The following is a 72,089-nucleotide window of genomic DNA, read 5'->3' as shown; positions in this document are numbered from 1 at the left end:
GAATCTTCTTTCTAACAAGATTCCCAAGTGATATGTATTCATAATAAATTCATATGCATTATATATGAAGCTGTTTGCATGGAGTCATTCACCACCTTGCTACTTGTTGTTATTGATGTTATTATACATGCTTTTTATTTTCTGGGAACCCCCCAGAGAACTGTGTCATAGGCCATGCAAGCAAGAACTTGGGTACGTTTCATTTCTCAGTAATAATGGCAACCAGTAATTATTGAGCTCTTACTCTGACTGAGCCATGGTGTACATGGTGCATTACATTAATTTATTGTAGCTATTCCTTCCAAAATTCCTGTGATGTGTTTAGTACTATGTTTACCATTCTCCAGAAGGGGAAACCAGATTTATAGCCTTTTTAAACGTCTTAAAAAATACCGAACAACTATTAACCAAATTTCAGATTTTACTTGGATTTTATTGTTTTTCCATTAATGCCCTCTTTCTATTCCAGGATTCAGTCCAGGGTACCATGTTGCATTCAGTTGTTAACTCTCCCCAGTGTCCTCTGATCTGTGAGAGTTTCTAAGTCTTTCCTTAATTTCTTTAACAGTCTTGAGAAGTACTGGCGAGGTATCCTATAAAACATCCCCCAATTTGGATTTGTCTGATTTTTTTTGCTAGGATAAACTAGGGTTATCAGTTACCAGTTTTTAGAAAGAGTATCACAGAGATGAAGTGCTCTACTGGTCACATCATATGGGGAGCAGAATATCCACTTGACATTACTGATGATGTTAACCTTTATCATTTGACCAAGGTAGTATTTGCCAGGTTTCTCCACTATAAAGTTACTGTTTTTCTCTTTGCATAGTGTATTCTTTGGAAGTAAGTCACTATGTCTAGCCCACTCTCAAGGGATGTGAGTGGTGGCATGGGTGGGAATTAAGTTCTGTCTCCTGCTGGGAGGGAGTAACTACATAATATTAAATGGAATTCTTCTATAAAGAAATAATTTCTCCCTCATTAATTCTGTCTTTCACTTATATAAGCACGGACTTATTATGTATATTTTATTCTTTGGGTTATAATCCAGTAGGTTAATTTTATTGTTCAAATTGTTTTAGCCTTGCCCATTGGGAATGCTTTCAAGTTGGCTTCTGTGTTCTTTTTACACCCTCCCATTCTTTTGCCCTAGAATCAACCATTTCTCCAAAGAGCCCTGGCTGGTTTCTTTTATTGGAGAAAAGGGTAATTAGAAACCAAGATTTGGGTGCTGGGTTGCTACTCAGGTGTCACTGCTTTGAAGTCCTCTCAGTAGACAGAGCAGACAGAGTTATATCAATCTATAGATGTTTATATATACTCAACCATGTGTATCTATAGTTGTTTCTGTGTCTGTCCATCTGTGTGCATTTTTAAAAATTTTATTTATTTGTTTGTTTATTTTTGGCTGCGTTGGGTCCTCGTTGCTGCACGCGGGCTCTCTAGCTGCAGTGAGCAGGGGCTACTCTTCGTTGTGGTGCGCAGGCTTCTCATTGTGGTGCACGGGCTCTAGGCACGCGGGCTTCAGTAGTTGCGGGGCATAGGCTCAGTAGTTGTGGCTCGTGGGCTCTATAGCACAGGCTCAGTAGTTATGGCTCACGGGCTTAGTTGCTCCATGGCATGTGGGATCTTCCCAGACCAGGGCTCGAACCCATGTCCCCTGCATTGGCAGGCAGATTCTTAACCACTGTGCCACCAGGGAAGCCCCCATCTGTGTGCATATTAGGGTAAACATGAATTAGTACTGTTGTCTCCAATTCTAATCCTATACTACAGGATTCATCCTAATCTTCCTTTCTTGTACCTTCATAACTTCCATCTCTAATAGAGAGAAACTTGGCTCCCACCATCTGCCATCCACCATGCATGTACTCCAACCTCAGTATACAAGTAAAGTAGTTTCAGAATTTTTAGACTATACTCCCAGAAGAAACAGATTTACCAACTAAAATACAGTGTCTATGTACAGTGTACAGTTCCTATTATATTTAGCCTTATGGTTTCTAGTCAGAACATTGATTTCCAAAGTTACTTGAGGTAGCTTTCTTCCCCTCATCCCCTTCAGTGTGGTTATGTCATAAGTTTGTAATAGTTAGATTCATATATCAGTTTGCATTCTATCCTGGGATCCTTAGTCACATGGGTTTATGTTTTAAACTTGCATATATTACATTTACTCTGTGATATAGTTTCATGGGTTTTGACAAATGCATAGAATCATTTATCCTCCACCCCAGTACTGTACAGAATGATTCATTTACCCTAAAAGTTGCCCTCTGTGTCCCAGATCTACTGAATCAGAATTTTCATTTTAACAAAATTCCCACGGAAATGAATAGGCATATTAAATTTATATGAATATATATGAAACTATTTACCTGGAGTCATTCAGTATCTTGCCATGTTTTGAAATTATAAATTAAGTTGCAGAAAGATTATTTTGATCTAGAGGTGATAATGGAATAGCCAAGTTTAAGTACACAATCAAGTGACTGTGCTCAAACTCATGGGGTCGTATAGGCATTCAGGTGAGGTGAAAGAAAATGGAATTGGGCAAATTACTGGAGTGAGGTAATGGGCTATATGGGAAGTCTTCATGGAGTTTTTGAACTTTTGTAATCTTAATGATCAGAAATGATGTGGTTTGGAAAGAAAAGAAGAACAAATGGTGTATATTGAGAAACATGATGGAGAGGAAGGTTTTCACAGGATTCATAGTCCCCCAGTAAAAGAAGTACAAGTTCCCTAGTGCAGAGAATGTGTTGGACATCTTAGTTTCGCAGTTCTTTACCCTGAGGTTTGTTTAGTGTCATACTGAAATTTTGGATGGTTTAGTCCCAGGTGGAGGAAGGAGGAGAAAAGGAAGCATAGCTGAATAAACACTACGTGTATTAAGAGATACCCATGGGAGAGTATATTACCCATGTGAATGGACTGGTCAGACCCACTGGTTTCAGAGAGAGACTCTAGGAATCTCTTGTACCAGAATCAAGTTCTTGTGTATTAATGACTGAGAAAATTGCTGTTTATAATTAGGAGTATATTATCTGTCATTGTGATGAGGTGACTGCTAAGAATTCAACTTTAAATAAATGTTAAACTGAATTTGAAAGTTGCTTTGGTGTGGATAGATTGAGATTTCAGTTATTGAGGTTAAAATACAGAGACACACAAAGTTCTGGCTAAACAGTACTGGCTTATGGGATCCACTGTCTACAGTATCTATCAGAGCTGTGGCATAAGGCACAAAAATAGTGGGGAGCACTTTTCTCAATGAAAACCATTTTCATTAGCTGTTTCACATCTCACTGCTTTTAGAAATACAGTTCTCTGTCCTCAGATAGTTATTTAGATGATTGAGCAACTACTGTGTAATGAATATCATAAGATGCTAAAATTTGAGATTATTCTCTAAAACTTAAAATCAAGAAAGAGACCTAAACCTTTAATGTCTGAGTATCAGGTGGGTATGGTAAATACAGAGAGATACAGTCTGCAGCAGTTCAAAGGTAGGAGACAAGGAAATTTGATCATAAGACAGATGGTTAATCTCTGTATCAAACCCAATATCAGAATGAAATTTTGTGCTTTTTTTTGTTTTTGAGAGATCATTTAAAACCTCTGGTAGCCTTAAATTTTACTCATGTTAAAAGTCCTTGTAATGTGGCTTTTATGGTGGTGAGGTGTTTTGACAGGCTTAGGCAAAAAGCAAAGAATAATTTTTTATACTGAGGAAAAATGATGTTAGAAGGCAATACATTATGAAGAGTTTATATGTAAACTCTTACATATAAGAGTTTATATGTAAAGGATTGGGGCCATTGGAAAAGAGTGGAGTTAGTCTAAATTCCCTCAAAGAAGGCTGTTCTTGTTTTTGTGCTTGAGGTAGATTATAATATGATGATTGCCATCTGATGCAAATACTACAGTATTTCCAGTTCTAAATTACTAAATCCTGAATTACATTAATAAAAGGAAGAACTTTGATCTGAAAGGAAATCTTATAAGAAAAGAATTACAGTTAGGGGTACATGAGAGCTGAAAATGTAAATAATCTCCTTATTCCAGTTTTAGCATGTATTTTATACCAAAGGTTTGACCTAGTGTGCAGTAGTTTATCTCAGTCATACTGTACTACATTGATCATTTCACTTTTTTTTTCACTAAATGACACGGTAGATGCAGGTTCTTATGTGCAGCACACTGTCATGGGTATCTGCAGACTGTGATGAATACCAAATTACAAATAATTTTGTTAGAAAGTAAAATATATAGCGCTGGGAACTTTGTTTTCTTGTGAGAGTATTCATTAAAGTAATTTAAAAGCATATAAGTATTTTAAAAACCTTTTTAAAAAAGCAAATTAATCAAATGATTAATCTTTTAAAGATTGAACTTTTAAATGTAGACATTTATTTTATTCTTTGTGCTAATTTTAAAATTATGGATAATTTCAAACATATGCAAAAGTAGTGACAATAATAAAGTGAACCCTCGTGTATATGTCATCTAGTTTCAACATATTTCATCTCATGGTCAATCTAGTTTAATCTGTAAATCCTACCTACTACTCCTCCCCTCAATTACTTTGTGGATTGTTTTGAAACATAATATAATTTCTACATGTGTTAGACTTCCGCATGATAGGTAATACTAATGGGGAAAAAATATAAACGTTAAGTTTTGCCTACTTGTTATAATTATAAATAATAGAATTAGAGGGTTTTATCATATCATTGAAATTATAACAAATTTCATACATGTTTTATGAAACTTGTTAAGTAACTTTGAAGTGTATGTATACATAGTCCTTATTTCTCATCTGATTCCCTGAATGCTTATTAGAGAAACTTTTGAGTTTACTGCCTTTACCTCAGATTCAGCATGACTAAACCCAGTCATCTTTGAAATTAGTCTTGCTAAATGTTACCTTTCTTAGCATCTATTTCTAGCAGTTTTATTCTCATTTATTCAGTTAGAGACTTTAAGAATAATACTGTACTTTAAGAAGAGTTTATGATAGAATTTTGCATTGGATTGGTAATTTAGAATGCTAAAAGGAGCTGTTGTGTGTGTTCTTTAGTTCCTAACAAAGGCAGTAACTGGTTTTCAGACCCATGAGGATGAATACTTTCCAGATTTTCTCAAACCTTTGATAGTTATTTATAGCCTGTAGTGAAAGATAAGGATAACAAATTTTAATACAGTGTAATTTTATAGAATTTGAAGGTGATCTGATCTTAGTTATCATCTAGCTGAACCCTTCTCATTTTCTAAGTGACTGCTTCTATGCTAATATATTTTAAATAGTGATTTGCAACACCTTAGAGGACCATAACTGAATTTTTTTTAATGAAAGAGAATAATGTAAACTAATAGTGTTCCTTTTGTAGAGTATTACTTCATCAAACTTTTGTTACGTTACATGTGTGCATGTGTATACTACATCATGGTATAAAATGTATTTATTATTTAAGTCATCCAAAAAGTTTAAAAGCCATTGCCTTTGACCACTAATTTGTATTTTTTTTTAATCGTAAGTACTCAGTACCTGCTAATTTCCATATTGTTTCTCTAGCCCTGTTGAAGTGGATAATGGTCTATAAAAATAACTAAAGGCCCCAAGTTAATGAATTCCAGGATATAGTTAGAAGAGAGATACATGTATAAGCATAATTTGTAATATTGTGAAGGAATTATTAGTAACATATGAGCAAAATATTGTGAACACATGGGCTGGAACAATGACCTGTCCCTAGAGAAATTGGAGAAAGTTACATGAAGGATAGGATATTTTTGAGTAATCTTAAAGAGTGAGAAGTTTTATCAGTTGCCTCAGAGAAGAAGTGTTTTCTAGAGGGAAAGTGTGGGGAATACACCAATACCCAGCTCTAAAATTACTCCCTCCATGAAGGCTTGTGCCTAATTTCATTTGCCCTACCTCCGGTTCCTCAATCAACAACAGATCCATCCTTATGTCTTTTTTTCCTTTTTTTTTATCATCATCCTTATATCTTTGATTCTCACAAGTTTTACTTTTCCCATGGCATTTTGTCCCTGCTAGAAACTCTTGTTCAATACTTGTTAGTTGAAGAGATGAGCAAACAAATTCAAATTACATATATATAAAACATGTTATTTCAAAAGTGTTTATTGCAAAAACATTATTATAGCATATCAGTTAGAGAACCAATTAAGGTGCCATATATACTAGAGTCCTCAAAACACAGGGTCTCAAAAATAGTTACTTCTTTTCATTATCAGCTAAGTGAGCTCTACCTCTTGAGGTTATCCAGGTACTCTGGCTAGTAGGACAGCTTTGTTATCTGTAACATGTGGCTTCTATTGCTCCAGTGGTTGCCATCTTCAGTCAACAGGAAGAAAATGGGAATGGGGAGGATTTAAGGCAAGCCAGTTAATGTTTAAGGTGAAGATGTAGAAATTTCACATCACTCCTAGCCATAATCCATTGGCCAAAACCTGTTCACATGGCCACACCTAGCTGAAAGAGATGCTGGGAAATCTAATCTTTAGCTGGGTTGGCATGTGCCATTTAAAACTGGAGTGCCAGTTATGTAATACCAAAGGGCAAGCACAGTGGATACTGGGTGAGTGGGGAGGGGCAAGTAGACAACATTCATATGGCACAACATCAAGGGATATTAAAAATAAATCACTCCTATCATACTAAGAAATTAGTGGCTTTCATTTTTCTGAATTTTCTTTCAATTCTTCATAATATTAGTGTTTGTTTTCTTCACTTAGCCTTCTCTGAACCTCAGTTTGTTTATTTATTGTATGAAAATGAAAGGATTAGATGAGAACCCAGTGTTTGGCACATAGCACCAGTTAGTAATCACCATGTCTTCCTTTTTTTATTAGTTTGTTTGGAAATTGTTAGTATTTCTACAGGTTTTATGCATAGACATTTTATATATTTATACTTATGACAGTCCAAAGAACACCTAACACAAATTTTGAAGTAATGATTCTGATCTTGAACTCAGGAGAAAAAAATCAGTTTTTAAAATTCTAATAGCTATTAATATTGAGCTCCTAGTATATGTCAGATAATATGCTTTACATTTTTTTAAATCTTCACAGTAATCCTTAAGTATGTTTATTATTTCCATGTGGTAGAAACCTGAGGCTTATCTAATGGGTGTAAATATATACATATAATGAGACAAAAGGGCTAGGAGGCGAGGAGAAAATAAGTCAGTTGAATTTCAGAACACCATCAAGTTAGTCCCGAATTTCCCCACAAATGTCTGTCAAAAAATTCTTTCAAAACCTCCCTCAAAGAAGTCCTTTTGAATGGCATTGACAATTAAGCAGTAGTTAAGGAGGAAGGGAGCAAGGCGTAAAGTGAGAATTTAGTGCAATATGCTTGTTCTTTAGAACAGTAAATACAGTTCTTTGATTGCAAATACAGTTCTATTTATTGTAATATAATAAGTTACTACTGTAATTGTCAGGCACACAAGCCTCTATTATAATAAAAATCAGTTTACCTTTTATCAATGTATCCTATAACTTCTCTTCCCCTCCTCCTCTCCAGAGTCTAATTCATCTAAATTCTACCAGTTTAAAAAAAGGAAAGAAAAATTACGGAAATATGATATATTAGAAAGAAAATCTTTACATATTAGGAAGTAAAGAAGTAAACAAATGGATATGTTTTTAAAATGAAATCGTCGATTTAAGCCTTTGATAAATTAAAGGTAGTCTAACTTACGTATGATGTTTAAATACACAGTGGTTTTTTCTTCTTCGTTAGTGCTACTGTTTTGAGATGTTCCTTTCATTCCTCCTCAGTACTTCTACACCCACTTCAGTATTACTTTCTTTTGACTTTTCAATCTATTCCAAGATTTATCAGGGCCAGTTTCTTCTGTTGGCGATCTAGTGGTAAGGAAAGCAGCTGTCCGTTGCTACCACTTTCTTAGAAGGTCATTATTTTATTCATTCTTTCTATATGTTCCATTGCAGGCTAGTTTCCAATTCCTGTGATAAAAAAGCATGTTTTTCCTGTAACATAGAAGAATCTTTGTTTATTCACTTGAGAGTACATTATTTTCAAGTACTCAGTATAGGTAGTAGTGTTTTCTTTAGTTCAAAGGACTGATAAGAGTGGAAAGTTGAGTATAGAGAAAGGAGGTCTTGCAATTCTGTCATAGGCTGGGCTGAGCTAACATAGACTCTCACTCTGAAGCACTTCCTACCCACAAACACGTGAAAATGCTAAATAATATAGAGCAAAGGAAAAAAAAGTAGATGTGCAGCTGGACTTTAGAGAAAACTTCGATGTGCCAGGAACAGAACGGAACTCAAAGTCAGAGCAGTAAGCTCTGAGCAAACAGGACAACGTAGGATATTTGGAAGGGGCCCTCTGGACAGGGTGCTGGGATTGGGACTGGAACTTAGTATTTGACTACAGAATTAAGTCTCCTTAAAGCTGGGACCTTAGAAGGGTTGTCTTCTCTGAAAACAGTTTATGAAGTCTCCCTATATGTGCCTTCAAGGACATTTTTTGGTGGTGAGGATAAAATGGAATTCGTTTTACCAAAATATTTTGAAAGCTATAAAGAGATATTAAAAATTTTGTCTTAATTGGAGTATAAATGAGAAAAGGAGCCATAAGGGCCAAACAGATAACATAAATGAATGAAGCTGTCCAGGTATAAAACATTTGTTTAGGGGAGGCGACTGGTGAATTGGAGGTCATATCCTTCATCAGAAGGAACCAGTGCTACTTAGATATAGACAATTGTGACCATGTGGGAAGTGGACCTGGTGTTTTCAGATCGTCTGATTCTTCAAAATAAAAAAAAAGGAAGAAAAAATTTCTTCTTAAAATTATTTTCTCCAAAACAGTTTTAAGTTAGATGACTTGGAGGAAGAAAAAACCCAAAAGAGAAAAGTAGAGGCAGAGAAGCCAGGAGTAAGAACAAGAAAATTTCTGTGGAAGATTTAGGCTTATGGTGTTTTTGAATAAAAGTAATGAGGAGGTAGTATTAGCCATTTATTAATTCATAAATATATTTTCAGAATATGTCAGGTAGAGTGCTAGAAAGTAGGGATACAGTTGTTAAGTAAAACACCCCTGTGCTCATACTAGTTTATGTTAAGCATACACTAAGTGCCAGATACCATGCTAGATGTCTAATGTAGTCTGGGGGAAGAGGTCTAGAACTAGGGAAGAAGGTGGGATGAAGATTAACAAGTTTTCCAGGTAGGGAGAATTGCTTTATACCAAGGCTGTGGGGTGAGAAAGCATGGCAAATTCAAGGGCTAAAGGAGGTTAGTGAGACTAGGGTGCAGAATAGAGACATTTAAGATAAATTGGAGAGGTAGGCAGAGATCAGATTTTAGTCATTTTATCCCAAGAACAAAAGTGAGTCATTAAAACTCCTCAAGGTACTAGCTTCACCAGGGGCTAAGAGATGGGGCCAAGGCATATGTAATTGAAAACTTGGAGAGGGATGGTCATCTTGATGTTTGTTAGAATTTGAAAAGCATTTCTCAGAGCCAATCCATACATACAGAATCATAACATTTTAGTTATGTGGAACTCATGAGGAAGTAAACCATTGATGATAGCTGCACTAAAGCTCCTAAAAACTTAACTTGAATAAAACAATTTAAAAATGGATTTAATGTCTTACTGAACAGAATATTAATTTTTCATGGTCACTCAGGTTATTAAGAACATTCACTTACCATAACCTTGGGAATATTGGAAAAGAATATTGGCTTTTATACTAAAAGAATCTTGCAAATGTGAATTTTGAGTACTTTTCCTACTGTCAGACAGCTGGAAATTTTGAAGGCAAATCAGAAGGGCCAAAAAAGGGAGCATCTCCTAGCTGAGTCAGCCCGGTTGAGTAGCCTTCTGGGAAGTACAACCCAACATTTCTGCTTATGTTTCATTTGTCAGAACTTTTAGCTAATAGCCATACTTTAGCTGCAAGGAGTTTTTGCTGTACAGTTTTTTATACTTTGTAGACCATAACATTGGGATTTCTGTTACTAAGGAAAAGAAGACATGCTGAGTTGGGTGACCAGCAGTTTCTGAGGCAGCTTTTGTATACAGCTGGTCTTTAATTTCCCTTCCTTAGTGTTTTTATCTTTCCATATCTCTTAAGGAAAAGTTTTATGCAGTTCTTATATTTTTACCTATTCAGCTTGGCCATTTTATTGGCTGAATATTAGATATTTTATTTTTCATGCCACTGAATATTTACTTACTTGCCTGTTTCATATGCATTTGACATCTGCAGCTTTAAAATTTCCTCATCTTTGTACCTTTTACTACTTGAATATGAGATACCACAATATTGAATATTAGTGACACAATCTTGTGGTATTGGAAAAAGTTATTTTTGTTTATTAACATTTCAATTTTGAATTAATTTCAAATTACAGAAAAGTTGTAAGAATTTCAAATTACAGAAAAGTTGCAAGAATAGTTCCTGTAATATGCTTCTGCCTGGATGCACTGATTTAGCTTTTTGCCACATTTCCCTTTTATTCTTTCTTTTTATACATATATGTTTATATACATGATATTTATGTATTTATTTTTCCTGAATAATTTGAGAGTAGGTTGCAAAAGTCATATCCATTTATGCTTTTAAAACTTCAGTATATATATTTTTAAGAACCAAGGATTTCCCTTATATAAGCCCTGTATAGTTATTATATTCAGGAAATTTTACGTTAATATAATACTTTAATCTTTATTCTGTATTCCAGTTTGGTCAATCATCCCAGTCATCTTTCAGTACAGGGTTCAGTCTAAAATTGGATTTGGCTGTCATGTCTCTTTAATCTCCTTTAATCTGAAACAATTCCTCTTTCTTTGTCTTTCATGACATTAGCATTTTGAAGGCTATAGGCTAGTTATTTTATAGAATATATTTCTCAGTTTAGGTTTGTCTTATGTTTACTTATGATTTGATGCAATTTATACATCCCCTGCACTCTGCATCCCCTGGCTGGAGGACTGTGTGAGTGATGATATGTCTTTCACAAAGGTATCAAATCTGGAGGCTCATAATGTCTGTCTGTCCCTATTGGTGATATTAGTTTTGATCACCAGGACAGGGTGATATCTGGTTTTTCCACTGTAGTTTCTAATTTATCCATTAATACAGCTAATGAGCAATTTGTGAGAAGATACTTTGAGACTGTGTAAATATCTTACTCATCAAACTCCCCCCTAGATTTAGCATCTTTTGATGATTTTTGCCTGAACCAGTGTTTTCTATGATGATTGCAAAATGGTAATTTTCTAACACTGCCACTCTGTCCACATTTACCAGTTGGCATTCAGAATTCTTTCAGCCTGTCATCTGCCATCTGTCTGTCTGTCTTTCTACCTACCTACCTATCATAAGCATGGACTTGAGGATTCCTGTTTTATTTACTAGGTAATAATCCTTTACTGTCTGTTTTGATGCTCAAATCAGATTGAGCTGATGGAAGCCCCTTCAAGTTGGCTCCCATATCTTGTTTTTTCTTCTTTTCTCTTTAGTATTTTGCTTTTTGGCACAGCAAGCTTGTTTAGGTTCATCTGGTGCCTTCCCTGTCCCACCCTTAGAATCTGCCATTTCTCAAAGGACTTCTAGTTTACTTAAGTGTGGATTTGTATTTAGGAATCAAGACCTGGGTGCTAGGTGATTGTAAATTTAAAATTTCAAAGGGGATATATTTACATTGGTTGATAAATAGCAAATAAGAAGATACACTGCCATAAATACAAAAAAGATATGCAGAGGGTCATTTTTTTGTATCATTGTTTGTGGTATCAAAAGACTGGTTCATCTTTGAGGGACAGGTTGAAACTATGGTGTATCTACAAAATGGAGTATATGCAGTTGCATAAAGGAAAGGGGACTGTATCCCTACACTGCTATGGAATGACCTCCAGGATACAATGTGTGTATAATATGACATTTATATAAGATTGTAAATATGTTAATGATCATTTGTGAAAAGGGAATATAAATATACTCTTACTCATAATTTGCTTATATTGAAAAAGGGAAAATAAGTGAAAAACTTAAAAAAATAATTTCTGAAGGGGGAGAGAGGTCATGGTGTAGAGGAGACAAGGATGGAAGCTGGATTTTGATAACTTTGGTAGCTCAGGTTGGATCCAAGTAAATAATAAAGCAAGATTAGATCAAAGTGAATAAAAAGCAGTTCCTAAAAATGAAAAAAAAGCAAATGACCCTAATTAAACAAAATTAGTGACCATACAGAAATTTGGTGATCAAAACTAATATCACTAATAAAATATCACTATTTTAGTTGGCTTCAAAGCAGTAATTTGATAGTAGGGGTGAGTATTCCTGAAGGCCAAGAAGAATTGTGAAGAAATCTTAACTTTTAGTTAAGACGTCTCAACTAAAAGTTAAGACATCTTAACTTTTAGTTAACATTGTTAATCAATGTTATTGCTATTTTGAAACTGTTATGTATATTCTAAGATAAAGCAAATAAATAATTTTATTAGTGTCATTTGGAACCAAGAAACTCAACCCAAGTGATGGTATAAATATAAAATCAGAGAAGTAAAAAACCTACAAATTTGACTTGGAATTACAGTGTAAATTCTTAATTCATTGTCTCATCTTATTAAAAAAAGAATCTTAAAAACAATGACCAATCCAGTAGTAATAGGCTCACCTAGTACTCAGACTGCAATTTAATTTCCAGCTTAAACAGAAGCAGGGCTTTTTGATGAAATGCCTGAGTTACAGTCTGAGGCAAGAAATATATAAGATGAGCGTGGTTCATCTCATCAGACCAGAAAGTGAGGAAGCTATCAAAGACGACTTGAGGTCTTGTGAAAAGGATTCAGGAAGTAGTAAAGGGTTTCCTGTTCGCTAAAGAGGGGTCAATTTGGGCATTAACAATGATAATGGATTGTTAAAACTCATCAAATAACTTCAAATCCATGAGTTCATAATGAGACTTAGAAAATTACTGGTCTACTTACTTTGAAAGGATGCTAGCATTTTGAAAGCTGGAAAAGAAGGAAAAGAAATGTAAGTGCATTTCCTGTATGAACTGTACCTCAAAGTTAACAAATATGGTGAGGGAAATTTTCTCCTTATAGAAGAAGTATTCCACCTACTAGTGAAGAAATGATATACTGGGTAAATAAAGAATGATATAATATCACCATTTTACTGCCTCTAAATAAATAGTGGATGAATTCCCTGTAGGGGTTATGAGGAACTGTATCATGGAAGGATAAGGCTGGAAATAACCTGTACACACAGATCAAACAACCTCATACAAAAAGAGACAACCAAACATTGTTTTTTCTAATAGAAGTCCACAACAACTCTTAAAATACATTCTTGCCAAGAAGTACTGAATTTAAATCTGAGCCTCTAGATCAAACAGTTTACAAGGAATACAAGGGACAGAAAAATCTGTGAAATAATACCACAGAGATGCAGTCAGTAAAATCTGGAAAGCAGGAAATGTCTGCAGGAAAAACTGCCTAACTTATTCTACAAAATAAATTGCAAGGGGGAAAAAAAAAGGAGAGGGAACTGTCAGGTTAATGAAAGAGACTTAAATACGTGATTCAGTTGCAGTATATGAACTGTGTTTGGATTTCCAGTCCATGAAGAAACGAAATCAACTAAAGAGATAAACTAAACTGGATATTTAATACTATTTAATAATAATATCATATTTAACATTAAGGAATAAGTGATTTTGTTTTAAAAATGATACTCATTTTGTGGATGTTTAAAAATAGGAGTTTTTTTGTTGTTTGTTTTTACATATGAGTACTAAAGTATTTATGGATGAAATTTTAACATGTTTGAGATTGTGTGTTTGTGGGAAGCTGGATTATTTGAAACAAGATTGGTATGAGTTGTTAATTGCGAAGCTGGTTGTTAGATAAATGATAATTCTTTATATTACTCTCATTTATATTTGAAATTGAGCATAGAAACAAGCTTGAAAAGAAACATTAATTGCTATTTTATGTTTAAATGTTGTATTTCTACTTAATTTACCCTAAGAAAACTATAATTTTATCAAAGTACCCATAAATATGATGGTGGGTTTTTTTTTTTTTTGGTAAATTGAGAAAGATGAGGAAAAGAATTCAGTGTTTTTAATAATCTACCACCTTATTACTGTTGGGCTAGTGAGGTTTAATATAAGTAATAACTCTTAAGTGGTATACAGATACTTATGTTGTATTAAAAAATAAGTGCTATTGATTACTACCTAAATAAATAAAATGTTAATTGGAGCTTAGAAATATTTTTTATAGTCAAACTCGATTTGTGAATTTTATGTAAGACGTTGTATCCATATATATCTTTGATTTGTTTGCTTATGACATTTATCCACCCACCAAACATATATTGAGCCCTTCATTTAGTGCTCAGCATACAAAGAACAAGTAAGAATTCCAGGAACATATGGTAGAATACCAAAGGTAGGATACCAAAAAACAAAAGAAAACAGAAAACTACAGTGATTATTATATGATGTGTGTACGGGCAAGATAGTAATAGGTACAGGATGCTGTGGGAATGCTGAGGTAAGCCTGATTTAATGTTCAGATGATTTAATGTTGGAGTCAAGAGAGATTTGAGGGAGAAGTACCCATGAAGTGAGGCTCAAGTAGAAATTATATAGTGGGGGAAAAAAAGGGAAGTAATTATGCAAAAGCAGGAAGTGGGAAGAGAAACTAGCTCTCAGAGAATTACAAGTAGTTTGCTATCACTAAAACTAAGGGTTTATGTGGGAAAGTGGCTGGAGATAGGTTGGCAGAGACAAATTCCTGCACCTCATAGGTGTTTGACCTTTGTTACAGAAACACTGAAAACTTCTCAAGTTAGGCCATGTTTAATTTTTATTCTAGAAAGAGCATTATGAGCAGTGGCTGTCTAGAAAGAGCATATGCAGCAGTGGGCTGAAATAGAATTACTTCATTAGGGAGAGGCTTTTCACCTATTTTCGCTCAGAATTTTATGTCTGAGTATAGATTCCCCCCCCGCCCCCGAACCTATATATATTTTCTCTCAATTGTTAGGATTTCCTTTTAAAATAAATTATGTAAAGCATTTACATGGTTCAGAAACTGACAACTCATTTCAATCCTTGTTCCCTCTACTTTCTTCTTCCCCTCCCTTTGTAGGTAACCATTTTTAATTTAATTGTTTTATGCTGCCATTATTGCTTTTTTCAGAAGCATAAGCAACTATGTGTAAACATTTCCCCCTTCATATACAAAGGAAGCATACTATAAACACTTTTGTATCTTGCTCTTTTTACCTAACTATATCCTGTAGTTCATTCTATGGAAGTATGTAAAACATTCCTTACTAATTCTTTGTCTATTCTTAATCCTGCTATAAACAACTAAATAAAATAAATACTTTATACTTTTAATACGTAAGGTGAAGACATTCTAATAATAAACATATGCCTTTAGAGTAGTCTAGGCTCAGGCTGTTAGCTTATCTCCAGCCAACTTTTGCCTAGAGTATGAAAGGAAGATTCCTACATTCACTTAAGAATTTTGATTTATTAACAAGGAATTTTGACTAGCTACTTCATGACTAATCAAGATATAATTAACAATATAGGCTCATGATAGTTCCCAAATTCAGTCATCCGTCCATTTACTTTTCAGGTATTTACTGAGCGCCCACCTGTGTAAGGTATGCTGGGAAAAATAAACATTACCCTCAAGAAGCTTGTAAGCAGTTAAAATGATACCCCTCTGCTTAATTCTTCTTTCCTGAGGGATTAGTTCATCTTCACTTTCTTTAAATGTTCCCCGATTACTGTACCTAACTTGTTTGTATCTTCAGTGTTGTGCATACTCCTAGTTCAGTTATCTTAAATATGCCCAGAGTGGTATTTATTGGTTGACATGACTGTCTCTCCATAACAGGTTAGAAGTTCTTTTAATGGTAAGGACTTTGTCTCATCTCAGTCTTCCCAGTGCCTAACGAATGAAAGTTCTCAGTAAGGTTTATTGAATAAATGAAAAACGTCTCTTGCCTAGTGGGTTAAAGGAAAAATAAAATTGTGTCAGGAAAAATATCTTCTCTGATATTCTTGTTGAAATTTCAAGGGATCCAAGTAAAATACAGTATGGTAAATTTTGTTTTTGTTTTTTAATTAAAAGACACTATGCTGTTCTTGAACCAGGTGTCTAGAGAGTAGAAATTGTGATAGAAATGTAGAAAAACATATTCCACTAGATTCCCAGATTTTAAAAATAGGCATATGTTTGTTCACACCTTAAGCATTTTAATTTATATCTAACTTTTGGAATCAAAAGTCTTCTTGAAAACTTTTATGTCTGTGTTTCCATGTAGAAACTTCTCGCTCTGGAAAAGGAGAAATTACTTTTAGAAAGGGATTACCTTTTGATATTGCAGGATTTTCTTAGAGTATTACCTCCATCTGGTGGTATTTCTGAAAATTACAGCAAGAGAACATGAAGCTTGAGTTTTGCTGTGTGTTGGTATATATTATATTACCGGTTGTTTCTCATGAAGCCAGATGAAATTACATCAAAAGCTGAGTCTACCATGTATTTCAAAAATTTAATGCCCTGGTTTTCAACTATTCAAATGGAAACACCAAGTGAACAAATGGCCTATTGGATAATAGTAATTTATATAATCATTTATTTAGTACAGACCATCTCTAGACTACTTTGGACTGAGAATGAGATATTCTCATTGAACTATTAATTGCTTTCACATGTGTGTGTATAGAGGCTAGGAAAGATTTGAGAATTTTCTATTTCAGATTTATTACTAAGGAACCATAAAAGATTCAATAATTTTCTCAGAGAAGCAATTACTGATCTTATTTTTTAGTAAATTGTATTTTATCATAGTTTAGTGGTAATAATTTACATTCCCTTGAGATGATAGAACATAAAATGTAAACTTGAAAACAAGTTGAAACTGCAAATTAATTTGTTTTCTACCTTTTGCTATAAGAATTTTTAACACATTTAACCTTTTCTTCACAGAATTCATTCTTTATGTTTACTACATCAAATACCCTTTTAAAGATAGGGACTGCGGCTTAAACTTTTTGTTTTCCCAACTTTCTAGCCCAGGATTCTGTACTTGGTAGGTTTTGTTCATTATCTTGGAGGAAGATTGTGATCTGATTGCTTGTGTTTTATCCCAAACTGTACTAAATCTATCTAGTATGTCAGTTATTACCAGAGATTAACATTAATTCCTTTTCTATTTGTTTGGTTATAGACAGTTGACATATGAACTAAACAAGGTTTAATGATCTGGGGCTTTTTGCTGAGTTAAGAAAAACTAAATTTTTTAATGAATTTTGTTTGAAATCTGTGTATTTTCTAATTGTAGCCAGTCGGATGATGATTCTGGGTCAGCGTCAGGCTCTGGATCTGGTTCAAGTTCTGGAAGCAGTAGTGATGGAAGCAGTAGCCAGTCAGGTAGCAGTGACTCTGATTCTGGATCCGAATCGGGCAGTCAGTCAGAGTCTGAGTCAGACAATTCCCGAGAAAATAAAGTTCAAGCAAAACCACCGAAAGTTGATGGAGCTGAGGTAATAAATAAACTATCCAATGAAATGTAGATTTCTTGTATTACTTTGGGAAAATTTATAGCTTTAGTTTAGAGCATTCTTAATCTAGCTTTTAGAAAATGTTGATTTCAAATATTAAAATACACTTTAAGTGATTCTCAAGCTTGTGGTTTAGTATCTGTGGACTGATTGGCTTGGAAGAGAAGCAGTCTGTAACTATATGAACACATACAAAACTTTGTAACTATACAAAACTTTGTAACATATAAAAATGAACACATACAAAACTTTCTCTTTTTGAGGCAGAAATTGTTGCATAAACATTGATTGTCTCATGGATAAAAATGTAAGGCTTTGTGAGGTCTTTTTGTTAATCTTACAGTGTGATCTCTACTTTCAAGATCTTCAGAGGAGATACTTTATTGCTAATAGGAGACTTTAATAGAACTCTGCTTCCTTGAAGATACATGGTAGAATCGGCTAAGGGCCGTTCTGTTTAAAAAAGGCTATTACAAGATTTACTAAAACTTGTCTATACCTCAGAATAGTATACAGTAGTGTTACTTAGAATACCAGTCATGATAAGATGCTTGGGCCAGAATATACATACAGCTTCCTTCATTCAGGAAGTCTTGCTACCAAAAACAAACAAAAACAAAAAGTCAGTTGAACTAAAACTGTGCTTAGTTGATTTGCATTCTGACTCAAGCTCTTCATCTTCACCTCACACCAATTAAAAAAAATAGCAGCTGCACTTTGAGTAGCACTGGTGTCATATATTATCACATCTTCTTTGAAAATAATAGTCTTAATACCAAAGAACATATTGATTGATTGTCTGTGAAACTCAAAACACCATAAATTATTTATATGCAACTAAAGCTCAGCATTTTATTTTAATTATATTGCAGTAATATTGTATTATGTATAATGTGAGTAAGAAAAATAGTCTTAATTTATTATTTGGAGGCAGTGAAAATGTTGGTACTACTTTTCAATAAATTAAACCTTTTCCAGTTTTCTCAAAACTTTGTTCTTCACTTGTTTATATTTCTATTATAGTTTTGGAAATCTAGCCCTAGTATTCTGGCTGTTCAGAGATCTGCAATGCTCAAGAAGCAGCAGCAGCAGCAGCAACATCAAACTTCATCTAATAGTGGATCAGAAGAGGTGAGTTTTCATTGTGAAAACTCTTATCTGAAAAGTAGACATGATATGTAATCATTTAGGTAGCTATTTATGAAATTACTAGAAACAGGAAGGGTTTTAAAAGGATAGGAAAATAACTAAATTTAAATATGTGTATCAATAGCCTTGAAATGTAGACATATTTTTATCCAAATTTCCTCTTGTTTCTAAAGCAAACAACAGAAATTTGTGTGCATTTGCTCATCACAGCAAAACTAGAATAAAGTAAATATGAATACTAGGAAAATACACACACATGTATGCACTCATATATGAAGAAATACCATACTGTTAGGTCATATTTGTACAGAACATTAATAAGAGAATTCTCAACATGTTTTTAAAAGAATAGGCTGCAACTGTAAACAATGTAGTTCCTGTGTGCACATGAGCACACATGCAGGTATGTTTGCACAAAGACATTCAGGAAGAACTGTAGGTTTCCCCAACTATCCGAAAGTAGAGTGTTCCTTTCCTCATCCAAATGGTGCAAAGCAAAGAAGCTATTTCCTTAGGACACATCTTGCTAACTGTTGTGCAGAATAAACGGAGATAAAGCACAGATGCTCACAGACACAGTTCAGAATTATGGCAGCTAGTGCTGAGATGCAGAGTGTAGTTCCCAGGGAAGGAGCTTGGAGGTGCTGTTCTCGCTGCTCCGCGTCCTTGCTGCCTCTATAACAGCTCTCTGCAAAACAAATGCTGAACACTGTTTTTGCTTTTTGCCGGTTTTTGTAAAAGTAAAAATTCTCTTTGGATTTTTTTCAGTTAGTGAAAACAGGTACCAATGAAGGTTTTTTGTAAAAGTGAAGTGGTAGAAATTGAACTTTCAAAGAGTGGGGGATATTTGTATATCAAAAACTGCCTGATGAGGAAGAAAAATATTAAATGAAAATTTGACATACCAACAATTAGGATTCCTTTTTGAGGCCATACTAGGCAACAGTAATAGTCTCCAGAGCCAGTGGATTATAAGATTTTATACAAAATGCTGGCATTGTGATGTTTACCTAATTGCACTAGCTGTTACATATTTGCAATAAAAATGTTATTAATTACTTTATGTGCTAATTATTGGTATAAACATAACATGGATAAAAAGCCTTTATTATTCAAGTGAATGTTAATAAAAAGTAATAAAAGTAGTAAAGTAATAAAAAGTTAATAAAAGTAATAAAAATGTATTATGGTTAAATTCTAATCATTAATAACATTAACTTTATATATTTTTCTCTACAGGATTCTTCTAGCAGTGAAGATTCTGATGACTCATCGAGTGAGGTCAAAAGGAAAAAACATAAAGAGTATGCCGTTTTGTTCAACTGATTACTTTTATATCAAGAAAATCCTAATGATTTTGTATTTCTTCCTTTATGAACAATTGTTGCCAAAAGTGAACTTCTTGGTTCATGGCATTTTATTAGGTTAATTTAAACCATTAATTTTTAACTTTTATCTTTCTGTGACAACCTGAGTTTTTTGTACCATTTATCTCCTATAACCCCTCTCCCCTATATATTTTTAAACTTCAAAGATCTTCTTAGTCACAATATCAGAAAATCTTGATAACTTGAGAAACCTATATAGGAGTGTAGGGACCAACAGATGATAGATTTTAGGTGATTCTCATGTTAATAGCTATCCTTACTATTTATCTGCACATGAAATTTATTTCTTCTGTAGAACTCATTTAGAAACTCACTGTAATTTCTTAAAGATCCTGACCCAGGAAGTGTTAAGAGTACCTCAGATCTCAGTTCCGATATTTTAGATGGTCTGAGTTTTTTTTCCTCTCGTTTCTCATTGTTCCATTGTCTTGTCTCTTATTTTTCTCTTTGTCTTGGGTATTCTGCACTTTCACTTTGGTGCATCCAGCTTTGGATTTGTTATTTATTTATCCCACTTTATGCACTTTATTTTATGTTTCTTTAATGTGAAGATTCATGAGTTTTACTAGTTTCTGAAAATTCAGTCATTGTATCTCTAGGCATTTTCTCTTTCCCATTCTGTAAATCTTCTCTGTTACTACAGTTAATAGATATATATTGTATCTGTCTTACTGGATCATATCTATTGTATATATTTGTTGGATCATTCATCCTATCCATGAATCTAACTGTATCATGTTTTCTATCCTTTTATTGCTATGCTACATTCTGGCTGATTTCTTCATATCTGTCTTCTGTTTTACTAAGTGTATTTTCAACTACTGTGTCTCATCAACTGTAACTCTTCCACTGAGTTAGTAATTTCTGAACTTAGCATGGGTGCAAGCAAAGAATATTTTAAAACAAAAGTAATTTGGGATGATGGATAGATTTGGTTGGATATAAAAATCATAATATTTATTATAAAAACGGAGACTTTCATATATCCTGGCTATTGCTATTGTCTAATGTGCAAACGCTGAAAAAAAATCTCAAGATAAAAAAATTAGCTTCTCTATTATGTTTTTTATCATAAACCAAAGTTTATCATGTGTGCTTGCTTTTGTAACCCTTAACACAGTCATAATTGATGCAAGCCATGCAGAGCAATGGAGTAGCACAGCAGCTGTGAGACAGGATGTAGTGTATATGTAAGAACTTAATGTGTATCTTTCATTTGAAGTTTATATTATAGCAGAATATTAACAATACATCCAATATTTTTTTTCTTTACATGTTAATTGGAATTAAATAGACTAAAAATAGTAATAAAGTTAAGGTAATAATTGAATGTTGGTTAAGATGGAATTTTTTGTTTGTTTTTGCATTTTCTGATACCTTATTTTAAGCTTCTTAATGAATGTGTTGTATTTTAAAAATCAGTTTTGAAGAGTATGTTTTTAAAAGTCACAATCTCCAGAAAATTAAAGGGATTAGAATCTCTTTTTGAAATGGCAAGTATAACAATTATACAAGGTTTTCAAAATTAAACACTGTGACTTCAAATTAACATACTGTGTTTTCATCTATACTAATAGTCAAAATAGATCCACTTAATTTGCCTTTCATTGAGGTATAACTAAATAATTAACAGAAAACTATGGAGTTGGAGAAATCTATGAAGAATATTTTCTAGCATTTTTCTTATTCTATAGACATTTGAGTATTTTTATAATGGTGAAAGCAATATTTTTGATATCAGCTGGAATGTAATTTAGCCTGATTATTTTTATATCTTATCAGACATAATTTGCAATATGATAAGTATGAATAACATCCTTTATATATTTTACATACAGTGAAGATTGGCAGATGTCTGGGTCAGGATCTCCATCTCAGTCTGGTTCAGATTCAGAATCTGAAGAAGAAAGAGATAAAAGTAGTTGTGATGAAACAGAATCTGATTATGAGCCAAAAAACAAAGTTAAAAGTAGAAAACCTCAGAATAGGTAAGTATAGTATGTTCTTGGTTTGATTCTGAAAATTGTTGGTTATAGAAGGTATTCGTTCTTTTTCTCACAGTTTCTCAAATCTTGTTTTTATGCCAGTATTTCTGTAAAACACCTCTCTCCCCTGGTCTTCACTAGATCTAAGTCAAAAAATGGAAAAAAGATTATTGGACAAAAAAAGAGACAGATTGATTCATCTGAGGAGGAGGAGGAGGATGAAGAAGACTATGATAATGATAAAAGAAGCTCTCGTCGACAAGCAACTGTCAATATTAGCTATAAGGAAGACGAAGAAATGAAAACAGATTCTGATGACCTACTTGAAGTCTGTGGAGAGGATGTTCCTCAACCCGAGGAAGAGGAATTTGAAACAATAGAACGGTTTATGGATTGTCGGATTGGGAGAAAAGGAGGTATTTTTTTTAAAAACATTTATTTTTTGGTTGTTTCAGTAATATTTACTAGAGTAAAGTATTTCTTGAAGATTTTTCAACTTTGAAAGCCAAGAGGGTGGATTTTTTTCTTATTTGCTATAAAATATACTTTGCTTAGCCTGAATATTTTCTTCCCAGGAAGTATCCATTTGATCTCATCATACGTTGCGGATATTAGGGAATTTTTAACCTGTGCGTTTGAGTTTTCCTGTTACCATGCCTAAATAAATGGTTGTTTTTAAAGTATTTTCAATTTGACATATGGTTTGGTTTAAAACTTCTTTCTTCTATCTCAAATATGTAAGTTACTTTTTAATTACCTTGACGTGCATTTTTTTCCTTTCAGTTTTTTTAAGACATAATTGACAATGCAGCACTGTATAAGTCTCAAGGTGGGCAGTATAATTACTTGACTTACACATATTGTGAAATGATCACCATAATAAGTTTTGTTAACATCTGTCATCTCAATATAGATAGAATTTTTAATAAAATTTCCCTTGTAATGAGAACTTTTAGAATCTACTCTCTTAGCAGCTTTCAGGTATACCATACAGGAGTGCTTATTATAGTCATTATGTTGTACATTACTTACCCAGTACTTATTTATCTTATAATTGGAAGTTTGTACTTTTTGACCACCTTCATCATACTTGCCCTACCTCTGGTAACTATGAATCTGATCTCTCATTTTATGAATTCTTCCCTTTTCTCCCTCCCTTTTCCATATATGTGTGATCACACAGCATGTCTTTCTTTGACTTATTTCATTTAGCGTGATGCCTTCAAGGTCCATCCATGTTGTCACAAATAGCAGATTTCCTCCTTTTATATGGCTGAATAGTATTCCATTGTATATGTACATGTATATGTATATGTATGTATCACGTTTTTTTTAATCCAGTTATTTGTCAATGGACACTTACACTCTTTCCAAAGTGTCTTAGCTATTATAAGTAATGCTACAGTGAACATGGGGGTGCAGATGTCTTTTCCACATAGTGATTTTGGAAATGTAGTTTTTAAAGATGATTTTTAGTTATTTTAATTTCCAATTATTAATGTTTCAGTCATCAGTTATCATATATTGCTGTATGATCTCATGTGAGCTGCTGTCTTTTTGACCTTTTATTTCTAATTTTAAAACCGAGGGGATTAAATTAGATAATCTTTCTGTTCTAGAATTCAGAGTTTCTTTTATAAATGTGTAATATAATTTCCCATAAATTCTTACACCCTGTTTTTTATTTAGAAGAGCATATATTTTTCTATTTATATTCTTGAATTTTTGAGTTGAAATGCTTCTATAACAGAATTATATGGAATGTATTGTGCTTTTTTTTTCAGCTACTGGTGCTACTACAACCATCTATGCAGTTGAAGCAGATGGTGACCCAAATGCAGGATTTGAAAAAAACAAGGAACCAGGAGAGATCCAGTATTTAATTAAATGGAAAGGATGGTCACATATCCACAATACTTGGGAGACAGAAGAAACCCTTAAGCAGCAGAATGTTAGAGGAATGAAAAAATTAGATAATTATAAGAAAAAAGATCAGGAAACAAAAAGATGGTATGTTTTATCTTAGAGTTAAAAATTAATGATGCTTAACTTTATTTCTTTTTCAGTTTCTTCATTATTCAAACTGATTCACATGATGAGTGGCAAAATGGGAGATTTTGTGCTACAGATGGTGTTTGGGGGATGGGTTATTGGGGGAGATTTTTAAGTCTGTTCTTGGATTAATAATCTTTCAGGTTGAAAAATGCTTCTCCAGAAGATGTGGAATATTATAATTGCCAGCAAGAACTTACAGATGATCTCCATAAGCAGTATCAAATAGTGGAGCGAATAATTGGTTAGTAATAAATGATTCTAATTAAACATTTATCTTTCCATGCTTGAAGTCATCTGAAAAAAATCTTAAATTTACTGCTTACACGTCAAATACAGTAGCTTGCTCTTACTGTAATAGTAGGGGCTTCCCTGGTGGTGCAGTGGTTGAGAGTCCGCCTGCCCATGCAGGGGACACGGGTTCGTGTGCTGGTCCGGGAAGATCCCACATGCCGTGGAGTGGCTGGGCCCGTGAGCCATGGCCACTGAGCCTGCACAACGGGAGGGGCCACAACAGTGAGAGGCCCGCGTACCACAAAAAAAAAAAAATAATAATAATAATAGAGCATCGTAAATCAGATGGCTTATTTTTACTTGTATAGTTTTTAACCAAGAATTATTCCTTGGATAAGATTCAGTGTAAAAAGTAAAATAAATACCTGATTTATCTCACAGCTCATTCAAATCAAAAGTCAGCTGCTGGCTATCCTGATTATTATTGCAAATGGCAGGGCCTTCCATACTCAGAGTGCAGCTGGGAAGATGGAGCTCTCATTTCCAAAAAGTTTCAGGCGTGCATAGATGAGTATTTCAGCAGGAATCAGTCAAAAACTACTCCTTTTAAAGACTGCAAAGTAAGTATTGTTTGCCGTTTTTAATTATTGAAAATATATTTATGCATCATAAATATTACAAGCCTACATAGAGAGTTGGATCCTGATTTCACATAGGCTAAAGGAGAGAACTGCTTGGATGGTAGGTCTTACAGGAAATGATGTTCCTGTAATTGCTATTCCATCTTACATGTGGCACTGTCTTTTAGCCTTGTTGAGTGAATCTGTATCAGAGAGATAATAAATTGGTGGTGGTAGTTGTGGGGAGTGGGTTAGGGAGATCAAAAAGGGAAAATTCCTTGGAAACTAGATGTATATGCTTGATTTAAAAGGTAGTGAAGGACTTCCCTGGTGGCGCAGTGGTTAAGAATCCGCCTGCCAATGCAGGGGACACAGGTTCGAGCCCTGGACCAGGAAGATCCCACATGCCACGGAGCAGCTAAGCCCATGCGCCACAACTACTGAGCCTGTGCTCTAGAGCCCGCAAACCACAACTACTGAGCCCACCTGCCACAACTACTGAAGTCTGTGTGCCTAGAGCCCGCGCTCCACAACAAGAGAAGCCACCGCAATGAGAAGCCCATGCACCGCAATGAAGAGTAGCCCCCGCTTGCCACAAGTAGAGAAAGCCCACACACAGCAATGAAGACCCAATGCAGCTATAAATAAATAAATTTATTTATTTATTTATTTATTTATTAAAAAGTAGTGAATATTTTCCGTAATGGTAGGAAAAGAGGGATGTCCCCATAAGAAAGTATCCAGGACTACCTTGCCTAATATAATATCTTTGTACTTAAAATTACTATTAGTAATAGTTTGGGGTCTGTACTACTAGAATTTGTTTTCTTATTACAAGATGGAATTAAATTCATAATGGTAATTTAGAAATCAGAAATCAAATGGGAAGTTAAACCAGTTTTATGGTTTATTTCTAGGTCAGTGCTGGAGCAATGGTTAAATGAATGAGTTTAATATAGCTTTTGCTTGTGAAATATGTGAGACCCAAGTATTTCAGTAAGAACTTATCTATCATTTTATTCACAAAAGAGAGCAAAATATTTTACTGTACATTGTTACAGTAATAGAAAACAGTCTTCTTTGACTGAATCCTCAGATATATTTTGAGTCATGGAATTTCTGGGCTTGATGATTTGAAATGAAATTTTTAATTTTATGGTAAAAGATAAAAGATCTTCATCTTTTAATATGATTTCTTATGTTTAAGAATTCTTCATATTAACATTTATTTCTACTAAAGGTTTTAAAACAAAGGCCAAGATTTGTAGCCCTGAAGAAGCAGCCATCCTATATTGGAGGACATGAGGGATTAGAATTAAGAGATTATCAACTGAATGGTTTAAATTGGCTTGCTCACTCTTGGTGCAAGTAAGTATATTTTGAATTGTCTATTGTAGAGGGTAAAAATTTTACAAATACAGGGTTTGGAAAAGTTTTCTACCAACGTAAAGAATAAGACCCTTTGGTGTTTATATGCAGGTCTTTGAATTTCCAATTATATAAACAGTACTTATTACATATTAAGAAGGAAGAACCTTTTGATCATTGCAGTATTTAAGTAAGTTTTTATTGAAATTGAAATCAGAATATGTATACGTTCTGTTTCACAGTAGTCCTGGACTATTTCTCCTCCAGTTATTTTTAATATCCATTTAGGCCTCTATTTTTTTTTCCTCTCTCCCATGTCCCCTACTCTGTTCTTGGCAATAGAGGTGACTGAGGTGCAATTTTTTTAAAAAACTACCATAGCTGTAGTTTTATCTGGGCTCTACCACTTGTGATGGGTTGTGTTCTTGTCTACATATCTGATTATAGGTAATGCTGTTAATCTTTTAGCTGCTTCTGGTCTAAAATGATAAACTCTTCTCTTACACTATTAAAATGGCCTTGACATTTATTATTTATAGTTAATATAAGTGGCATATTATACATAATACTATCAGATTAATCTTATTTAACTTCATATAAACTTGTACATGGATTATGTAAAAAGGTTTCTTGTAAATTTGAATCTTTATTGCATACATGATTTTTGTTTTTAACTTTGTAGAGGAAATAGTTGCATACTCGCTGATGAAATGGGCCTTGGAAAAACAATACAGACGATCTCATTTCTAAACTATTTGTTTCATGAACACCAATTATATGGACCTTTTCTATTAGTAGTACCACTCTCCACTCTCACTTCCTGGCAAAGGGAGATTCAAACATGGGCTTCTCAAATGAATGCTGTGGTTTATTTAGGTGACATCAACAGCAGAAACATGGTAAGTTGTTTTGTCAGAAATTTAGAAATTTAGACAAACTTGTCTTTGAGGACACATCTTGATTTGTCTTTATAAAGTCTTAGTTTCTAGCATTAAGCTTGCCACACAGTAAGATTCAATACGTGTTTGATTGGCTTAATAAAAATTAATTTTTGGTTTAGTGTTACTTTATATATATTTTTTCCTGCCTTATTGAAAGTTTCAAATATACATGAAAGCCTACAGAAGAGTATAATAAATTACCATGTGCATAGGTCCAACTTCACAATTTTAACTCTTGCCAGTTTTGTTTCATCTGTACCTCTACATGGTACTTTCCCCCCAGTTATTGTGAAGCAAACCCAGACATAATATTTCATCCTCAAAAAAAAAAAAAATCACTTGTGTTTCGTCAAATGAGAACTTCCTTCAGTAAAAAGTGTATATTAAAAATGTGTCTTTTTTTATAGAAGGTTTTGATATGCTGGAGTATTTATATTTTATTTATGATAAGTAAGATCAATGTAGCTTGTTGGACTATATAAAGAATAGTTAAAATTATTTTATTACCTAAACATATAGACATAGTTTTTTGTGTATTTTGAATGGATTTTATTTTAGATATTCAAGTAACAGTATACTTTTTTTTACTGTTTGTCTTAAAATTGTCTTTGAAATTTCTTGATAGATAAGAACTCATGAATGGATGCATCCCCAGACCAAACGGTTAAAGTTTAATATACTGTTAACAACTTATGAAATCTTATTGAAGGATAAGGTGTGTATTATCTGTGTTTCTCTGTTTGGTATACATCAGTTTTTCCTTTACCATATGTTGTGGATAGGATGAGAAGATAACTTAAATCAAGGGTCAGCAAATTAAAGCCTGTGAGTCAAATCTGGCTTATCTGTTTATTTTTTTTATGATCCTTGAAGTAAGAATGATTTTTACATTTTCAAAGTGTTGTAAAAACAAGCCAAAGAATATGAAACTAGTTTAGTGTAGTGTCTGTTGATTTGTGAAGTCTTTAAAGAGGAGGAAGATACTTAACAGGATTACGCTACCACTGGGTAAATGCTTTATACCTATTATTTAATTCTTCATAATTATTTTATAATATATTGCTGTCCCTATTGTGAAGAAAAGTCAAGTCTCAAGGAAGTTAATGAACTTGCCTAAGGTCATGCAACTATTAAGTAGCAGAATCAGGTTTGTCTCTGTTTTAAGTCAGACACCCACGTTTATATTATTGGAGATATACAATTCATAAAAATTATACAGTAAATTATAACTACACTTGGAGTAAGACACTGTTCCAAATTTATTTTCTCCAAATTAACATTAATAGAGGTTTCTACTGGGCTTAGGCTTAAAAATCTTCTGTAAAATTTTTAAATGATACTATAGTTTTATTTTCAATATGTAAGCTGGTAAAAAAAACTTTCATTTTATTATATTATACTTTGTTTTTCTAATGGCTCAATTAGTCATGGAAGGAACTTTGTTTTGCATGTTGAGTTACTTGATTTGAAGATTCCAATAAATCTTAGAATAATACATAATTTTTATCTGAATATTAGATATAGGTTTGTTTTAAATTTGCCCCATTTTAATGTTTCTCTCGAAATATTAACTATGTTTTTCTGTTCATTTTAAGGCATTCCTTGGAGGCCTAAATTGGGCATTTATAGGTGTAGATGAAGCACATCGATTAAAGAATGATGATTCTCTTCTGTATAAAACTTTAATAGATTTTAAGTCCAATCACCGTCTCCTTATCACTGGAACTCCTCTGCAAAACTCCCTCAAAGAGCTCTGGTCTTTGCTACATTTCATTATGCCAGAAAAGTAAGATAAATTGAGATACACAATGTTACTGTTAGTTTTGTATGCTAAGTTTAGCAGGAAAATAATTAGTGTAGGTAATAAGGTCAGAAGGAGGTTTTATTGTCCCAAACATTGGACCAGGGATTATTAAGAAGAAAAGAAATGGAAATGGGATGGAATATTTCATGTTTGAAATAATACTTTAATTTTCCAATTTTGTAAATAAGCTTGAGCCACATATAATAAATTACAACAGTTGATTTTGCCTGGGTTCAAAATATACCTTGCTTAAAAAATGGAAATAGTATCATTCTTAGTACTTAACAGTAGCAGTAACAACAGTAACAAGGTGCTCTTAGAAAATTCCATTTTCTAAATGAGGGAAACCAGAATAAGTAAGGGTAAACAACTCGTCCAAGTTCACATACATATTTTCTTTGAATAGATTCAGAACTTTCTTTGAGAAATATTTTACTGATAATTACTCCCGTATTTGAAAATATTTCATCTTTATTTAACTCAAGGAAAGTCAAAAATTATTTATAAAACAACTCCTTATATTTTACCTCTATATAGATATACAATAGATTTCTTGGAAAGATAGTTATTAGAAGTGATTAATTTTAGCTAATTTTTTTTTTTTCTAAAAATCTGTACTTTGTTTACATCTGACTATCCTGAAAAATCTCAAATGCAATTTGACTTCTTTTAGTGATTCTTCCATTTGCTTAAATTTTTAAGGTTTTCTTCCTGGGAAGATTTTGAAGAAGAACATGGCAAAGGCAGAGAATATGGTTATGCAAGCCTCCACAAGGAGCTTGAGCCATTTCTGTTACGCAGGGTTAAGAAAGATGTGGAAAAATCTCTTCCTGCCAAGGTTGAGCAGATTTTAAGAATGGAAATGAGTGCTTTACAGAAACAATACTACAAGTAAGCTGTAAACAGAGCACATGTTCTGAACATTTAATTGTATATGATCCCTGTCCTTGTCTCATCCAGGTGCCCCCCAGCCCCATTTGGGTCTTAGAGCAGTAACAATTCTTGAATTTTAGAATGGGTTTATTCATTGGAATATTGATTGAGGCAGAGAGATTTAATGGCATGTCCAAGATCATGGGTGACATAAGACTAAATTCATCTTATAACACATCATTAATTGTTTTTCTCTATTTCGTACTGTTACATTATGGAGGGTTTCTTTTTAAGTGTTAGGATTGCCATGATACCAAGGCATTATTTTGTAATTATGATGATTATATAATTGACAGATAGAAGTGGAAGCCAGAAAAACAAACTTAGAACAAAATTTTAGGCCTCCGCTGCTTTTCGAAGAATGTTAATAATCATATTTTGTATAAATTATGTATGTTGGATCTATATAGTAACACTTCAAAGAATCAAAAAGAAATATGTGTCCTAATATCTGTTTAAACATTTAATTGCATAAAATGCACTGCTACATGCATCTGAATTCTCAGAAACATATTTTATGATAAATCTGTGTCATCCACTTAAAAAATACATTTATTATATAAATTTCACATTTTTATTATGGAAAATTTCAAACATATGCAGAATAGGGTAATACATTAAACTCCATCACTCAGCTTGGTTTTCAGCTCATAGCCAGTCTTATTTTATCTCTAGCCACCCCCACTTCCCCTATTTTCTGTCATTTTGAGGCAAATCAGATGTAATTGTTTCAAGTCCCTTCAAAGACTAACTTTGTAAAAAGGAAGAAAATAAAAGATATTAGTCAAGTTAGATCATGGTGAGAGGAAATGTTATGTATAATTTGCAGTAATAAAGTAATCACTTACCATTTTTCTCTAAGTCGCATGTGTATTGTGTAACTGTAATTTAGAGAAGGCAGTGGGGCTAAACCAGATATCCTCATGACGTATTAGGTACCCAGTGTAATTTGTAGGAAGGTTAAGATAGATAATACAGTTGACCATTTTAAAAATACATTTTTGGGGTAAGGGATTAATATACTATATTCACTATGTTATGTTAAGCCTTTACTTTGTGTAGTTAATGGTTCGGATAACAAATTATGTGTTCTCATGAGTCTTATGAATGAGGTTCAGTAGTCTTGTGAACAGAGTTTGGTCCATTGTATATGCAGTTGAACTTCTTAATAGTGCAGTTTTGCTTTGGTACTTAATTGATTTTTTATGGTTTTAGAATTCATCCTGATAATTGTTCTGCTACATCATTTTCATAATCATTTTTCTAAACAGATGGATATTAACTAGGAATTACAAAGCCCTCAGCAAAGGTTCCAAGGGCAGTACCTCAGGCTTTTTGAATATTATGATGGAGCTAAAGAAATGTTGTAACCATTGCTACCTCATTAAACCACCAGATAATAATGAATTCTATAATAAACAGGAGGCCTTACAAGTAAGAATTTAAAAATTTTATAACTTTGTGGTAAAGCAAAATTCTAGAAAGGTTTATTTCAGTTTTAACTGAAAATGGCACAGTGCTTTAATATATTGGCTAGAAGTTCTCTTTGGTTAATGGTATATTTAAATAATGGTGCTGCTTATTTTTTAGTCTTTATAAAAAGATTTTAAAATTATAATTTATCCATTTAATCATTTTGATCATTTTTCTAAAAACAGATCTCTCTAACCATGGGCTGTCGCACTTTATCCAGCAAAAACCCCTTAGTGTATTTTTCATTGTGGAAAAAAATTCACTAATAGTGATTGTGCTGAATTCGTGACATGGCAAATGGTAGTCTTAAGAAGGGCATCTGGACCTTAGATCTTACCTTTCCTATCACTTCTGGAAGACAAATGAAGAGTGTGAAGAAGGCACAATTGTCATCCAGCTATAGTAGTGCTTTGAAGTGCTATCAGTGACTTATATATATAAATTAGAATACATTTTCGCACTCTTTCAAGACCTTTGATTACTTAGTTGTTGCTTCTTTCAGTGTATTGTTTTTCAGCTAAGATTTTTGGAGAAATGGTGTAATAACTGGCAAATAGAGTGAAACAGTGCTTTTGTTTTTTTATCTCCAGAAAATACAGCAAAAACCTAGGTGCTAAATGGCAAGGAAAATTTAGCTCAAGTCATAGAGCAAATTGATAAAGCTTCTAGAAAATTTCAAAAACTGAAATAAACTATTTCCAACATTATGAAAATTTAAAATCTCAATTTAAAATAATTAAAGAAACAGGTGTTGTGGGGCATTTATTTAATTTGATATAGTTCTTTTAATGCGTCATAACAGTTGTAATTTATTGTTTCCTTGTAGCACTTAATCCGTAGTAGCGGAAAATTAATTCTTCTTGACAAACTGTTAATTCGCCTAAGAGAGCGAGGCAATAGAGTTCTTATTTTTTCTCAAATGGTGCGGATGTTAGATATACTTGCAGAATATTTGAAGTATCGTCAATTCCCCTTTCAAGTAAGCATTTCATTTTGTCTTTTTGGTTGATTTAAATTTCATCTAATTCCTGGGCGTGTTCTACAAAATTACCTTTGAAATTCTTTTGTAAATGAAGAATAGATTTTATATAAATCATACTCTGTTTAAGAAAATAGATCTGTTAAAAAAGTTTTTGTCATTCTTTTTGTTTTTCTTCTTGACCTTATAGCAAAGCAGTCTTTCTTTTAAGTTTGTATTCCTCTCCTGTGTTCAAATCCTAAGGGGCAGCCTTATGTATTAGGCTTTAGTCTTAGGAAGGATAAGAGAGAGCAGTTCTTGTGAATGTTGCCAGGACTGTTGCAGATTCTGAAGATTATGAGCTCATAGTTATTCTAATGCATAGTTTGCTGAGTAAAACTTACATGACTTTAGAAAATATACCAAAGACCAAAATGGGCTTATATTCCGTCTATTCAATATTTATTTTGAAATTCATTCAATATAATTACAGCTAATATGAATGAGTGTTTAATATTAGAGTCAGTCTTAGCACTTTACTTTAGTCCTTAGAGCAGTTTTATGAACAGTACCTGGAACATACCGAACACATAGCATATACAGCTAATAAATGATGTATATTTAGTACAGGCAGTAAAATAGAAGTAGAATTATAATGATGAACCTCAATACACATAATCCCTGCTCTGTTGGAGCTTACAATCTGGTGTGGGAGATAGCCATTAAGTAGGTAATTACAAATGTAATGTTATAACTCTGGTAAGTGCTATGAAGAGCAGGTGTTGGGTGATATAAACTTGATTGAGATACATGTAGTCATTTAGGGGAAAAAGTAGAAAGAATGAAAGGTTTTACTAATTGTAATTTTTAGTGAAAAAGAAACATAATACTTTAAAAACTTTTTTGATTTTGGACATTCTTGTTTAGGTAATATTTAGTAAACACTCAATATGTCAGACACTGTGCTAAGTATTTTACTATGTTCTCTAACTGAATCCTCTGTATGAAGGAAGTACACTACTTCCTATGTCCATTTAGTGAGAAGGAAACTTACAAGGAGAAAAAGGCAAATTACTTGCCCAAGGCACCCATGAATACTCAGTATACTCAAATGTGGGCTATTCATCTAGAGCCATGGTGCCCGAAATCAGTGATTCTCATACTTTAAAAACAGAGGGCTTTTGTTGGATCCCTCTCTCACAGTTTTTGATTCAGTAGGTCTGAAATGGGTCTCAGTAATTTGCATTTCTAAGTTCTCAGGTGACGTCAATGTGTTGGTCCATAACCACACTGGACTGTTTTTTAAACTGTGGGCTGTAACCCATTAATGGATCTGGGAATCAGTTTAATGGGTTGTACCAACTTTTTTTTTTTTTAATCATAAAATAATGAGGGTATATCACAGTACATTGTGTCATGAGACTTGCTTTGGGCATATAGCTGTATACTTCATTCACGTGTAAAATGTATTCTTACGGTGGGTCTCAGGTAAAATGACAGCCAGTGCTATTATTTACTCTTAGCGAAAGTAGTTCCAGTGGTTAAGAGCACAGATTCTGGAGACAGAATTCCTGGGCGTTGCTTTCCTACCTATAAGTACCTTCTAGTGTTAGCAAAAGCGATGCTGCATTTTCATACTTAATTTCATAATTGAATTTAATCCCTTTTTAAAGTTTTGATTCTGTTACAATGCAGTATTTTAATGTTTTATTCCAGAGATTAGATGGATCAATAAAAGGAGAGCTGAGGAAGCAAGCTCTAGATCATTTTAATGCTGAAGGATCAGAGGTATGAATGCTTTCAAAATTGTAAATAAATTTTTTAGTCATTATTTTAGTCATACATAACTTGTAGTTTTTTATTGGTGGTAGCCAGTTTCGATTTGCAAGTGAGCTTTTTAAATCAGTATTCTATGTTAAATCTGAGGAATTTTACCCTTTCATATCAATACTATTACAATATAGGACAGTTAGATTTGCTTCAAAATAAATTAGCCCACTTTGATTTAGAATTCTTTTTGAATTGTTTATTATTCCCATATATATATTTGTATTTTGGAGTCTTGTTGATTGGTTTTGCTAGATGTTTATATATTTTATTAGTAATTTTTAAAACTACTTTTCAGTTTTATTGGTAAAATACTTTTTAAATTCAGAAATTCAATTGTAAAATTCTCACATTGATTATTCACAGTCCCAGTTTAGAAAAATTTTTAATTGTGCCTATTTGTAATTCCTTACAGGATTTCTGTTTTTTGCTTTCCACAAGAGCTGGAGGTTTAGGAATTAACTTAGCTTCAGCTGACACTGTTGTTATATTTGATTCTGATTGGAATCCACAAAATGATCTTCAGGCACAGGCTAGAGCTCATCGAATTGGGCAAAAGAAACAGGTATTTTTTAATTCTCCTTATTTTACTCTTTTATTTTTATTTTTTTAAAGTTTTTTAAAAATAAATTTATTTTATTTATTTACTTTTGGCTGTGTTGGGTCTTCGTTGCTGCACACAGGCTTTCTTTAGTTGTGGCAAGTGGGGGCTACACTTCATTGCAGTGTGCGGGCTTCTCATTGCGGTGGCTTCTCTTGCTGCGGAGCACAGGCTCTAGGCACACGGGCTTCAGTAGTTGTGGCTCGCAGGCTCTAGAGCACAGGCTCGGTAGTTGTGATGCACGGTCTTAGTTGCTCCGTGGCATGTGGGATCTTCCCAGACCAGTGATTAAACCCGTTTCCCCTGCGGTGGCAGGTGGATTCTAGCACCATCAGAGAAGCCCTATTTTACTCTTTTAGAATCTTTTTTATGATCAGTGTTTAGAAGTGATTTTGGTTTATCCTTCTGGTAAGATTGTTGGAACAGTCATATTGCTATTGAACAGATAGGGTACTGAGGAACTCAAATTTACCAGAATCACCTGGAAATTCTGACAGAACTGAGAAAACTATGCCTAAATAAGATCATGCACTCTCTTTTGATCATAATTCAGTTTACAGCTATAGAATACAATGTTCTTCATTCAGTATATAAACTTTAAAATGTCTTCATATACTTATTTTAACTATTGAAAGAGTTTTGCTTAGTACATTGCTTCCTTTTTGTTAGGCTGTGTTTTATCCATGTGCTCACAAGATTCTCCATGCAAAAAAGCCATTCTCATAAGTTTTGTACAACTGTCTGGCACAGTTGTAATAGCCCTTGAGAAAAACCATCTGTCATCCTTTTGATGTCTTGGTCCTTGTACTTTTAATTCATTTACCTCCATCTACAGTAGTGTTCTCAGACTTCTTCAAAGTAGGAGATATGAGCAAGTAGCACAAAAAGGCACATTTTATTTACTTTTAAACATTCATATTTTCTACTGAAAAATAAATCCATAATATAAAAGGAAAAAATGATATAAAAGGAAAAAATGTTTTACTCATATAATTCTTATAAGAGAGAGGGAAGCTTGAAGTAGGGATAACAGCATGCCAAGACAAATTGTAGACTGTCAAAGATGAGAAAGTGAGGAAATAGCATATTCTCACAGGTGAGCTGGGCCTAATGTATATGTGAAAAGACAGCATTTTCCTGTATTATGAATGAGATGGAGAAAAGTGATTAATTGCACTGAACAGATACCTCCTATATTGAAATCCTCAACACATGGCTAGACTAAACATTCCACTTATACTACTTAAAGACCTTGGCTACCACATTTTCTGATACAGGATAGAAAATAGAGGATACATATTAGGAAAAGAACCAGTAAGACAAGATACTATAGAAAGCTGTGTGGTAGAACTCTGGGATGAATACCTAAATAAGATCACAAAATAATGCAATACAGATTTCTTAACCATTGTGTTAACAAAAATTTTTAAACATAGGTATATATATGAAATATATTTTTATTATTAATGAGATAAATTCTTTACTATTTCATTACTGGTGACATATAAGATTCCTGTGCTTCATGTACTTGCTATTTTAGTAGTAATTGGTTCTAAATCTGATCAAAGGAGTCTAAGATCTCCTTTTAAATATTTGCATGCAGCAACTACAAACTGAGTAGTTGTAGGTTACTAATACAGATGAGTTTTATTGGTGACCCAATACTATAAATGTTTAGAAATAACTTTTGATAAAAATGCAAATAATACAATATCCAGTTATCTACTGATTTATACAGTAGTTCCAATCCTGAAAAAATTAGTGTGTATTGTAACTTTGTAAAAACGCTTCATGTTTATATTAAAATAGTTATAATTTAGACTCATGATAATTTAGAACGGTTTTTAAAAATCATTTGGAAGACTCAAAAGGCACAGGATAATTTTTCATTGAGCCAAAATGTCCAGTTTAATGAAGAATGCCTGGTATCCCAGGTCCCTGTGCTCTAAATGCTGGTAAGCCCACCTAATCACTGAAAACTAAAAATGTTTCCATAAATTTTCAAAATATCCCTATATGGTGGTATTGTTTGATATAGAACCACTGACTTTGAGAAGTAGGGCAGAATTACTATACATCAATTTTTGTCTCTTTTGGAAAACAACTTTTTTTTTAATGGCAGGGCTTAATCATTAACTTGGCAAGTGATTTGTGGAATTTTGGATTATTGGAATGATGAAACATTAATCAGAATTAAGGGAACTGGTATAAGGTTGTCATAAGTTTACTACCATTCCCCCTCCTTCCCAGCTAAAAGATAATTTAAAAATTACTGTCATTCCTTTAAAAAAAGAAAATGAAGCAAATAAAGTCTATTAACCAAAATGTAAGAAGGAAGGACATACTCTCAGTCTTTAAACTGAAGAAACTTAGTTTTATATTTTTTAATTTTCATATTGCTTTTGACCAGTGAAAATTTCATGTCAGATGAACATCAGTCTGTGTACCAATATTTGGGCATTTAACATTAGCAAAACGAGTCCTTTTTACTGCACTTTAAGTTTCATCGTGTGTATCTTTACAGGTGAACATTTATCGTCTAGTTACAAAGGGATCAGTTGAAGAGGATATTCTTGAAAGGGCCAAAAAGAAGATGGTTTTAGATCATCTTGTGATTCAAAGAATGGACACAACTGGGAAGACAGTATTACACACGGGCTCTGCTCCCTCAAGGTAGTTACTTTACTTAAAAAAAAAGTCCTTTTAGAATCATACTATACTCATTTTTCTGAAATGTTACATAGTGTAAACAGGTCATTGAAGTACTATAGTTAGTGTTATTTTTTAAAGCACTGAGCTAATTTCTAGTCAATGGCATACATTCAGTACATGGTTTCACCACTCTAGTTTTGTAATCTTGGGGGAAAACCCTAAGCTTTAAGTTCTTTAGTTTTAAAATAAGTATACTAGTAATGCTTCACTTATCTATGTCATATTAACTGTTGTAAAGGTGACTATGTCAATAACTCATAGAAGTGCTATGTAAATGTTAAATTTGTGACTGTTAGTGTTAAGTATTTTTGTTTGTCCTGATTTTAGCTCTACTCCTTTCAATAAAGAAGAGTTATCAGCCATTTTAAAGTTTGGTGCTGAGGAACTTTTTAAGGAGCCCGAGGGAGAAGAACAAGAGCCCCAGGTAAAACAAACTTGTCTCAAAATGTGTCGTTTTTTAAGCTATAAATGTAAAGTATATTTATTTTAAAACATAAAGCATATTTAAAATAAAGATTTCTTTCTTATTTTAGGAAATGGATATAGATGAAATCTTGAAGAGGGCTGAAACTCATGAAAATGAACCAGGACCTTTAACTGTAGGAGATGAATTACTTTCTCAATTCAAGGTAGTTTTCTTTTTTAATTTTTCTTTATAATTATATAAATTGATAAGGGATGATTTTTTTGTCATTTAGTGTTTTATTCATCTTTTCTTTCTTTAAGCAGGATCAGCATGATAATCTTAAAAATGTTAAAAACATCTTTGTCTTAAAATTTGCTATGGTGTATAAAAATTTTTCTTTCTTATTCTGACAAACCAGTAGTGACCTGATTTGAAAGGGACCAAATCATTTATGAACAGTTACGTTTTCATGACTGAAGACTTTAGCTAATCTTTATTGGAGCAGTTTTTGACATCAGGTTAGTTTAAGCATTATCACAGCTAAGAAAACTCAAGTTTTCAAGTTTAACTCAAATCAGTCAGACAGAGTAAGCAAAGTAAGCAGTAACACTGACAAATACCCCTGGTTAGGTGAGGGCTAAAAGGTTGCAAGGAGTCCTAAAGTCAACCAGCCTCATAAAGTGTGTGCCAGTTGTTTAGCATAAAGAAGCAGCTTCCTCTATATCCTAGCCATTTCCTACAACCTGAGGTTTTTAAGGGTCAATTAATGTCATTCATTCATTTCACACATATTTATTGTGCACCTGCAATGTGCCACACACAGACACAGCAGTGAATAGAAACTTTTGCAATTTTAATGGATCACCCTGCCTGCAATGCAGAGGATCATTCTGGCTGCGGTGCAGAGGATTTACTGTAGTGGGCAAGAATTGAAGCAGGAAGAAAAGTTAGAAGACTATTTCAGTAATCCTGGTGAGAGGTAAAGTTTTCTGGAACCGGCACTCACTCTGGGTATTGTCTAATGAACTTTTGTTTTTTTAAACATTGTTATACTATTTGCTTTTAATTTGACTAATTGGCAATTTGAAAAAGTCACTGATACGTTAACTTGAATAAATACAGATTATGTTTATACCAGTGAGTTGCTACTCATACACAGCTGGCTTTAAGGCTGTCATCAACATTTAGATAGCATACATGAGAGAATAAGCACTATATTTTCAGCCCCATTCCTTGTATAGCATGAGCATAGTTTTCTTGTCTTTTCAGTTATCTGTAAGCTTTAATGTACTAGTATTGGCAGTTAGCTTTAATGAGTGCTTTCTGTGTACCAGACTCTGCACAGTTCTTTAAATGCATTATCTTACTTAATCCTCACAAAAGTTAGTGAGCTCTTACTAGCCCCCTATTTTCAGAGTTGAATAAACTAGGGCTTAGGGAACCTAAATAAATTTATCTATGGTCTCAGAGCTCCTTGTGTCTTGTCGTTAGCTCTTTAGGTACTTCGTTTATGATCATAAAAATAAGAATTTCGGGTTGTTCTATAGCACTTTGTAGTTAATGGACTGGTGTGGTAATTTCTGCAGAAGGTGATTTAGCATATTACTCTATAAATTACTTTGTTGTTACTCTGTTAACTTCCTCTAGTTCTGTTATTAGTAATAGTTTTGTTGATAAGCAAGGCAAAAGAGAATCATTCCTGGAAGAGAAATCTTAGAAGTCATTTGGTTTGATCTACTTTGACCTCATGAAGTAATAAACTTAGCAGTCATATTTGGTTTAACCCATAGTCATATTCATTATCCTGAGGCTATTTAAGTTATATTATCTTATTCTGGTGTACCTCTTCCTTCCCACTAAAAAAGGAAAATATAATTTAATAATGAGTTCTTCTTTAATCTTATTCTGCTAAAATTCTGGAATTTATCAGGTTGCCAACTTTTCAAATATGGATGAGGATGACATTGAGTTGGAACCTGAAAGAAATTCAAAGAATTGGGAAGAAATCATTCCTGAAGATCAAAGAAGACGATTAGAAGAGGAAGAAAGACAAAAGGAACTTGAAGAAATTTATATGCTCCCCAGAATGAGAAACTGTGCAAAACAGGTGACTTTTTAATTTAAAAGATATTTCTGTATTGTAAGAGTATTTACATCTGGACTGTCTTTTTTGTTTAGAGAAATATTGATTCTTACCTTTTTTTTTTTTTCCTAGTAATGATTTCATCTGATTTAATAATGCCTGTCTCATAAAGTGAGTTGGAAAGTGTCCCCTCCTCTTCTATTTTTGGGAAGAGTTTGTGCAGAATAGGTTATTATTTTCTCGTTAAGTGTTAGGCAGCGTTAGGGAAACCGTCTAGGCCTTTAAGTGTCTAAAGGTGTAAGCTTGGATCATTAAATCAAGACTTTCCTTTTCTAATATTAGCATTTAATGCTGCAAGTTTCCCACTAAGCACTGCCTTTTCTGAATCTCCTAAATTCTGATTTTTGTTGTGTTCTCATTTTCATTTATTTCAAAATATTTTCCGATATCTTCTGTGACTTCCTCTGTGACCCATAGGGTTTTTTTAGAAGTGTGTTGTTTAATTTTCAAATATTTGGGAGATTTGTCAAGTATCTTTGCTATTGATTTCTAGTTTAATTCTTTTATGGTCAGAGAGCATACCTTGTGTGATTTGAATTTTTAGAAATTTGTTGGTATTTATTTTATGGCCTAAATGAACAAAATAGTAGATTTTTAAATAATGGTGGCAGCGCCGTGCCAAGCTATATTGGGTCCTGTGGCAAAAGGAAAAACTTTAATGTTAGAGCTCTTTGCATTAACTTCTGTTTTTAGACTACTGTTGCATTACAAGATTGTTTGTCCTGATTACTGAATTTTTTGGTATCTCCTTAAATTTTGAGTCTGAGGGAAATGAGGAACCCACCCTACCCTAATCCTTGCCCTGCTAGTTTTTTGTTTTCTTTTCCTACAACCATATTAGGTCTTCTTCTGTGTCCTCGGTTCAGTAGGTGAGAAGGGTCTGGCCAGGCTTTCTGCCTGTCCCCTCAAAGGTGACTACTCTCTTTCTCTAGGCCTTCACCGTGAAGGAAAGTTTCTGTAATCTCCAGCCCTGTTTCCAGTCTGTCTCATGAGCAGCTGGTTGAGGTTTGTGGAGAAGCACCTGAGAGTGGGTACAGGTGCTGTGTCTTTGGTTCCCAGGGATCCTCTGCTCTCACGGTAGCTCACACTCAGTCTTTAGCAAATGTTAGCTGACTTTCCTCTTTCCTGCTTGAATGGTACTTGATGTCTGCCATTCATGCTATTCACAAGTGAGCCAGTGTCCAAGTTCCATCTCTTCTTATAATCTGCTTTATTTCCTTATATTTTAGACTACTAGATTGCCTTGTGATTTTGATGTATGTAATAAAAGTTATGATTTTGTAGATTAGATTTGTTGTTAGGGCAGGAGCAGCCTACCAACTTTTACATCCCAGGCAGAAATGGAGCCCAGTAATTTGTGTTTGGCCTGAGAGTAATTGTTTGTGTAGTTTCTTGTTTGTGTTTATTTCTGCAAACCCCTTAGTGGTTTCTTTTTATAGTGCAAGGGAAGCACAGCATTATATTAGATCTAGTGAAAGGATGGGAGAAGGTTAGAACAAATAAGAACTAAATACCATCATTGACTTTCAATTAGCTTTCAGCATATTAGGGATTCAGAATATGTACTGAGGCTTTGGAAGAACTCCAAAGACTTGCAGGAAGAATGTCTGTCCACTCAGAGATATCATAGTAATAATATTATTATAGTATATAGTATACATAATTCTAGTATTTTTTTTATACATATCATTTGCCAGGTTTAATTGGAGTCATTAATTTGGGACTTGCTTTCTTCCTTTTGACAGTGTATAATGAATGTTAGTCATTCTACAAAATTTTTAATGGCTTCTCAGCTTTCTATTGTATAGATTATTTGTCTGATCTTTTTTTTGATGAACATTTAGATTGTTTGCAATTTTTTTTATATGGTAAAAATGACTTGGCCAGTGTTCCTTTACATTTCTGATATCAAGAAAAATGCCTAGTAGGGATGTTGCTGGGTCAGCAGAATGATAAATTTTAAGACGTTTGATATAATATTGCCAAACTGCCCTCTGTCCCAGTTTAAATACACACCAGAGGTGTTTGACTGTTATTCTATACCAGTACCAGTATTGGCTATTATTGCTTTGTTAGTATTGGTCAAGTTGATGGATTAAAGAAAGAATTACATTTCATTGTAACTTTAATTCACATTTTAAGAAATATACCAATGAGGTTGTATAATTCTGTGTTTGTTATTTGATTAATTGCTTTTTAATAACCTTTCATATATTTTTACAAAAGGACAGTGGATATTTTCCTGCTGATTTATGAGAATGTTTTAAGTGTTAAGGCTCTTAATAACTCTTTGTCATTAATGTGCTATATTTTTTCTGTTTTGTTTGCTTTTTAATTTTGTTTATAGAATATTTTTGATACATATTTGTTAATTTTGTCAATCTTTTATAATGTTTTCTTTGCCCTTAACATAGAAGCCTGCTTTACCTAAACTTGGGCAAAATTTTGTTTTCAAATTCCAGATTAGTTTCAATGGAAGTGAAGGGAGGCGCAGTAGAAGTAGGAGATACTCTGGATCTGATAGTGATTCAGTCTCAGAACGGAAAAGGCCAAAGAAACGTGGAAGACCACGAACTATCCCTCGGGAAAATATTAAAGGATTTAGTGATGCAGAAATTCGGCGGTAAGATGACATAAGACCATTTTTACTTCAACTTGCTTTTAGTAGGGGGTGAAATTAAAACAAATCCCATAAATTTTAAAGATTAAGATGAAAGTTTTAGAGGAGGCAAATATATGATAATTGTGTAGGGATTGGGTGGTTCTGCTTTTGGTTGTTCTTTATAACTATGGGTAAAAAATGAGTTTGGCATTAATCTTTTCTGTGTTATTTATTGGTACTCTATTTAGACTGCTAAATTATTTTGGTTTTATTAATGTGGTTCAGAATAATAGCCCTTTTGAATAATGAATGTATATTTCAGTACATTAGATTATTTATTAAAAATTCTGACTGTATTTATGACTCCCAACATTACTCTTTACATGGGAGTAATTTAGTTCCATGTTTTTCTAGTTTTTTACACGGAGGTGATTGGTTTTTTGAAACTCACCATGTTAAAAGTGTTTCTGATATGTTCAAATAGAGGAGTTGAGGTAAGATTGGCCAGGCAGGATAAATTGTAGTTTTCTTTCAAAATATGTTTGTTCATATATACAGATTTATTTAAGGGGAATGGGATAGCAGCTTACTTTGTTTATGTAATATTTTTGCATATGAAATTTGTGAAAGGTTGTTCGTTGTTGTATTTTGAGAGTTTGTTGTTTCTTTCAAGCCATTGTAACTCTTTTCTTTTAAATCATAGACCTGACTGATAAAGTTCTTCCTCATTTTTTTCTACCAGAAAACTAAATATATTGTTAGATTTTGTTTAGGGTACTTTTATGACCACCTGATTTGTTGGACTTTCTGTCTCTAGTTGAAGAGGCATTTCAACTTCTACTTTTCCTGGATATTTTCCCTCATCCATCAGCCACTTGGGTAGCTTTGTTCTTAAGTAATATTTATTTTTCCATTGTTGGTATAATACCATATATCTGAATTAAAGCTATATTCAGTAAACTTTTATCTACACTTGAAATGTGAGGAGATGTAATGTGATTGATAATTCTGGAGACACTTCCTCTGGTAGCCTTGAACCTTTTTTGTCTTGTGAAAAAAATAATTTCTAAAATAAAATTTAGCTTCTGTTTTATTTATATTGGTTTCTAAACATCATCCTGGGTGTTAAAAAATATATCTTGTCTTACTTGGTTTATCTTAATGTTTTGATTCTAGCATAATTTATTCATTTTTGTTAGTAACAGTGCCTTGAACTTTTACACTAACAAGTATTATTTCTATATATTTATATCTATTTTTTAACGAATAGTGAAGCCCACATTTAAATCAAACAATTATTTTCTGTTAGGTTTATCAAGAGTTACAAGAAATTTGGTGGCCCTCTGGAAAGGTAAATACATCTGTCATTCTCAATAGAATTATAGAATGTATCACATGCTGTCAGCTTTATTTATACTATTGTTAAATTTGCTGTAAAAGGTTTTTATAAAGTTAACCTGTAGAAAGCAAATTTCGGATAGATTTTTGAAAGCTTTTTGTACTATCCTTAATCCTTTCTAGTGTCTAAAGTTTTATCTACAAATGAAGTTTTCTATAAAATACATGGCCTGTAAAACATTTGCATTTTTATAATTGTAAGCTACTTTTCAAATGCTTTTTCTTACCTTTTCATCACAAGCTTATAAAATAGCAGATTCATCTGTAGAGAAGCTAAGTTGCTAACCTAGCCTCTGACTTAAAGACCAATTTTGTTTAATGGTTATTCTCAATAACCGCTATAACCACTATCTTAATTATAGAGTGGCAGAGACTAAAATTGGTTTAATTCTGTTTTTCTCCCCAAAACTCCATCTTAAAATAGAAATATTTTGTTTTATTTTGAGATGACTTGCATGAAGTTACAATGAAATACTTACATAATTATTTTAGATGATGAAAAAGATGTTTTGAACATTTATTATTCATATTTTCTCAGTGTATAGTAATTAAAAAATTATAGAAGTTTACTCTTATAATATCTGTTTTAAATGGCTCCATTTTATTCTGCATATTTACCTGAAAATTGTATTACTTTATTATAGATTAGATGCAATTGCTCGAGATGCTGAATTAGTTGATAAGTCAGAGACAGACCTCAGACGACTAGGAGAATTGGTACATAATGGTTGCATTAAAGCTTTAAAGGACAATTCTTCAGGAACAGAACGAACAGGTAATACTAAAATGAAAGTGATTTAAAGAGAGGTAAATGGAAGTTTCAAAATATGCTTTTATTGAGTTAGTTAGGTATTATATCTTAAGTTACTTATTCATTAGTCTTAAAAGATGCTTTATAAAACAAAGCAAGGCCATTTCTGGTTAAGAGAAAATGGGCAGCAGAATTGTATTATTGAAGGCAGTAGAATCCATCCGCCTGGTATATTTTCTGGCTGGGAGGTAACATCAGGAATTATTGTTAGTTGTACTATATTTTTAGTATAGATGAGCTATTATAAGTATACACATGTGATAATGGTGTTAGCATAGTTACTTTCTACTTATTTTGTAATTCGTCTATCTAAATAAAAATAGATAAGATTCAGTAATTATATGTACTGAAAAAAATCATACTGGAACTCTTATTTAGAAAGGCTGACATATTAATAGATTGATGTATCTTATGCATTTGCTAAAGTACATGAAATGCTTTTTGTGAATCTTCATGTGCTATATTATAATCAGTAGTATGTACTGAAAAATCTCGAGTGAAATTTAGGGTTTGCCAGCAAGCCTCCCCTTAACACAAATAAGTAATACTTTAAAATATAGGTAGGGGCTTCCCTGGTGGCACAGTGGTTGAGAGTCCGCCTGCCGATGCAGGGCACACGGATTCGTGCCCCAGTCCGGGAAGATCCCACATGCTGTGGAGCGGCTGGGCCCGTGAGCCATGGCCGCTGAGCCCGCGCTCTGCAACGGGAGAGGCCACAACAGTGAGAGGCCCGCGTACCGCAAAAAAAAAATAAATAAATAAATAAAATAAAATATAGGTAAATAGTACTTATTTATATAAGTAATAACATATTTTGCTTTGCGTTTTGTAGTATATATTTTATACTTTTTAATATTCTTTTCCAAATAAATTAAGGTGGTAGACTTGGAAAAGTAAAAGGTCCAACATTCCGAATATCAGGAGTACAAGTGAATGCCAAGCTAGTCATCTCCCATGAAGAAGAATTAATACCGTTGCACAAATCCATTCCTTCAGACCCAGAAGAAAGAAAGCAGTGAGTTGTTTACTTTTACCATTGTAAAATATTTGTTGTTATTCAATAATTTGGATATGAATGTATGTTAAAATGTTTTTTATGCCATTGGCCAATTTGAATAAAATGTTTTTAAAAATAAAATAAAGCATAGTATTTAGAAGTTGTAATGACTCATATATGGTTTTCAAAATTAATTTTTAATAAGGCAATTATAACTTGACAGTGGCTGTTAACTTTAATGATAGGTATATCATCCCATGCCACACGAAGGCAGCTCATTTTGATATAGACTGGGGCAAAGAAGATGATTCCAATTTGTTAATTGGTATCTACGAATATGGATATGGAAGCTGGGAAATGATTAAAATGGATCCTGACCTCAGTCTGACACACAAGGTACTTAAATATTTCTTGATTCTGTTGACCACTGATGTTAAATTGAATTTTTTGCTTTCAAATTATGTTAGAAATAAGCTCAACTGGGAGTCAAGAAACCATGGCTCTAGTTAGCTGTGTGACCTTGGCTTCTTTGGAATATGGTTTTCATGAAGGGATTGAATTTAAATGATCTCTAGATTCTGCTTTACCTCTGAAATTACATTTTTGTTATTAAGGCATAGGTATATTTTTCTTCATAGTATCAGGTTAAAAGTAAACCTGTCATTCAGTTATTATGTTATTCAAAAGCAAAAAAGGATTGTTTTTTATGTGTGTGTGTTTATATATTTTTTTTAAATAACAAATAGTGTTTAGGAGTTTTGTTGATTTGATGCCACCACACTAGTTATTATAATCATTTCTTTGCCTAGAATGGAAAACATTGGAAGCATTGCCCTATGCTTATCATTTATCTTTTTATATTCTACTTCTTCATGGACAAGTGGGAACCTTCAGATATTTGTCATTTGCTACTGTGAAACAAAATTAGTTTATGTTTTCATTGTAAGAGTTTCCTCACAGTACATGCTTTGGGTCATCTTCTACATGAACGATACTTTTTTTTTTAATTAATTTTTTATTTTTGGCTGTGTTGGGTGTTCGTTGCTGCGCGCGGGTCTTCTCTAGTTGCGGCGAGAGGGGGCTACTCTTCATTGTGGTGCGCGGGTTTCTCATTGTGGTGGTTTCTCTTGTTGCGGAGCACGGGTTCTAGGCACACAGGCTTCAGTAGTTGTGGTACGCAGGCTCAATAGTTGCAGTGCACGAGCTTAGTTGCTCCGCAGCATGTGGGATCTTCCTGGACCAGGGATCAAAACCTATGTCCCCTGCACTGGCAGGCAGATTTTTAACCACTGCGCTACCCTGGAAGTCCTGATAGATGATACTTTATATTCTAGGAATTTTTGTATACTTTATACTTAAAATATACTGTTGAGAAGGAAGGAAATCTAAGAATACTATGATGTTTAATAACACTGAATGCCAATACACCATTATATATTTGAAAGAAATTTCTAACCTCATACTGTGTAGTCTCATTTTGAATAGAGGGATATTTTTCTCATGTATTTAGAATTCATTCCCAGATAAATTGAATCTTTGTGGCATAGCTATAAAAAATGTATTTTGCATTTTAAGCTGTTTATTCCTACAGATTTTGAGTTGTAACTTGTTAGTGAATTATACATAGTTTTTAAATGAGTAACCCTTTTTTAAACAATGATTATTATTTCTCGTTTATTAAAGACAAGATGAAAAAATTAATTGCTTTTCAGATTCTTCCAGATGATCCTGATAAAAAACCACAAGCAAAACAGTTACAGACACGTGCGGACTACCTCATCAAATTACTTAGTAAAGATCTTGCAAGAAAAGAAGCTCAGAGGCTTTCTGGTGCAGTAAGTTAACATATGCTTAAGAGCAGTTTACTTTTGAATAAGATAAATCTAGTTTTCTGATCACCCTAGACACCCGTGGTTAGCATGGGCTCATCAGTATGTTTATCTGTAATTTAGCTATATTGAATATGGTAATATTTTGCCTTAAATGATCTCAGCATTCATGTTAAAACTCTAGTGAGTCCTATCTTTCAGAATGGGATCTGTTTTTTCCTAGTATTTAGAAAGAGAGTGGGAGCAACTTTTGGAGTGGAGTGGAGTGCTTTTTGAGAGGACAGGCTTCCATTATTGTTTCATTTGGAGACATTGGGCAGCTTAAGCAATAGCATTAAAGATCACCAAGCTTATTTATGAGGGCATTTCACAAAAGAAGGAAAAAGATACTAAAACAGAGGTGATTAGAAACTAAAGCAACCCTTGAAAGTTTACCTGTGACCACAGTGTCAATAACTACCTGTGTACTATTAAAAATCATTTCTGGGCTTCCCTGGTGGCGCAGTGGTTGAGAGTCCGCCTGCCGATGCAGGGGACACAGGTTCGTGCCCCCGTCCGGGAAGATCCCACATGCCGCAGAGTGGCTAGGCCCGTGAGCCATGGCCGCTGAGCCCGTGCGTCCGGAGCCTGTGCTCCGCAATGGGAGAGGCCACAACAGTGAGAGGCCCGCGTACCGCGAAACAAACAAACAAAAAATTTCTAAGGCTATCTCTGGTGACATTGGATTTAGTTGAAGATAATAATAATTTAGGAAGGTGAACAACCCTCCTATTTCTTTCTTTTTTTTTAAGAAATAATTACAATTGGTTAGCATTTATTCACATTAATTTGTACTTGATTCATTAAGTTATATCACTTTTGTTGATAATAACTTTCTAAGATTGGTGTAGCTTAGTGCCAGCAGATTAAGGATTGGGTTGGAGTGTGTGTTCTTTAGCTTTATAGATGTGGTATTTAAGATTTTTTTTTAATGGAATCTGTGGGGTTGGTTAGAATAAAAATAATTATTTTTAGGGAGGTTCAAAAAGGAGGAAAGTAAGAGCTAAGAAGAATAAAGCAATGAAGTCTATAAAAATGAAAGAGGAAATAAAGAGCGATTCTTCTCCCCTGCCCTCAGAAAAGTCTGATGAAGATGATGATAAGGTAAGAATGTGTTTTAGAAAAGCAACCTGTTATATAGAAAGGGAACATGGCATATTTTTAGTATGCTTTACATTTGAAGTTTGAAGTAAGGCTTGAAATTTTACTTTTAGATACTGAAGTTCTTTTTTATAGTTTGCTATGTAGTCTCATTTACAGAACAGAATTTCTACCCATCCAATAGAATATTATATTTCACTACAGGGATAAAGCAAAGGTCCTTCCTTTTCAAACATTTGCCATTTGAAGACATTCTGTCTCCTTTAATTTTGTTATGAATTTTGAATGGGATTGGCTTACCTTAATTTTTATAGGAAGGTAATTATTGCATGTATCATTACTAATGGGATTCTGAGTTACTTCTCTCAGAATCTACATACATGCAATCCGTAGTCATGCAAAGAAAAGAAATTAGTCTTTGTCAAGATTTGGTTAGTAATACATTGGCCATACTTGCACTTTTCAGGATGAGATCACTTCTGTGAAACATCCAAATAAAAAAGTTAAAACAGAAAGAGACAGTGAAGAAAAACCTGAGCCAGATGTTTGTATAAAGAAGGAACCAGAAGAAAAGAGGGAAGCGAAAGAAAAGGAAAATAAAAGAGAACTTAAAAGGGAGATAAAAGAAAAAGAGGATAAGAAAGATATAAAGGAAAAAGATTTTAAAGAGAAAAGAGAAAACAAAGTAAAAGAAGCTATACAGAAAGAAAAAGACATAAAGGAAGAAAAGGTATGCAAATCATAATATAAAATTTAGAAAGTGACACAACAGCGTATTTACAGTTTAGGAGAATAAATTGTCTGTCAGCCCAATTAGTCTCAATAACTGAGTTCTTTAAAAATGCATATGGGTATCTAGTAGAGGAGAAGAACAGGTTTGAATCCTTTTTTAGATGCCTTACCTAATAAATAATGTTACAGAATAGCTTTATTTTTGGTTTCCCCAAATAAAATGGGGGAAAGATCAAATAGATAAGAATGTTAAATGTGAGTAAACTTTATAGAATAAAATGGGACCATAATTCTTCTGGAAGTGTTAATCATTTTTGCCTTTGTTGTTGTGTTTTTTTTTTCATCAGTTGAGTGAATCCAAGTCTGATAGCAAGGAAAGATCTAAGAAATCTTCAGTGTCGGATGCTCCAGTTCATATCACTGCAAGTGGTGAACCAGTTCCCATATCTGAAGAATCTGAAGAGCTAGATCAGAAGACATTCAGCATAGTAAGTAGTAAAGTTTCTGGTTATTAGGAATAATTCATATAACATTTTATTTAATTTATATTCATCTTTTAAAACTTTAACTTTAGAAATGTGTTTGAATTTGATAGCATTGCAGTTCAAGCTGACAAAAGCAATAGATTTAAATTTTGAAAGGTATCCTAAATTTAGAATCAACCCAGAAAAACTTCTTCATAAATTAAAGATTTTAAGAAGAGGTATTTAGGGAATAAACTTTTTTTCCTCCAACTTTAGAATTTTAAACTTTTCAATTCCTGAGCCTATTATCCATATAACAGTGGATATATCTACAGTGAAGGACCCTTCTTTTCTAATCTTTTACAGACCAGTGTTTTTAGAAAATAAAATAATGAAATTAGGAAGAAAAGAATATAAAATAAAAGCCCTGGTGTTGTATTACTAGATTCAGTAGGTATAAATTTGCACTGTCAAACTGATATAAAGGTTTCTAAAATTTCTGTACCTATCCTGCTTTGGACTAACACAGGTTCATAGACCACACTTTGAGGAACACTGGTCTAAAATATTACTCGTTTTACATGCTACCATGCTTTTATATTCATCAGAGTCAGGGAGAATCTGTCTTGGCCTTTCTCCAAAGGGTTTATTTGCTGTATATATTCAGGAACGCAAATAATCTTATGGGTGTAATCTTAAGTCAGTTTTATCACTGATACTAATCAAATCCTATACTTGAAAGATGGAAATGTTCACCTTCTAAAATTATATTTGTGTTTGACCTACTACGTCCTTTTAGATCCCCAGCTCATCTTCATGTCCCATTTTCTCCTATTGTGTACTCTGACTAGATGATATTAAGACTGAGAACGCATTTATTCATTTCCTACTGATTCCATTACATGCCCTAATATAGTTCCAGATATGCTCTTTAAATAACATAGTTCCTGCCACAATTTTCTTGTCCTCCTCACTTTTGGCTGTTTACATCCCTCTAATCTCTGAGAATATTGGGGACATTCCCAAGTAAGCTGTTGCAGCTCCTGTCTTCCATCTTACTTACTTACTTGAATGAACATATATCTTATCTCTTGACTTTCATTTTTATCTTTTCTCCAGGTTCACATGTTGTGATTCCTTAGCAACTTTTAAGGCTAACCTTTCTATTTATGGCCTAGATCTTAATCTAGCCTCTCTATCCATTTTCTATTGTTTTTGTTTTTTACCCCCTCTGTATTGGGTGGGAATGGGTGATGGTATGCTTTTGCTTTTCTGAGGTGAAAACACTGAACTTTTCTGAACTGCTTCCCCTACACTATGTGCTCCATTCTGAACTGCTTCCCCTGCACTATGTGCTCCATTAAGTGAAATTGCACCTCTTGCCTCTTCTTTGCCCACATTTCCTCCTTAGCCATCTGACTTGCTCATATAACCGATGAAATGGAAAGTTTTCTTTTGTGCCCAGTGCATGAATTTCTTCTTCATTAACCTTCATAAATGATTTAAAATCTCTTGTATTATGGAAAGGAATAATGGAATAGTTTTAAACATGGACTCCAGATTTTCTGAGCTTGTATGATTAAGATTTTCTTGGGGGCTTCCCTGGTGGCATAGTGGTTGAGATTCCGCCTGCCAATGAAGGGGACGCGGGTTCGTGCCCCGGCCTGGGAGGATCCCACATGCCGCGGAGCGGCTGGGCCCGTGGGCCATGGCCGCTGAGCCTGCACGTCCGGAGCCTGTGCTCCGCAGCTGGAGAGGCCACGGCAGTGAGAGGCCTGCGTACGACAAAAAAAAAAAAAAATTCTTGGTATATACATTTTATTGTATTCGGGAATAGCTCTGACTATTAAGAAATTCACTGGTCTTTTCTCAGTCTTCATTTTCCTTGACATCTTTGCCTCATTTCGCATCTCTTGATTTTCTTGTGTCTTATTGATCTGTCTTCCTAGATAGCAGTATAATTTAGCAGTCAAGAAAGTGAGGTCAAAACTGGGTTTCACAGACGTCATTTCATTCTAAGCTTCAATTTCTTTTTCTATAAAATAGAGTGAATGGTATTGCAAAGGTCTATTGTCAGAATCAAATTTAAAGCAACGAACACACAGCCTCTGGTACCTAATAAGTGCTTTATAAACATTAGTTATCATTGCTCCAGTTCCCATCTTCAGGCCTTGACCTTAGCATAGATTTTAGTCATCAATTCCTCTCTTTTTCCTCCACTCACATTCAATGAGTAAATCATATTGGCTCTAACACACTGGCTCAAGCCACAGCCATCTCTTTCCTAGATTATTTCAATAGCTTCATAGCTGTTCTCACTGCTTTCACCCTTCCCATCTCACCCTATACCCTTTTCATACCCTGGTTTGTACTCCACACAGCAGCCCAGACTGACAATAACTGTTACAGGGATAATAAAGTCACCCCTTGTTACTTTTCTGTTTAAAACCCTTGAATGGCTTTCCCTCTCGTTCAGGATAAAAGATTCATAACAATAGTCTAAAAGATACAGCATATGGTTTACTCCCATCATCTCCTGCTGTTTGCCTGACTCACTTGGTTCCAGCGACACTGGAATTCATGCTGTTCCCTTGAATATGTCAGACAAGTTATAGGACATTTTTACTTGCTCTTCCCTCTGCTTGAAATGGCTTACTCCTTCATTTTCTTTAGATACCTGCTCAAGCATCACCCTTCTCTGAAAGCTTAAGTAAGGTAGAAAGCTCCCTGTTCTTTCTTGCTTATTTATTTTTTTATCATGGTTGTCACCATCTTAAACACTATGTCTTGTTTACTTATTGGCTTTATTCTCCTACTAGACTACAGGTTCCATAAAAGCAGGGTCTCCGTTTTATTTACCACTCTGTTTTCTGGGTCTAGAACAACGCCTAGAATATAGTATGTATTCAGCCTACATATGTTGAATAAATAATTTTCTAGCAGAATATAAACTAGAAAAGTGAACAAGAAACAGAAAATGTAGAGAACAAATATGAGTAACACTAAAAATTAGAAAGGAAATTAAAAATTTCCCTTTTTTAAAGAAGACATTAGGCTTGGCTGAGTTCTAATTTTAACTAAAGAATAAATGATTCCAGTGTTAAATTATTCCTGACAAAAGATGGAAAGTTTCCCAACTGATTTGGAGAAATAGGTCAATAAAACAGAGTAAAGTACTCATAAACAAATTTGCACATATAATATAGACACTTAATTGATAATAAGAAAGGCCCTTCACAGCAGTGATGTAAATAAATGGTGGCATTGGGTCAACTAAATATATTGTCTGTAGTTGATCCATCCTTACATTCCCCAAACTAACACAACTTGCTACTCATGGATATAATTACTATAAAGTTGTTTTTGCATTTGTATACAATAAAATTTATCTGCAGTTTGCTTTTTTAGTAATATTTTAATTCTGGTTTTGGTATAAGGTTAAAAGTTTTTATTACACAAATTGGACTTTACTGAATGGTACAGTTTGGGTGTGTTGTCCTTTTACTAGCATGCTAGTGCTCTGTAGGCCAAGGAAGAGGTTGGTTTCCATCAACTACCCCCACGTCCCTGACTGCCCAAATACGATAGAAGCAAAATTCATCATTAGCTACTTTGGCCCCAAGAATAGACAGGTTATACTTTTAGCTATATTGATGTTAATAGCTTTGCCAATATATTATATAAAGATTATTATTTATGTATTTATATATAAAAACAGCTTTGCCAATATATAAAGATCTTTTTTTACATTTTATTCTATATTATAGTCAATACATAATATTGTTATACTCTGAAATATTTTATCTTTTAACATTAAGTCTGTTTAGAATGGTGTAAAAAGTGTAAAAAGTAACCATTTTTATAAAAAGTAAGTAAAATCCAAGGCTTTTACTTAGGCAAAGACTGATTTTAAATGATAATGGAAAGCCTTGCTTTCTGAATAAAGTCTGAAGGAGAAATGCTTGATGTTTAAGAGCTGTGAGGTGAGATTTAATGCTCGTTTTAGCATTAGACAATGCTATATTTACTCAGGTAAGTAAGTATGTGAAAGAAGTAGATCTTTGTTGAATTCATGGTTTTAATACATGTATTTGTGTTCTTATTTTCCTGTTTTAAAGTGTAAAGAAAGAATGAGGCCTGTCAAAGCAGCTTTGAAGCAACTTGATAGGCCCGAGAAAGGCCTTTCAGAAAGAGAACAACTGGAACATACTAGACAGTGCTTAATAAAAATTGGAGACCATATCACGGAATGTCTGAAAGAGTATACAAATCCTGAACAAATCAAGCAGTGGAGAAAGTAAGTGATGTATTTTTCAGGAAGTGTTAAATTTGTAATTTTGTAACCATCTATTTGTCTCTTGTATTTCCATTTTTTTTTCTACTTCTGAAGTTTAGGTAACAAAAAGTTTAAAAAGGTAACCTGAGGATGATTGCTTTCACTTTTTCCTTTAACGTTAAAGCTTTTTATAAATAAGTGATTACTTAATTGTGCATCATGATAAACCACAGGTAGCATCTCTGCCTTTAAATAAATAGTGAAAGGCATTTCATTAAAATTCAAATTGCATTTTATTTTTAAAAATCTCCACAATTTACCAAATTATTCTCAGTAATATCTTCAGAGGTTGGTGTACCAATTTGTTACATAAATTTAGCAATTCATCTTCTAAGTATGACTAAAGCCTTGTAAAACTCAATGTCCTCAAGCAATGTAAAATGCAGACTTCTGTTTTCCTCTTCATCTTAGAAGTGGCAGCAATTTGATTGATTTTAAAATTACAGTTGGTTTTAAAATTATAAATCTGAACTGCTATAATATGATACTAATCACTTAATGATTACCAAATCCAGGACACTGTTAAGCCAGACTACTAGACAGGATAGGAGAAAAATAAAATGAGCATAAACCAGTCATTGACATCTGTTTATCAGCCTTCTGATTTCTTTGCTACATGTAGTGCAGCTACACATCAAAACAAAAAATTTAATGACACATTTCTGGGGGAAGCATGATGATTACACAAGAGTTAAAAAAAAAATTTCTATCCTTGTCCCTTTTCTTCTTAAATTCAACCAGGACCCCCATTTTAGAAAGAGGAGATAGAAGTTGATCGTGATCACTAGGCTTTTGAAAACAAGTGAAACTGAGCTCATGTCTAAAGAAACTGAAACCATTCACAGACATGAAGAAGAGCCTAAAGTCATGTGCCTATAATGACATGGAATGATCACTGGAGTTGGCATCACAAGACATGCATGCTTAGTTCCATCCTGGCTAATTTTTGGCTTTGTGACCTTAAACAGTTACCAATATCTATGAGTCCCCCAGTATTATCATCTGTAAAATGATAAGGCACTGCATATTTTTCAGTTATTGAAGGATAATAAGATATATTATGCAGAATGAGAGGCAATAATTCTCAAGTACTATTCATAGTGTCTAGTTGAATCTTTTATTTGTGGTTGGAATATATATACACCGGAGCTTAATGCTTTCCTTAAATACCATAAAATAGAATTACTCCATCCTTCTCAAGCTCTTAACTCATACAGGGACCCCTAAACCACAGGACATGGACATGAATACAGTAGAGTTTAATTATATATACTAGGATTAAATGAGAAGATAGCGGAATTCCTCTATCTTTTTATATTCAAGATCCAAAGTTAAATAAATGTTCTCTGTCAGTGGCTCCCAGACATATTCTTGATTGTTGCTTGTCTGTGATAAAATTAGGGAAAAAGGAAATGCAGTGAGTTATTTTTAAAGCTAAATTTAGTTAATTTAAAGGATTATATTAAAGTTATTTTCTACTTTTTAGTGTAAAGGAGCTTATTTTCTCTCTGACAAAACTTGTGTACTACATACCAGTTTTTAAACCTTAATATAATTAGAGTTTAGATTTTTGAGGTTGTGAAGAAGGCAGAATATCTATTTTACCTGCTTTCTAGATTAGAAATAAGCAGCATCTCATTGAAATTACACGTCGACTAATACAACTGGATGTTATTTCAGGTTTAGGTTGTTATTAGGAAATGGGGGAGGGGGGTAAAAAACCTTTAAAAGAAGAGAGACCAAATAGCCAGGAGACATTTTTCTTTGGTTTTTTTTTTTGTGTGTGGTACGCGGGCCTCTCCCATTGTGGAGCACAGGCTCCGGACGCGCAGGCTCAGCAGCCATGGCTCACGGGCCCAGCCACTCCGCGGCATGTGGCATCTTCCCGGACCAGGGCACGAACCCGTGTCCCCTGCATCGGCAGGCAGACTCTCAACCACTGCACCACCAGGGCAGCCCTCTCCCAAGGTTTTATTCCTCTTTTTACCCAGCTGGGCAAATTAGCTTTTGTTTTTCTCCCAGTCTACCTTGATTTCATATTCCTTGGTACTTATTCCTGCTGCCACTGTCTCTGGTTATACCAGATTCCTTTAAATGGGAAAGGAGAACAGAAAGACCCCAATTGAAAAATATTTCAAAAGCAAATTAGTTTTTGCTCTGGTCTGAGTGCTGTCTTTAGAGAAAGATTGGGGAAAAATGTAGAAGCAAGGGAGAGTCCCTTGTGTTAAGGTTGAACTTCTGACCACCCTGCTCTACTCCACTCCAACCCACAGAACACAGCTACAATTACTGATTCTACAAAAGGAAGGAAGATCAAGACCTTACCTGTAATTTTAAAGATAGGGACTTCACCCATAATTATACGGCAGTTGACGTTAAGCAAATTTTTACAGTAACCATAATTATCTGCTTTATTTCTTGCTTATATAGATGTTTATATATAAATATTTTGGCCAAATAGTTGGTGAAGAAATGCAACACTAGTTTTTATTTAAAAATCACTTACAATCAAGTGATAACCATAATAATGTATATTTGTGTTTCGTTTGTATATCAAAGTACTTTCATATGCGTCATTCTAATTGATCCTTTTAAAAATGCTGTATTTAGGAAATCTTAATAGTTAATACTTCCATTTTTACAGAAGAAAAAAATGGACTCAGGTGAACAGCTTTGTAGGGCTGGGACTGGGGTAATGGCCAAGGAGGCACATGGGGCATGAACTTTAACAGCAAGGTGCTCACTCTTACGCTAGTTGCAGGTCTGGAGTTTTGCCCAAGATCACACAATTCAGCAGGTGATATAATTAGGACCAGAATCTAATTTCAACTAGGTTTTTTCTAGGGAAAAAAGTATTCTTAAAAAGAAATTTAATTACTAACAAAAACACAGTTTATTAATTCCTAACCTCTTTACTCTTTTGAGTTAACTGTAGAATGTAGATAGTCTAGAGATAGTCTATAAATTCATTTAAAGGCGATGAATTTTCTCAGCTGCTGTGGATTTCACTTCACTCAGGTATCATTTAATTAATTTTCTCTAAGTTTGCTTATAAATTTTACTTCAAGGTTAATGTCATACCTATAGTGAAAGTTTTAATATCATCTGGGGACCACTGCCCTAACACAGTATTCTTAACAATTTAAAGACATACTGATTTTTTTAGCCTTTTGTTGTAGTAACAAAATGAAAACCAGATTACACTCATTTATCTTTAATAACTCAAGTATTTTATAAATTAATAGAACCCCATGAACATTAGTCATAATTTTAACTTCATTTATTTTTAAACAGGACCAAATTTGCATTTTACTTTATTGTTATTAAAATATAGTTGACTTACACTATTAATTTCAGGTGTATAACCTAGTGATTTGTAAATATACAGAGTTGTATTTATTGACTATATTCCCTGTGCTGTACGTTACATCACTGTGACTTATTTATTTTCTTACTGGTAGTTTGTACCTCTTAATCCCCTTTACCTATTTTGCCCATGCACCTATGTACCTTCCCTCTGGCAAGCACTAGTTTGTTCTCTGTATCCTTGAGTCTGTTTCTGTTTGTTACGTGTTCATTCGTTTTGTTCTTTTAGATTCCACCTATAAGTGAAATATATAGTATTTGTCTTTGTCTGGCACATTTCATTTAGCATAATACCCTCTGGATCCATCCATGTTGTTGCAAATGGCGAGATTTTATTCTTTTTTATGGCAGTGTAATATTTGTGTGTGTGTGAAAGAAAGAGAGAGAAAGCGAGAGAGAGAGAGAGAGAGATCCACTTCTTTATCCATTCATCTATGGTTGGACACTTAGGTTGCTTCCATGTCTTGGCTATTGTAAAAATAATGCTACAGTGAACATGGGGGTGCATATATCTTTCCGAATTAGTGTTTTTATTTCCTTCAGAAAAGTACGGAGGAGTGGAATTGCTGGATCATATGGTAGCTCTATTTTTAATTTTTTGAGGAACCTCCATGCTGTTTTCCATAGTGGCTGCACCAATTTACATTTCCAGCAACAGTGCATGAGGGCTCCATGTCCTCCACATCCTGGTCAACACTTGTTTTTCCTTTTTTATGATAGCCGTTCTGACAGGTGTGAAGTGATATATCTCATTTTGGTTCTGATTTGCATTTCCCTGATGTTGAGTATCTTTTCATGTGCCTGTCAGCCATTTGTATGTCTTCTTTAGAAAAATACCTACTCAGGTCCTCTGCCCATTTTTAATCAGCGTTTTGATACTTTAATTTTTAAATAAGCTATTCTAATTTAATGTCAAACAATGGATAATAATAGGATTTGGCTAATTAAGTTAGATGTAAATTACAAGGATTTTACTATATTTAGGAATGATTTAATTTTCCCAACTGCTATCTGATAAACTTTTATCAAATTTGTTGAAAGAATTATTTTTCATGACTCAGTATTAGCTATTTCTTCATTCTTTCATTTCACTGATAATTGATTACCGAGAGTAGTATAATCTAAAGAGTGTTTCAAAAGAAAAAAACTAAATAATATTGACTCCAGTTAATGATATGCATGCTGAAGTATTTAGGGGGGAGATATACTAATACCTATTTTTCTTTGAAATGTATCAAACAAAAACTAGAGGGATTGACAGAGGGATGGACATAATGGAATCATATGTGATAAAGCAAGCACAGTAAAATGCTAATAAGAATCGAGGTATTAGGTATATGGTTGATCATTGTAAAGTTCTTTTGTCTTTGATGTATGAAAATTTTCATGATGTTGAAAATTAAGAAACAAAATAGTCTGTGCATATGTATTGTGAAAATGTCCCATTAGTTTAAAATAGCCTGCTAATATTAGTCTTTATAACCTGATAAGCCTGTTACTATGCCATAATTTATTTAAATAGCCCAATTTTACAGGCTATATGAAGTATCACTATAGAAGCAAATTTTGAGAGTATTACACACATATATGCACATGAAATATAAGGGTTTGGGTGACTGCTCTTTAAACTGCAGTACAATTTTATAGTCTAGTTTTTGTAAAATTATACAAAATATTGATGAGGAATAGGTATCATCATATACACAGTTAAGCAAAGAACTGTCACAAACTAAATTAATTATAAATGGTAATTTATAATTAATAAAACAAAAAGGAGAGAAAACACTTGAGAAAGCCACAACTGTCTTAACAACACTGGTAAGAATTCTTTTAGAAAATCACCAGATATCCATCTCTGTATGCACATATGCTGGGATAATTTTGCAATTATTGTATGACTCACAGGTTTCTGATTTCCAAAATTTACTAATGCTTAGGAGTTTACTAGCAAGCAGCTCTTCACACATATCAATGTCCAAAATCAAAAGGCTGGGAATTACTCATCTTAGTGGAAAGAGAATTAGGAGCCAGAGCCCTGCCTTCTAGCCTTACCTAGCTATATGAATTTAGGCAAGTCACTTAGCCTCATTACCCCATTTGTTCATTTATTTGAAAAATTGTCTGCTACATTGACTGTGCCTACCTAAAGGCTGGTTATTTGTGGAATTAAGTAATAGAAAAGAGCTTTGAAAATATAAAAACTGTATAAAGTACCTAGCCAGACACAGGTTAGGTACTTTACACAGTTATCTCATTCAAGCCTTTGTAACAATGTATGTTTTGTAGTCATAGGCAATTGATGCTTGGTATTTGAGAGAAATATGTCTCAGCTGTTTAGAAATCCCCAAATTGGGACTTCCCTCGTGGTCCAGTGGTAAAGAATCCGCCTTACAATGCAGGGGTTGCAGGTTCGATCCCTAGTCAGGGAACTAAGATCCCATATGCTGTGGGGCAACTAAGCCCGCACAACTACTGAGCTCGCGCACCTCAACTAGACAGCCTGCATGCCGCAAACTACAGAGCCCACGCGCTCTGGAACCCGCGCACCGCAAATACAGAGCCCATGCATCCTGGAGCCTGCACACCACAACTAGAGAAGAGAAAACCCACACGCCGCAATGAAAGATCCCACATGCCACAACTAAGACCTGACGCAACCATAAATAAATCTTAAAAAAAAAATCCCCCAATTAAGTGCTTCTGTATAACTTTATTTCCCCCATAAAAAAGAATGAGAATAGTTATTTTCTAGCTAAGAATTTTTGCTTCCTTAGGCCTTCTTTCTTCCATTAGTATCCTGAGAGATGGCTTTCTTTTGGGAAGTTATTATTCACACACACAGAGTTTTATTATTTTTAAAAAATCACTTAAAATCGATTGCTTGGGGCTCCCCTGGTGGCGCAGTGGTTGAGAGTCTGCCTGCCGATGCAGGGGACACCAGTTCGTGCCCTGGTCTGGGAAGATCCCACATGCCGCAGAGCAGCTGGGCCCGTGAGCCATGGCTGCTGAGCCTACGCGTCCGGAGCCTGTGCTCCGCAACGGGAGAGGCCACAGCGGTGAGAGGCCCGTGTATCGCAAAAAAAAAAAAAAAAAAAATCTATTGCTTGACTCAGCAAAGATGTTGATATTGGGTAGTCCACTAAACCTCCATCATTGGCTAATTAGTAATTTCTTTCCTCTGTTTATATAAGCAAGATTCAAAATCTTTAACATACCTACTGTAAAGCTAGTGGTTCAAGAAAAAATTGTAAATATATGAAGCTGTTACTTTTTCAGTGATGGCAGATAGACTTCAACTCAAGTGTCGCTGATTATTAGTGCCTCTGAGGAAGCTGTGTTGAGAAGGATTCAGAGACTGCATCTGAATTTATCATGAAGGAGTACCATGATCAATTACTGACCCCAGCCTTGGGATGGGAAGAGAGACCTAAAGATACAATACTGTCCTTGGTTTATAGTGTCTGATCATGTTACTCTCATGATGATTACATCACAATTATAAAATGACAGTTGCTTTTTAATGCATTATTCAGAACCTTTCATTCACAGGCTTAATCCATATTTTCTGATGGTATCTTTACTCAAACTATTAACATAGTTTATCCCTTTTGTATCTAATCTGAACCACAGTATGAGTCCCTTCCTGATTTGTAAGTAAGTTTACTTCCCTTTGGTTTCAAATTAGGATTGATTACTACTTTTCAAATCCAAAGATTGTAAAATGAAGGAATTTGAAAGAGAAGTAAAAGTTAACAATGTCCAGTTTTATTTGGAATCTTATCCATATATGAAGTTTAAAAAAAAATGCTAGAAATAATCTCCTGAGACCTTGTTCCATAGAGGGCTAAGATGTGTGTATTTCTGTGTAGAGGGAAGGGATTTCATTAAAAAGCGAAATATTTTTCCACCAGACTAACTTGCCTTTTCTTCTTCTAGAAACCTGTGGATTTTTGTATCTAAGTTTACTGAGTTTGATGCAAGAAAATTACATAAATTATATAAGCATGCTATTAAAAAACGGCAGGAATCTCAGGTAAATGAATGCATCATTTTTTCTTTATGTTATTGAAACATTTTTCCTTACAGAAGAATTCAGTTAATAAATGTAGAAGGAATAAAGGAAATAGAAAATCTCACAATAAAATTTGTTGCAGGTAAGATCCTCCAAGGGAAGCTAAAATGAGTGGGCAAGAAAACAAGATATTGGCATAGTCTAAAAGTATCTCCTCCAAGATGTTTATTGATTACAAAGAGAAAAATAATAGCTCTGTAGAGGAGGAACCTGCCTCACACCACCTTAAACAAGCAATCAAAGTTAATGTCACCAGTAATAAGACATACTGACATCATGAACCCCCTGCACTGTGTACTGAAAAAGGTACATCACTTCTGTGGAATTCCTGGCAAAAAAGTATCACTTCAATCCAATCATGAGAAAATATCAGATAAACCCCAATTGAGAAATACTCTATAAAATAGCTATCTAGTATTCTTCAAAAGTGTCAAGGTCATGGAAGACAAGAAAAACCTAAAGAGCTGTCCCAGTTTGGAGGAAACTAAGAAGACATGAAAACTGAGTGTAATGGAGTACCAGATTGGATTCTGGAGGAAAAGGATCTCAGTGGAAAAATACGAAATCTGAATAAAGTCTGTAGTTCAGTTAATAGTATTGTACCAGTATTAATTATTTAGTTTTGATCATTATACCATGGTTATATAAGATATTAACAGTAGGAGAATCTGGTAAAAAGCATATGGGGACCCTCAGTACTATTTTTGCATCTTTTCTGTAAGTCTAAAATTATTTCAAAGTCAAACTTTTTAAAAAAGTCATGGGACAAATAGTTTATACTTTTAAAAAATATCTGCAAATATTACATTTATACATTCTAATATCTTAAGTGAGAACTTCTTTTAGCATAAGGGTTTTCTGTATCCTGTTTTTTATAAGGGTGTTTGAAGCCACTTAAAAGATTCTTACCTATGTGCATTTATTTTAGCAAAATAATGACCAGAACAGCAACTTGAATACTCAAGTGATTAGAAATCCAGGTAAGTAAGTCTTGCTAATTGTTTTGGAAAGTAACTTTTAAAATTGGGGGGTTTTTTTGGCGGGGGGTGTTTTAGATGATATATACCCATGTTATTATATTGTATCTAGTATCTTAATCCTTTTTAGCTTATTATTAACTTTCCCATAAATCAACCTATTACCAGTTTCTAGAAAATTATAGAATAATTGTTGAAATGAACATATTTTTAAAAAAACATTGTTTGGAATAATATATTCTTTCTGTGTAAGAGTCACAAAAGTATAGTCTGAGAAGGAAAAGGGCCTTATACTTTTCGGTTGTGATTGTTCACATTTCAGATTAAAGTAACCTATTTGTAAGCCTTAGTGTGGCTTTTGTAAAGCCATTTCTAAATGCTGTAACTGCCTGTATTTGAGAACTGGTTTTGTTAGTTGGAGTTGAAAAGTTCTTATAATCTAGCAGTGAAGTTACTTTTGTTTGCCATGTATTTTTTTAAGTCATTAACAAAAGTTGGACACTTCTATCTAACAGATGTGGAAAGATTAAAAGAGAATACAAATCATGATGATAGCAGCAGGGACAGTTACTCATCTGATAGGCACTTATCTCAATATCATGATCATCATAAAGACCGACATCAGGGAGATTCTTATAAAAAGAGTGACTCTAGGAAAAGACCCTATTCTTCTTTTAGTAATGGTAAAGATCATCGTGATTGGGATCACTACAAGCAAGACAGCAGGTAAACTTGACAGTTTTAAAATTTTGCTTATTGATGTCTTCTTTATTTTATTTGTTGTATTTGACTTTATCAGCCAATTCAGTCTTCGGGTAATCTTATAGGTAATCAATAAGTCTTACGTAAGGTAAATGTTTTGTTTGTAAATAAGAAAAACTGAAATATAGTTCTTTTGGTTAAGAGCTGAATTTCTCTATAAAAATGGATTTTTAATTATAAATTTAAGATCAAAGTATACAATAAGAAAAAGTTTAGTGTAGGGAGTTCTGTAAGTCATGGGATTCATTATTGCTGGTTTTGGAGAATATTGGCTCAAATACTCTTCAAAATGTAGTAAGTAAGGTAAAATAAAAGATTGATGGACTGTGGCTGAAGTGAGGTGGTGGTGAATTCTACATTCTATTCCATTAAAAAAAACTAATATTTATGTGAATGATTAATTTATGTGAAAACAATTCATTGAGGTTAAACTTAAAGCAATCTGAGATAGTCCTGAAATCAGGAAGTTTTCTCCATATATTATTATTTTTTTGAAGTCTTTAAGTAGTAAACAACTGGAATATAATAACAATATATTTTACTCCTTTGTTGGTAAGGGAATATTTTCATTATAGTGATCATTACTGTAAGCCAAACAAAAAGACTGAGAAGAGTAAAAGTAAAGATCAGAAATAAGGAAATGAGTAGGTTTTTTTGTATTTTAGTTGTGCTCACTGCAGTAATTTCTGAGAAACACAGCCACATTATAAACATGTCAATTGTATAATGGCTCTTAAAATTGGAAAAAGGCACACAATGAAAAGGAAAAGCCATATTTGTTGTGGTAAATGTTTGTAATTTCACAGACTTACATAACAATTTATATTGTTTATAATAAGGACCTTTTGTGAACCAAAAGCCATTAAATTATGTTTGGTGTATTTTATTTGAAAAGGCAAACATTTTAGAGATTACTTTTCATTAAACTGCCATAATTTTTTTTAGCCAACTGGCGCATTTATGTATGGAGTAAATTTCACAATGACATATATCAAGTCTTACTATATAAGTAATCAAATTAAGGAAGCTTTTAATAGGCATCACCAACCAATAAAAATTCTCTTTTACAAACTTATTTCATAGACTGTTTTAGAGGTTTTTATTTTTTTTCCTGCTTACAGGTTCATAAAAGGCTCTGATTTCAGGGGTATTTTAGATTCATGTAGTTATCTTAATACCAACTTTCGGGTAGTTAAGATGTATTAAGACAAATGATGCATAGAATAAAAAGTAGCAACCAATCTAAAATGAGCATGAGAAATTAGATGCTACCTGAAGTGCTTTGTATGGTTTCACTTTAGTTTAATGAATGGAATATATTTTCCAAAGGCAGGCAGAGATATTTCCAGTGATTTTTAAGCTCACTTACAAAGTTTTGTGATGAAACACTGAATTTGTATAAATTAAAAGTATGCTTTAAAGCAATTTTGTTTTATTTTTAATAAGATTTTATTTGGAAACATTTAATTAGCATTATTAATTTAACTAAAATTCCTAATTTCTCTTTTGTTAGATACTATAGTGATAGAGAGAAACACAGAAAACTGGATGATCACAGGAGTAGAGACCACAGGTCAAATTTGGAAGGAAGTTTAAAAGACAGAACTCATTCTGATCATCGTTCTCATTCAGATCATCGGTTGCATTCAGACCATCGGTCAAGTTCTGAATATACACACCATAAATCTTCCAGGGATTATAGGTATCACTCAGATTGGCAGTTGGACCATAGAGCTTCCAGTAGTGGCTCTAGATCACCACTAGATCAGAGGTCTCCTTATGGCTCCAGATCTCCATTTGAACACTCAATTGAACACAGAAGTACACCTGAGCATACCTGGAGTAGTCGGAAAACATAACAAAAACTGATAGTGTCTTTCTGGACTTTTCTTTTAGCCATATATCATAAACCAACACAGTAATTGCCTTACATGACTTGAAAGATATAAACAGATCTTCTATCAGTAGCAGTATTGTTACTTCTTTCCAGGATGCAAGGTCTATTATCCCAACAGAAGAGAAAATATTTTTATATTTAAGGATTATGCTGCACTGTACTACAAATATTGTAGTACTTTTTCTTTTCTTTTTTAAAGAAATGGAAAATGTTTACTATTACAGGGACCTCAACACTGCCCTTCCATATAGGCTGGATAAAACTGTTTTTAAGTCAGTGGTTTTAGACTGACATCCATTTAAATTATGTTTGTATATGAACTTTACTCTGACCTGTGATCTTGTTTCAGGAAGGAATGAAAGAGAGTTCTTTTCTTAATAAAGAAAACACACTCAAGGACTTTATTCACTTTCCAAAGCTACTTGTTTACATGTACACTGCGACCACCTTGCCGCTTTTCATCACAAGCTTGAATATTTAAATTCTGTACTTATATCTGTAAAATAGCCAGGAATTTCCTGTTTGTGATCTATTATTATGCCTTTTTACACACACAAACAATGGCTGTAAATTACTGTAAATGGATTAAATGAGCTTTCCTTACTTCCTTCCCCTTCTCAGGCTTTTTTTGACTGTTCCTTTCCCTACCAACTCAGGCCTTCTTATCATTTAAAAAAATATATATCAGTGTAATAACACTTTTTAATGATTTGTCTTGATGGAATCATTGTTTAGAATGTAAAAAAATGGGGAAAGGGGCCACTTAATTCCATTAGTCCTTTTTATATTGACTATTTTATTAGATACATGTTATTTCTTTCCTTTCCCTTTTTTAGTCAATATTGTGTAACAAAATGGTGAGATGATAATGTAAAATCTAAACTGCATGCTCTGGAAACAGTTTTTTCAGATGCATTTGGTTTAAAAGGGTAGGTGTATGAACACTTTCAGAATCCAAATGGCCAAAAGTTATTGTAAATCCATTTGTTTTCCTTTTCATGTGGGCAATAATGTCAAATGTGCTATGCAGCCAGGTAACATTTTAGATAAACTTGATTGACTTTTAATAAAAACTGTTACAATGCACACTGATTGTATATAAAAACCTTATATATGACAAATTAAATTTAAGAAAAAGGATATGTGGGCTCCTGTAATTTTCTGCTGCATTCTTATTCCCTCAAGCACTTAACTTTTTTTTTTAAGTAGTAACATTTAGCTTATAGAAAAGGATATTTTGATAAGCAGTTGAATATTGTTAATGTGTAGCACTATAATTAAATCTATTTTGAAGAATATATGAATCTATGAAGTAAAATTTAGATCATAGAAATCTGTTGGACTCGATTTTCTGCAGATATTATTTTAGAATGCCTTATATTTATTTACAGATTTTTTTATTTTGTTATATTCAGTGGGAATTTTTTAATCATGTGGCGTACCTTCTTGGATGTGTGCTGTGATCTAACAAATTTGAACCTTAACTGACAAATATAAGTATATTGATATATTCCTATAATATTCTTAAATGTATCTGTTAATTAGCTGTGGGAGTGATGTACAGAAATTTGTCCATAGATATATTTTTTAATATTTTCCTTTTATCCAATTAGGTCTAAAATTTACACTACGTGTACAAAACAGAGCTTCTTTATCCCCCCCCCCCCCCCCCCCGCCCCAGAGTTACCCTGAATGTCTTTTCCTGGTATGTCAGATAACAAGAGAAATAACTCAAATTTTTAAACATCTGATTATAATTAAACATAAAAGTGATAAAACAGTTTAGTGCTGGTACACATTTTTTAAGCCTTTTCACTTTTTTCCACTATTAGTATAAATGATTACTTTATTCTATAAGATCGCATTAATAAAAAATTATAATGCTTAATAAAATCATAATATTAACATAGCAAACAGATCAGGGTTGGCATTTTTAATTCATCACTTTGTAGCTGGGACATTTGCATTATATCCTATTGTGAAAATTTCATAAAACAGTATTACATTTTTGAGACAATGGAATGGGCTCTAACTTTCTTAATAATGCTACGTTTAGTTGAATATTTCAGTCAACTAATAGCTGAGTTGAATGAAAAATCTAAAACTATGTAACAGTTATTAATTGATGGAAAATATGTTCATTATTTTTAAGAATCAGCAATTATGTAGAAAAGGAACAAGGCATAAATTTTTTAAGACACATGAAGAAGAACATTAGTACATAGATATAACAGGAAAAATTCTCTATAAAATATGCTTAATTTTTGTCTTTTTACATGCTCATTCTGATCTGCCATTTTTATCCATTTGTGTTTAATTTTTCGAGAATGAGAGATTATGCATAGTACTGTACCAATTAACCCTCCACCTTAATAATATACAATAAATGATTCTTACTAAAAGCAATGGCCTGTTTGCGTATAAAGAAAATATTCTTTGCTTAGGGTATGTTAGAAGATAATTTGCAGACTGGAAAGCTGTGGAAAATGAGGGTGAATGATTCATTCATTGACTTCACAGTGAGTGGGCTTAATAAAATTAGAACGTTAAAGTTGCATAAAACATAGATTACATATGTAATTTCCCTTTTGTGATCTGTTTTTGAGGTTAAGTAATGAAAGTTTTGTGTAGATTATAGGCTGGTTTACACAGATTTCATTTCCTTGAAATTTATCAAGAGTATGCACAAAGGGTAAATGGTATAATTCTGTCTTTGCACCACATTACTGTTTCTGACTAGAAAATGATCATTGGACTATAGATAACTCTATGAGGGTTATTAAGGTGGGGGAATTTGAAAAAGCAACTAATCATTAAAACATAGGATTTTTTCCCTAGAATTTCCCAGCTTCATCTGAAAGTTAAATGTAAACTGCTTAATATGGCTTAACTGTTAAAATTTTGAGTAGTTCATTACTTAGCAAATAATGCAAAAAAATATTTTTAAATGTTTCTGAATTGATACATTGAAGCATATTAACATAGATACCTCTATCAAACAAGATTACTTACATTGAAGACTCAATTCAAAAATACAAACAAAACCTATTACATATTATTGCAGCACTTTATGCAAGATTGATGGATGGAACATGTTTAAAAGGAAGCAACTAGGCAATAGTGCAACAACAAAAATATCGAGACTGTCAAAACTTCTGTGTTAAATTCTTAAAGCATTTACTTTAGACATTTAAAAGAAAATAATTCAACTGAAATTACATTTTCTCCTGGAAATGACTATATATTGATAGTGATTTTGCAGAATGCTTTACGGTAATTTTGTTTCTTTTTTCTTTTTTTTAGCACCTACCTAATAGGTAGATTTTATTACAGAAAATCTTTGATTCTTTATAAAGAAAGACCTACATTTAGGAAATAGTACCTATGTTAAATAATGAAAGATGAGATTACTTGGTAAAGTAGAATTTAAAAAATACTTTTCAGATTTTTTTCAAGTATGTATACAAGTTCTCCAGTGGGGCTTCATGTGCCAGATTTTCTATTGTAAAAGGCCATTAGCCATCTTGTCCTTCAGTTAAAAAAAAACCCAGAAAACCCAACCTTTACTTGAAATGGGATTGGTAGTTCAAACTCCCAAATGAAGGAGATGCCTAATTTAATTCCAAATTCTATTCTACATTTGAGTTTTGATCTAAATATTAAATTGAAGAGGTATAAGCAGTTTCAAGAAGCTCCCTAGCTTATAATGATTCTATTAAATGAGCTAAGGATAATCGATTGTATTGATGACATACATACTTCACATGCAGAACTGTGGGTTGCATTGTAACTTCATTATTGTAGGCTGCCATTAGGTTTCCAGTCTGTAGAATGAGCTATGGAATTGAATTGGCACTTATTGCTTTATTCTCTGTTTACTTTCAAAACCTTTGCTTTGTCTCTGGTGTTGTGCAGTTTCACTGTGCTAAGTCTAGGTGTGGTTTTATTATTTATTTGCTCACGTCTTGCCTCTTGCCCAGTTCTTTTTACTTTTTGGAATTCCTATGGTATTGCTAGCATACGACTTTTGAATTTCTTTTCTCTGTCTCAACAGCTTTACTGTTTTTCCTTCTCCTTCCATTTCTGTGCTGAGTATCTTCAGCTTCAACCACTCCCCATGAAGTCATCTCCACTTAGATATCTAATAGATACCTAATTTTAAAATAATAAAATTTGGGCTTCCCTGGTGGCACAGTGGTTGAGAGTCCGCCTGCCGATGCAGGGGACACAGGTTCGTGCCCCGGTCCGGGAAGATCCCACATGCCGCTGAGCGGCTGGGCCTGTGAGCCATGGCTGCTGAGCCTGCGCGTCTGGAGCCTGTGCTCCGCAACGGGAGAGGCCACAACAGTGAGAGGCCCTCATACCGCAAAAAAATTTTTTTTAAATAAAACTTGATTCAACTCTTCTCCATCACTGACAGTTAAAAAAAAAAAAAGAAAAAACCAACTTCCAAATGTTCCATAATTTTTGATAAATGGACTCGGCATTCACAGCTCACTAATCTATGACACTTTCCCCCTAGCTATTTCTGTTTGTTTTGCCTCACTCACGTTACTTCCATTGTTTTTAGAATACACCCGAGAATACTCTTGGGTCTTTGTATTGTTGTTTCCTCTATTAAGAATATTTTTATCCCTGATTTGCAGAAAACTTGTTCCCTCACCTAATTCAGATCTCAGCTCAAATGTCATCTCAGGTCTCCAAATTAGTATTCTGCCCTTATTTTTACATTCCTTATCTTGCTTTCTCTTCTAATGCTTAACCATTACTTGACTTTATTATTATTATTTTCATTTGTCATTGTCTCTTCACTAGAATGTAGTTCCAGTAGGGTAGGGCCTTTATTTTGTTCATTGATGTATCCCCAGCACCTAAAACAGTGCCTCACCTATCTGTTTTTTTCATTATTTTGACGTCTCCCAGAAATGCTATGTTCCATAAATGGCTAGTATTACCAAACTTTTCTTTCTTGTCATTGTTACGTGATCTGTTAGTATTATTGGAAACTTTTGTATGCCTTATCAGCATCTCTATTACTAGAGTCTGTTTACTATCTTCCAGTTCTTAAACCTGACAAATCACCTGAGACACTTGAGAAATAGAGAAACAACTAAGTGTCATTTCCATAAATTAAACTTGGCAGAGAAGGGCCCAAATAATATTTATAGGGATTTTAATATTTATTGACTTGAATAATAGAGGTTAACTCCACTGTTATAAATAATATGCATGTGCTTACATATAAATGAAAAATTGGTTTCTGTTATTTATGGCTACTTAAGAAATTTAATGATACTTTGTGAAAAGATATTCAGAGATGTGGTATGTAGTAGGAAAATATAAAACATTTTGGTTTGTCTATTTTATCTTTTGAGAGGAAATATGTTTTTAGATGGCATGCCACTGTCTTTTCCTACTCACAAGTAAAGAACATGACTTGTAAAGACACTATAATGCAAGAGAAATAGGTTGCATTTGCAATATTTCTCAAGTGAAATAGCAAAAATCCCCTCCTTTTTATTACTGAGTAGCATTTCTCGTATTGGATGTACTACAGTTTGTTTCTAACCATTCACCATACTGGGTTTCCAGTCTTTGGGTTATGAATAAAGATGCTATAAACATTTCATGTAAGGGTCTCTGGATAGACATATTCTCATTTTTCTCTGGTAAATACCTTGGAGTGGGATTGCTGGGTGGTATGGTAAACCATGTTTTACTTTATAAAAAACTGCCAAACCATTTTCCAAAGTGGATGTACCATTTTATGTTCCCACCAGATATAGATGAGAGTTCTTATTACTCTCTACTCCTGTGAGCATTTAGCATTTTAGCCATTCTGATAAGCGTGCAGTGGTAACTTAATTTGCATTTCCCTAGTGACCAGTGATAACATCTTTTAGTGTATTTATTTGCCATCCTTATCTCTTTGGTAAAGTATCTGTTCACATTTTTTCCAACTTTATAAAACAGGATTGTTGATACAAGTCATCTATCAAATAAGCTGCAAAGATTTTCTCCTACTCTATGGCTTGTGTTTTCATTTTCTTAGCAGTCTTTTGAAACGCAGAATTTAAAAATTTTTGATAAAGTCCAGTTTATCCATTTTTTTCTCTTACGATTCATTCTTTGTGTGTAGAAATCTTTGCCTGACGTGAGGTCACAAAGATTTTTTTCTCCTATGATTTCTTCTAGAAGGATTATACTTTTAGGAACTGCTTTTAAGTCTGTGATTCATTTCAAGTTTATTTTTGTATGTAGTATGAGATATGGATCAAAACTGCATGTTGGGGTAGGGTTTACGTATTTTGTTTTTCGAATATGTATATCCCATTTTTCCAGCACCATTTATTGAAAAGACTGTCCTCTTCCACTGAATTTTTATTTCACCTTGTTGAAGATCAGATGTCCATATACCTATGGGTCTGTTTCTGGGCTCCCTATTCTGGCCTATTTATATTTCTGCCCTTATGCTAACACCACACTATCT

At 33.5% G+C, this 72,089-nt stretch overlaps 1 protein-coding gene across 1 annotated transcript; it reads left to right on the top strand.

Moving 5' to 3' along the window:
* Window positions 1-12,792: 12,792 nt before the first annotated feature.
* CHD1 (chromodomain helicase DNA binding protein 1) lies at window positions 12,793-65,561 on the top strand. Its single transcript, XM_065873673.1, has 38 exons — window positions 12,793-12,891; window positions 16,380-16,473; window positions 17,048-17,150; window positions 17,403-17,604; window positions 18,646-18,753; window positions 20,011-20,075; window positions 21,998-22,147; window positions 22,286-22,560; window positions 23,929-24,154; window positions 24,340-24,440; window positions 24,872-25,050; window positions 26,291-26,418; window positions 27,101-27,317; window positions 27,985-28,074; window positions 28,955-29,145; window positions 29,866-30,054; window positions 31,368-31,530; window positions 32,396-32,548; window positions 34,244-34,315; window positions 34,770-34,919; window positions 37,480-37,628; window positions 37,995-38,091; window positions 38,201-38,296; window positions 40,004-40,180; window positions 42,679-42,839; window positions 44,128-44,169; window positions 44,861-44,991; window positions 45,904-46,042; window positions 46,270-46,420; window positions 47,737-47,859; window positions 48,868-48,996; window positions 49,460-49,723; window positions 50,073-50,213; window positions 54,308-54,486; window positions 61,828-61,924; window positions 62,892-62,943; window positions 63,456-63,666; window positions 65,216-65,561. The coding sequence occupies exons 1-38, from the start codon at window positions 12,793-12,795 to the stop codon at window positions 65,559-65,561; spliced, it is 5,640 nt and encodes a 1,879-aa protein (XP_065729745.1).
* Window positions 65,562-72,089: the final 6,528 nt, after the last annotated feature.

Source organism: Phocoena phocoena, chromosome 3 (assembly GCF_963924675.1).
Source record: "Phocoena phocoena chromosome 3, mPhoPho1.1, whole genome shotgun sequence".
Lineage (NCBI taxonomy): Eukaryota > Metazoa > Chordata > Mammalia > Artiodactyla > Phocoenidae > Phocoena > Phocoena phocoena.
The sequence above is the reverse complement of the archived record's forward strand: the minus strand, read 5'-3'. Positions and strand labels throughout refer to the sequence as shown.

What these genes read in the sequence shown, in the direction of transcription:
- CHD1 (XM_065873673.1), top strand. Translation starts at nt 12,793, where the DNA reads ATGAGCGTGGTTCATCTCATCAGACCAGAAAGTGAGGAAGCTATCAAA. An exon ending in AGCCCAGGATTCTGTACTTG is followed by an intron (nt 17,151 to 17,402) that starts GTAGGTTTTGTT and finishes TTCTAATTGTAG; the next exon opens with CCAGTCGGATGATGATTCTG. An exon ending in AAGACATAAAGGAAGAAAAG is followed by an intron (nt 49,724 to 50,072) that starts GTATGCAAATCA and finishes TTTTTTCATCAG; the next exon opens with TTGAGTGAATCCAAGTCTGA.